The sequence below is a fragment of the Prionailurus bengalensis genome, chromosome B4, assembly GCF_016509475.1.
Source record: "Prionailurus bengalensis isolate Pbe53 chromosome B4, Fcat_Pben_1.1_paternal_pri, whole genome shotgun sequence".
Lineage (NCBI taxonomy): Eukaryota > Metazoa > Chordata > Mammalia > Carnivora > Felidae > Prionailurus > Prionailurus bengalensis.
In genome coordinates, this window is record NC_057358.1 from 82,088,635 (window position 1) to 82,139,715 (window position 51,081).

General features: G+C 42.9%; 2 protein-coding genes across 2 annotated transcripts; one reads left to right on the forward strand and one right to left on the reverse strand.

The window, feature by feature from the left end:
- The first annotated feature begins 7,451 nt into the window (after positions 1-7,451).
- On the forward strand, positions 7,452-8,390 carry LOC122473995 (olfactory receptor 10P1). The gene has a single exon (XM_043564900.1). It carries the CDS (start codon positions 7,452-7,454, stop codon positions 8,388-8,390), a length of 939 nt encoding a protein of 312 aa, XP_043420835.1.
- Positions 8,391-20,516: 12,126 nt separating this feature from the next.
- Positions 20,517-22,149, reverse strand: LOC122473113 (olfactory receptor 9-like). Its single transcript, XM_043563253.1, has one exon. It carries the CDS (start codon positions 21,555-21,557, stop codon positions 20,517-20,519), a length of 1,041 nt encoding a protein of 346 aa, XP_043419188.1. The 5' UTR covers positions 21,558-22,149.
- Between the last annotated feature and the right edge of the window lie 28,932 nt (positions 22,150-51,081).

A 51,081-nucleotide genomic window follows, 5' to 3' on the forward strand; every position in this document is an offset into this window, starting at 1 on the left:
AAGGGGAGTGGGAGGTACAGGCTTCCAGCCATGTAATGAATAAGTCACAGGGATGAAAGGTACAGCATAGGGAATACATTCAATAGTATTGTGGTCATGTTGTATGGTGACAGATGGTGGCTACACTCATTATAACATATAGAGATGTTGAATCACTATGTTGTATGCTTGAAATTAACGTAACATTGTATGTCAACTATACTCAAATTTTTAAAAAATGAAATTGAAACTAAGAAATTTTCAGATAAACAAGAGCTGAGAGGGAGTTAGGGAACTGTAATCTTTAGCTCTCTAAACTCTAGGAAACAGAAAGTCATGCTAAGAAAGAGTTGAAATGGAATTGAATGTGTCATCTGTAATACCTGTCAATGTATCTCTGCTAAGCTACTAATCAACTCTTCTTCCAAGCTCTGAGGCAAAAGCTATGAATAAAACAAAGTCCCTGTCTGCATGGATCATACTTTCTAGTGGGAGAGACACTAAACACCCAAACAAATAAAACAACAAATATTATGTTCTGATTGAGATACATGCAATAAAGAATATGAAATAGGATGATCAGGGTATGGTGTTACAGTCTCTAGGATTTGTAATTGTAATTTGTTGTCTCTAGGAATTAGCTAAGCCTGAGAGGAGCAGTCTACCCAGGGTCAGTAAGGCTCCAGATGTCAAAACATCAGAATAAAAAGACCTGCTTAATAAACAGGGACAAAATCATTAGGGTCTTATAAATCAAGGGAAGGAGTTTGCAGTTTATTCTACCTGAACTGAGAAGCTATGGAATTACTGGAGGGTTGAAGGGAGAGGAGTGATATCATCTGACTTACACTTGGAGAAAATCACATGGGCTGGGTGAAGACAAGATGGAGAACAAGATAGTCCTGGTGACGGACAATTTGCTAGCCTAAGATCCTAGCCATAGAGATGATTAGATGGTTGGGGTTACATTTTTGAGACAGAACTGACAGGAGTTGCCAAGAAGTTGAATGTGTAGTGTTAAATGAATCAAAATGAACGGCTAGATTTTTTATCTGAGCAACTGGATGGGAGCAATTCCCTTGCTGGGATGAGGAAACTTGGGAAATGATCAAGAGTTCTATTTGAGACACAGTAGGTTTGAGATGATCAAACTCTAAAATGAGATACTCAGTTGTATATACAAGAGGCCAGGGAGTTTGGGAGTCACAGAAGTTAAAAAAGGAAAGGTTTTAAGGGTTTTAAGAAGGAGAAGGTACCAAATACTGATGAGAGATTAAGATGAAGACTGAAAATTGGGGCGCCTGAGTGGTTCAGTCAGTTAAGTGTCCAACTTTGGCTCAGGTCATGATATCATAGTTCGTGAGTTCGAGCCCCGTGTTGGCCTCTGTGCTGACAGCGCAGAGCCTGGAGCCTGCTTCCTGCTTCGAGTTCTGTGTCTCCCTCTCTGTCTGCCCCTCCCCTACTCATACTCTGTCTCTCACAAAAATGAATAAATATTTTTTTAAAAGACAGAAAATTACCCATTGGATTTGGCAACATTGTTGGTGACCTTGGTAAGAGAGTTTCAGTGGAGTTGTAGGGACAAATGAAGAAAATGGGAAATAAGAACTGGAGAAGAAGCAAGTGTCAACCAGAAAGCATCAGGAGTTAAGGAAAAGGCCCAGGCTATCCCAGGTAGTACTTCTATTATACCCCCAAACTTCACCACCCTTCCCAGACTAAAAACATTCAGAAGGCTTACTCTCTATTTAATGACCCTACTAAGAACATCTGTAGTAACAAGAGAGACCTGGAGATTTATGAATACTCTGTCCTCGCTGCCATGAACCCCTGGGTAACCAGACAAGCACTGTCTTCACCGGAACACTTTCCATCACAAAAGCAAACTAAGAGTGGAGATCAATGGGACTAAATTATATGTCACTGTAGTTAACTTCTAAAATTTTCCAGAAGCATCTATACTTAACTGGGAGCCAAGATTTACACAGATGAATGATTTACCCATTATAAGGTTCTAGACATATTGGAGGGAAACCCTCAAATCTCATGCTATTTGTGATCAAGGAGACCCTACAATAAGTGAGGAGGTAAAAGTTAGGCAGGATAAGGAACATGGAGAGGAAAGGGAGAAGAACACAGGTTGGCCAAGAAAAATGAGACCAAAGAGAGATGAGAGAATACAGTAGGCACTGGGGACCCAGGCAGAATCACCTGACCCATGGCACTATTTTAGTTCAGAGTCTCCTAGGGAAATGCCAAGAGTCAGGGCCTCAGGGTCCCAAGGGTATGAAGACACAAGAGCAGCTGGATAATAACTGTGGACACAACAAAGGTTGAGATTTCCAAGAGGGGAGGAAACAGCAGAGCCCAAGCCTATGCCCAGCAACCCCTGCACTGGCTGGGTGGCCATTTCCGTCTCCCCCAGGTAAGTGCCCCATATAGTACTGGGCAGCCTTGGTCCTTCCCTGGCAAGGCTAGACCTGCCAAGGGTAGAAAGAGAAAAGGAACAGAAGGTCTTAGAACCTCTCTCTGTGGGCTGGGAGCCAATACCTATCCCTGGTCACAAGAGAAAAGAGTCCAGGTAAAGGTTCCCAAATCTTTACTATTGTGTTTGCAAAGGTGTGACTCAGATGCCACCAGGCTGGCTGGACAGGGAGAAAAAATGAGGAGATAGGGGCCCTGGACAATTTCTCCCAGAAAAAAATTGCATATAATACAGCAAGGCAAGTGTGTGTATACTCAGACTATGCAAACCTTCCAATGTGTGATGAGGTGTGTGTGGCAAAGTGGTGAAAGTAAGGCAGTGGGCTGAGTGTGCAGGTCTGGTGGGTTACAGTAGTATGTAAATCGGGTGGGCATTCATAGTCTCCATACTGCCTATGGTCAATGTCTGATGAAAACTTGGGACGTTCTTCCTCAGGTTCCTGTCAATGGTCCCCATCTCAGAGCCCACAGATGGAGCTGCTCGCATCCTCCTTTGCTGTCCCATACCCTCCCCAATACAAACGTGCGCACACACACACACACACACACACACACACACACCTATGTGCAGCTCCCATTATTAATATTTTAGGCAAAAAAAAAATCTGAAAGAACAAAGACAAGCTGTCTGGCTGTGCTCCCCAAGACCTCCCTGACTTAATAAGAGCAGTCATCCCCCCATTTCCCACATCCCCCAGTGGGCTCCAGAATCCCAGCTCCTTTGCCCCAAAGATGACAAATCTACCCCTAAAGGATAATATTAATTCCTATACCCTTTTGAGGGTCTCACCTCCTGCATTCAGGACTCTCTAGGCTGATCAGTCAGTCAGCCAGCCGTGCCTTTGTCCATTTGTCTTAGGTCCATCTAGCCAGTTATCCACAAGTTATCTGTTGCTCCATTAACATACCAATTATCTAATTGAATTATCTGCCTTCCTATGTCATTAAGACTTACTGAAGGGGTAGGGGTGAGAAGTTCTGCATTCAGAAGAGTCACAGGGAAGGTAAAACAGGAAATTGATGAGTATAGAGTTTTAGTTTTGCAAGACGAAAAAGTTCTGGGGATTTGTTGCACAACAATGTGAATATACTTAACACTACTGAACCGTACATGAAAAAGTAGTTAAGATGGTAAATTTTATGTTATATGTTTAAAAACAAAATGTCTCAGCCCCTGTCTATAACCCAGAAGGACTGTATGCCCTCTCTGTTCCTCTGTGGGAGATTTTGAAAAACATAAGAGTGGCCTCAGGGACAGTGTCTCTCAGAAGATTGTCCCAACTATGTCAGGATGTATGGGAGATAAGAGAAGTTAAGAGGGAGATTTACAGAGGCAGAGTGCAAACAAGGAGGATGGAACTGGGAACAGAGAAGGGAAGAGAGAGTATAAGTTGAGGAAAGAAAAACATCTCTCTCCCTTCACAGATGATATCTTGGGGCAAAATGTAATTAGAGGATTGACGTCAATCCTCAAGGTGTGGCAAAGATGAGGTGGGAATGGTGAGAGAGGCTTATTGAGGACATACAGGATGAAGAAGAATCCCAGATTTACTCAGGGAAGGAAGGCTGGCATTGCCACTTGTGTTCAGTTAAAGGAAATCCAAAAATACGTATTACATGACAAGACCCATAAAAATGTCCATATCCTTAGCCAATTACTTGACTCCTGGAAATTTTTCCTGAGGGAATAAGTTAACAGAAACAAAATGATACATACACAGATATTGTCTGCACCATTATTTAAAATAACAAATACGGTAAATGGAAGAATTTAAGTCGCAAGAGTATGAGAAGTGTTGGTTAAATGGTAGTCGAGAAATTCAACAGACTACTACAAGAACTTTGAATAAGATCACTCAGAATACTATGTGATCTGATGGCAAAATGCTTCAAGCAAACATTAAAAAGGAAAGGAAAGGGGCACCTGTGTGGCTCAGTTGATTAAGCATCTAATTTGGCTCAGGTCATGATCTCACAGTCGTGAGACTGAGCCTCACGACAAGCCCTGTGTCAGTTTCACGCTCAGCATGGATTCTGTCTCCCTCTTCCTCTGCCCCTGCCCCACTCCCTCTCACAAATTTTTTAATTTAATTAATTAATTAATTAAAAAATAAAAAGGAAAGGAAAAAGAAGCGCCTGACTAGCTCAGTCAGAAGAGAATGCAACTCTTAGTCTTGGGGTCAAGAGTTGGAGCCCTACATTGGGTGTGGAGATTACTTAAATAAATAAAACCTTTGGGGGGAAAAGGTAAGACAAAACTATATATACACTATGATTACAAACATGTAAATAGGTTGGTGGTGGGACAAAGACTTGAGGGTAATATACAAGAAAGAAAATAACTAAAATGAGGAAATCATAGATGATTTTACTCCAAATATCTCCTAAATATTTTAATTGCATAAATAATATTTTTTAAATTTCAAAATAACAAGACCTATCCCATAGGTTATTAGTGGTGTGAGCATCTGAAGGGTTATAAATAGGAGTGAAGAGGACCAATGAATGGACTCAGATACCTCTTCTATCCAAACTCACTGGATGGAGTTTATCTCCCAGAAGTGTAGGGTAAGCCTGTTGGCCTTGTGAGAGACACGGTAGACATGATGGTTGAAACCTCAGGCTCCAAGTTACTATTCTGGTTCTGCCACTCCCTAGTCATGTGATGTTGGGTCAGTAATTTAAGCTCTAAGGCCTCTTGTTCTTCATCTGCAGTGAAGAAATAACAGCTAGCACTAGAGCTGTTATGAAGTCACCCAAGATAGTGCACAATGCCCAGCACACGGCAATTTCTAAATGTGAGCTATAGAGTAAATGACATAAGGCCAAAAAATATAGTAAAGAGATAAAGTGGGGGTGGGAGAAAGATTAGGTCTGTGAGCAATAGGCAGAAAGTTTGAGACTCTCCTACCTACAGATGAAGACGTCTGGGCTAATATCATGTGTGAGGCGAATGCAGGTGATAAAAGCTCTGCAGATGTTAGAAACCAAGACGTCTACAAAACTTGGGCCCAGTGTCCTGTCTTTGTCTCACTAGCTACCTGATGCTAGGCAGATCACTTCATCTTTCTATTCATCAGTTCCCCTATCTTCATGATCAGGATTCATTCATTTATCTAATACATATTCAGCTGAACACTTGACACGTGCAAGATCCCATACTAGTTCTCCCAGTGATGAAAACTCACCTCTAAGACAGTTGAGAACTGATTAAGAGCACAGGTTCTGGTGTTAGGTCTGGATGTAAGCCCAAACACCCTCAACTACTAGATGTATGACTTTAAGAAAGTTATCAATACTATCTGGGCTTTCATTTGCTCATCTGTAAAATGGAGAAAGTAAAGATTTCTATGTCATATTGTGGCTGTGAAGATCCAATGATTTGGAGAATGTCAAGCCCTTTGGCATGGTGCCTGGCAGGAACCAGGCACTTGGGAAGCACCAGCAGCAGTTAAAACAGACAGCCCCCCACTACCACCCCAACTGTCCTGCAGGGTCTTACAGTGGAGACTACACTAAAAAGTTCTAGGACCTGGGGCACGTGGGTAGTTCAATTGGTTAAGCATCTGACTCTTGGTTGGGTCATGATCTCACAGTTCATGAGTTCGAGTCCTGCATCAGGCTGTGTGCTGACAGTGTAGAACCTGCTTGGGATTCTCTCTCTCCCTCTCTATCTGCCTCCCTCTCTCTCTCTCGATCTGTCTCTCTCTCTGTCTCTCAAAAATAAATAAATATTTGTTTGTTTGTTTGTTTGTTTATAAATATTATTTATATTTATTTATAAATATTTTTAAAAATTTTAAGTCCTGGGACCCAGGCACAACTAATGACTCATGATAACCCAGATAAAGGTGTTTTCTTCAAATACTTGAAGGGCTGTCTGGTACAAGAGCGATGAGACATTCTGTAAAACACTAAGAATCTAGCCAAGACAAATATAATGAAAGACCTGTCTTACAAGCAGAGGAGACCAAAGCTAAATGGGGCTATCTCACTAGGTGGTGAGTTCCCCACTGCTGCAGATGTGCAGGCAGACACTGCACAGCACCCCTCTAAAATGTTGTTGATAAGACCCAAGTCATGCTGAAATATATGACCTCAGTGGTCACATTTAATCCTAAAATGCCACAGGTAATCATTTCTGACCATGAGGAACAGAGAAGCTGTCTTGGGGGAGGTGGAATTTGAATTGAGCTTGAAGGGTGAGTGGGATTTTAATAGAATGCATGGAAACATTCTCTTCAGGGGGCACTCTGTGGAAATGCAAGAAGGCCTAGGAAAGCAGAGTGTGCTAAAACAGAGTAGCTGGTGTAGCTCATCACAGGGACCTGGATGAGAAGAGAGCAAAGTACAGTATGGCCAGTCCCTGTCCCACTCCCTTCATGGAACAGACTGGAACCCAGTAATCTGTGAAAAAAGGATTTCACAGAATCCCAAAGCATGATACAATTGTGCTGTATTATCACAATCCCACCATTGGATGGCATTCTAAATCCATAGCCCACCATGGTGATCACCAGATACCAGCTTGGGACAGTCCCTGGCTGAGTTGCCAATGCGGGTGCTACATAGTCTCTTTCAAGCTGGGGTTTCACTCCAGGGGAAACAAAGGGGCCTAGGACATAGCACTGTGCCATCACCACTCTGAAGACATATCCAAAGTACAGGGCTGGGGTCTGTACCCATGGGAATATGGGAATCAAGCCCTGAACCAGGACTCCAAGCACAGGGAACCATAGAAAATACAGGGAATTTGGAGTCAAGAAACCTAGATTCAAGTCCCAGGCCTACAACTCCTTTGGTATTATTTCAGGCAAATTATTTAACCCCTCCAAGACCCATGGCTTCATCCATAAAGTGGAGACCTTAACTCTCTCAGTTGATTCCAGAGGGACTGTATGAAAGTGCTTTACTAAATTACATAAATGCTGATTATTTCTATATAAACATCTCTTCCCTAGCTGTGCCATAGGTCCTGGCCTCAAGTGATGACTGAGGAAAATCAGACTCTGCCTGAATTTCTCCTTCTAGGATTCTCTGATCTCAGGGCCCTGCAAGGCCCCCTTTTCTGGGTGGTACTTCTGGTCTACCTGCTCACCTTGCTGGGTAACTCTGTGATCATCCTCCTAACACAGGGTAGCCCTGCCCTGCACTCCCCCATGTACTTCTTCTTGCGCCACCTCTCAGTGGTGGAGGTCCTGTACACCACAGACATCGTGCCCAGGACCCTGGTTGACCTGGCCTCCCCACACCCCCGGGCCATCTCATTCCAGAGCTGTGCAACCCAGATGTATGTCTTCATTGTCCTGGGCATCACAGAGTGCTGCCTGCTCACAGCCATGGCCTATGACCGCTATGCTGCCATCTGCCGGCCCCTGCACTATTCCACCCTCATGAGCTGGCAGGCCTGCACAGCTATGGTGGGTATCTCCTGGTTCATGGGCATCATCACAGCCACCACCCATTCCTCCCTCATCTTCACTCTGCCTTTCCCCAGCCACCCAATCATCCCACACTTCCTCTGTGACATCCTGCCTGTACTGAGGCTGGCAAGTGCTGGGAAGCACAGGAGTGAAATCTCTGTGGTGACAGCCACCGTGGTCTTCATTATGGTCCCCTTCTCTCTGATTGTCACCTCTTATGCCCGCATCCTGGGTGCCATCCTGGCAATGGCCTCCACCCAGAGCCGCCGCAAGGTCTTCTCTACCTGCTCCTCCCACCTGCTTGTGGTCTTCCTCTTCTTTGGAACAGCCAGCATCACCTACATCCGGCCCCAGGCAGGCTCCTCTGTCACCATGAACCGCATCCTCAGCCTCTTCTACACAGTTGTCACACCCATGCTCAACCCCATCATCTATACCCTTCGAAACAAGGAGGTGGCAGGAGCCCTGTGGCACATGGTGAAGAGACAGGTCTCCTCACCTTGAAAGAACTCAGGGGATATCTGTTCACTCACTGACTACTCTTCCTTCCAGCCTTCAGGTGTTAGATATAAACCTCAGCTGTCAGAAACCATGCAGCACCTCAAAGAAATAAGGCTTCCTGGCAGAAAGTGTTGGAGTTAAAACAGAGATAAATCTATATCTTACCTCCTATTCCATACCCCAGACTCACTATCAGAGCATGAGCAATTAGGACAAGATAGAATAGAAGGCAATGCTGTTCATGAGAAAGAACATTTATAGGGAAGAGCATCTTCTAGATGGTTCTGAATCCCTGAGCAAGGTGATTGCTGTGTCTATACAAATAGTCAGAATTCTGTGTCAGTAAGGAAGGCAAATTTCTATAAAACTGACACCAACTAAGTGACTGACCCAGAGCCCATGAAGGAGTTTGCCTGGCCCTTCGATCTAGTTTTCTCCCAGAAACGCACTTCTGAGCGCGTTTAAGAAGGCCTTTAAGAAGAGAGAGAGAGTTATTCCCACTTGAAATATTCTGCATAAATATTTTTCCTTGCCTTTCCCCACCCTTGATTTCTGACATCATCCACAATGGGCCATACAGTGTCCATCTGGACAAGAGGATCTCCCTGGATTCCCTGTTCCCCTCCCAACATGCACCATCAGCTTGATCCCATACCTCCTTCACCAGCACCTCAGACTGGGTGAAGCCCTGGGGCCATCCTGGAGAAGACCAAAGAGTAAACATTTAACACTCATTGTGGTCACCTAACATTTGACCCTCTCTCAATGTTTGGAGAATTCTCCTCTTTAGAAGTCTGGTGGGCAGAGGAACCACTTCCTTCTGTGCAGCTGAGAATGCTTCCCAGCCCTCCAGGACATGACCTAGTTTCACCAATAATTGCACTTGTGCCTAACTAGCTGGTGCTCACAAGAGACAAGGAGCAGCACTCTCCCCCAGGGGACAACAAAAAAGGCTGCAGCAGCAAGTTTCTGGCATAGAAGTGGCATCTGGTTCCTGGTGGCCGCACCAGTGCTTTCCTCAGCTGATCAGGTGATGTTTGGAAGTTACTCCTAGAAGCTTAGTCCCTGGCATGGTCCCCATCTCTCTGCATTTTATTAATCAATTATTCTTCTGCTTCCTTATCTAGGTAGCTTCTGTCATAGTCAAGAATGTTGACTGATGCAATTCCTTTGGAGGCTGGAAGCATCAGAGGGAAAACCTTTACCCTGGTGTACTTGGAATAAAATGGTCTAGACTCTGTTTAGAAAGACCAGCTAAGGGGTGCCTGGGTGACTCAGTCAGTTGAGCGTCCAACTTCAGCCCAGGTCATGATCTCACAGTCCATGAGTTCAAGCCCCACATCAGGCTCTGTGCTGACAGCTCAGAGCCTGGAGCCTGCTTTGGATTCTGTGTCTCCCTCTCTCTCGCCCCTCCCCCCCACTCACTCTCTGTCTCTCAAAAGTGAATAAATGTTAAAAAAAAAAAAAAGAAGAAGAAGAAGAAGAAGAAGGGCACCTGGGTGGCTCAGTCAGTTAATCATCCAGCTTTGGCTCAGGTCATGATCTCACAGTTCATGTGTTCAAGCCCCGCATCAGGCTCTATGCTGACAGCTCAGAGCCTGGAGCCTGCTTCAGATTCTGTGTCTCCATCTCTCTGCTTCTCTCCAACTTGGACTCTGTCTGTCTGTCTCTCAAAAATAAATAAAAACATTTTAAAAAAAAAGGAAACAAAGACCAGCTAAAAGGAACTTGGGGTCAGAGAACATCCGCAAACAGTTACAGAATCAAGGAGCCCCCAGCTATATGGCACTCCTGATACTCAGAAAAGACCTGATGAGGTCCTTGCTCTCATGGGGCGCCTAATATAATGGGGGTGGTCATGAGGAGAATGGAGTGGAGAGAAAACAATCCAGCAGAGGCATATAATGAGAGTCATTATAAAAATGTATAATCATGCATTGGAAGGTTAATGATTGATAACAGTTTGAGGGTATTTCTGGAAGTCTTCCTGGAAAAAGTGGCCCACTGCCATACTTCCAACCTTCCTCACATAATGGCATACACAGAAAGTGCTAATATTTGAATGGCACGCTGGAATAAACTGAAGGGATTTCCAATCAGGAAAATGCACAATGAAAAAATTCATTGCACTGTCTTTTTACTATATAATTATAAGGCAAATAAAATATACAGTAATAGGGAAGTTTTTAAATATTGGTTTTACATTAAAACTTCCACATAAAATATTTATATTTTTATAAGAAATTGAGCTTGTTTCTGTAAACATAATTTTTATATTAGATTTTGTGCTTGAAAATGACTGAATGGGGATGCCTGGTGGCTCAGTGAATTAAGTGGCCAACTCTTGATTTCAGCTCAGGTCAGGATCTCACGGTCAGTGGGTCACAGAGATCAAGCCCTGGCCCAGCTCCATTCTGGGCATGGAGTCTGCTTAAGATTCTCTCTCCCTCTCTTCTGTTCCTCCCCCCACTTGCACAAACTGTCTCTTTTTCTCTTTCTCTTGAAAAAATAAAAAATAAAAATAAGGAAAATGACTAAATGCCTCCTGATCAAGATCTTTAAGTACTGATTTCTTAAAAATAACTGATAGTCACCATCAAAGAAAACTACTCACATAAGTGGGTGATAAAAAATGGAAAGTCTTTTCAAAGTCATTTTGCAGTAATTAGAATTATATGCAAGTACATATTTATATTTACTAGCTCTTCCTTTTCTTTCATTGACAAATGGTAATTTTGAAAAATTTTGTCTCAGTCAGTTAAGCATCCTACTCTTGATTTTGGCTCAGGTCATGCTTTCACAATTTCATGAGTTCGAGCCACGTCAGACTCTGCGCTGACAGCACAGAGCCTGCTTAGGATTTTCCCTCTCACTCTGCCCTTCCCATGCTCGCGCTTTCTCTTTCTCAAAAATAAATAGTAAATTTAAAAAAGAAGAGGAAATTTTGTAATAATGAAAGAGTATTTTGTATCCAATCATACTTTTTCATGTTAAGTATTTCAATACAGTACCATTGGAGCCCTAATGTGCAGAATGCACATGCATTGTTACAGCAGCCACCATGAGACCAACTTAGCTACCACAGTGGGGCCAGCAGGTAACAGACAAAAGTATTGGATATACATGAAGACAAGTATTCAGGACCACTATGAACAGCTGACCTCTCAGGAGGCCCCCTAAACTCCCCATCCTCCAACCCATGAGGGCCACATCTTGGGCTGCACTCTATGCTCCTTGAGCACATGAAAGTCTAGCTCCTTAACAGCTCCATGGGCCTCTTGTCCACAATGAGCAGCAGACACTCAGGAGCTGGCTGCTGGAGTAGACATGAAGATAGCAGAGCACCTCCTGGGCTTCCCTGAACAGCTATGGCTATGGCTCATTTTTCTTTCTCAGGGTTACCAAACCCCACTCCCTTTGGGCTTCCCCCTGAGGAGTCCCAGGCAAGGCTGTTTATGGCCAGATGCAATAGGCTTGGGAGCTGTGTCTATTCTGAGACCCCACAAATGCAGAAACCAAGGGCTTAGGGGATCATTCTCTTACAGAACACTTCCAATATGAGTGGCCCTCCAGTGTGCAATAATGCACCCTTTAGGAAGTTCAAGGTTTTCATTCAGAAAATACTATGTCAAACTGTGTGCCAGGAATACAGGGCAGAGGAGAATAAAACACAAACTAATGGGGGAAGCAGGCCAATTAATAAGCAGTTACAAACTTATAATTTTCAATAGATGTGTACCAAAGATAGCAGCAAGACAAGATGATAAGGAGCAAAGAAGAGGTCCTGAATCCAGTCTGAGAAAGATGGAGAAGGCTTCAGGGAGGAGAGGATATTTTAACTTAAATCTGAATAACAAGAAGTTACCTGGAGTAAGAAGAAAGGGAGGAAAATGTCCAAAAGGCCCACACACTATAAGCCATAAGGCATCCTTTACAATCTAGTATAGCAAGCAATGGGGAAGTGACAAGACAAGAAGGAGAGATAAGGGATGACCAAAATTGTGGGGGTGTGAAGAGGTTCAGTTAACCACACATCTGTCTCCATTTTGGGTTCTCTCCTAACTAAGAAAATATATTGGTAATAGATAGGGAGCAAAAGATCAGCTTTATTACTGAATTGGAGGATATGGCTTGAACCCAAGGTCAAAATGAGCTTCCTATTCCCCACGTTTACCATCACCCCCCAGGTACAAGTGGAGAATCTGTACAAATTACAAATCAACCCAAACAGGCCTACCCCTGAGCTCACCATCTGAAGGGGGAAAAAGTGTATGCAGCCTCAAGCAGGGCAGCCTGAGAAAGAAAGCCAAAGAGGGCTTAGGCCATGCATGGGCAATATGCTTTCTACAGTATCAGCAGTAAGGTCTCCTCCTCCCCAGAAGAAGCGGTGAAGTCTTGACAGAAAGGCAGGAGATGTCCCCACCCTTGTTCCCCTCTTTGAAAGGAATTTTAAAAATCCCCTCATTTTGTGGAAAATCTAAGGAACGGGATAATAGATGTGCTCCCACCTCCACACAGTCTAGATCATGAAGGGTATTGGGGGTCACTTACAAATTTGGGGACTCATCCTGAGTGACAAGATGGGATTTGAGGGGTTTTTAGTTTTTTTAATGTTAAATTTATTTTTGAGAGAGAGAGAGAGCACATGAGAGTGGGGGGTGGGAGGCAGAGACAGAGGGGGACAGAGGATCCAAGTGGGCTCCATGCTGACAGCAGGGATCCTGACACAGGGCTCAAACTCACAAACCATGAGATCATGCCCTGAGCTGAAGTCAGACACCTAACCAACTGAACCACCCAGGTGCCCCGGGATTTGAGTTTTTAAAAAATCATTCTAGTCGCGATGTGAAGAATAGATAACAGTGGCAGAAAAAGAGCCAGAGGCCACTAATCAGTTTCTTAGGGCATCCCACTGCAAACCACAGATTCTGCTCTGATCATCTGAAGCAGAGAGGAATTGATCAAAGAAGACTTAGCAGTGCAGTCTCCAAGGGAAGCAGAGACTCAAGGTCCTCGGCCACACATCAGGGATGAAACTCAACACTCCACAAGGGCATTCCAGCATCCATACCACTGACACCAGGCTCAGTTCACCCAACACTGTCCAGTGCATACTGATGACCCTCGGGCCCAGACATCAGAGTTCTGCCACAGCTGTCCCCATGAGCCAGATGCCTTCTCCACACGCTCTCCAGACCATAAATTCTACATCCCTCTGCCACATTGCTCAACTCCAAACCAATGTATGACTTATAGTAGAACCACAGTCACATGCCAGTGCCCTAGCTACAAAGGTAGCTAGGAATAGAAGTTTTCTGGCTACTACTTTGGAGAAAGGGGACTTACAAGGCAGGAAACTTCCCAAACATTAGAGGGGTGTTTGAAAGATAGTGAAAAGACCAAAATAAATAAATAAAATAAAAGACAAATGTCTACCACTTACAAATCCCACTGCTGTAACTGGAATCCAGATGATTCCAGCACACTCTCCATTGAAAAGAAGGGGTATACAGTGCAGTGACCTGGTAGAAATTTGAGGCATAAAGGAAGTGATTAGGGCCTAACCAGAAGCACAGAAAGGCATTTAAGCCAGAATAAACAGTAATAATAATAGCTAATACCATTTGAGTACATACTGTACTCATATAATAACATGATAATACCCTCTTGACTAGTGATTGTCTTATTTAACTCCCATAAAAACCTTATGTGGTAGGCAAAGGGATGGATCCTGATTTTGTGGGACCTAAAGCTTATATAATTTGAGATGGCCCTATTTAATAAAATAAACAAAAAACTACTAATATAAAATTAGGCACAAATGTTTATTTAAGATGAGAAAAGAAACTGGAGTGCCTGAGTGGTTCAGTTGGTTAAGGGTCCAACTCTTGATTTCAGCTCAGGTCATGATCTCATGGTTCATGGGATCCAGCCCCATGTATGGCTCTGTCCTAACAGGGTGGAGCCTGCTTGGAATTCTCTCTCTCTCTCTCTCTCTCTCTCTCTCTCTGCCCCTCCTCAGCTCTCTCTCTCTCTCTCTCTCTCTCTCTCTCAATAAATAAATAAACAAACAAACAAACAAGCATTTTAAAAACTTCTTTAAAAAATATGGAAAAAGGGGCACCTGGATGGCTCAGTCGTTAAGCATCTGACTTCAGCTTAGGTCATGATCTCATGGTTCGTGAGTTTGAATCCCACATTGGGTGAGCTCAAGCCCCACTTCAGGTGAGCTCAAGCCCCACTTTGGGCAAAAAAAACACAAGCCCCGCTTCGGATGAGCCCTGCTTCTCTTTCTCTCTCTACTTCTCTCCCTTTCTCTCTCTCTCTCTGCCCCTCTCTCACTTGTGCCCGTTGAATTGTATCACCCTCTGTACATTGGGTATAACATGATCCACCCAGCCTAAAGCTAGGCATTCTCAATAGCACTTCATCAATAAGTGATAGTGTTACTGTATGTTAACTAACTGGAATTTAAATTAAAACTTTTAAAAAATAAGTGGTAATGTTAAATTCAGATGGAGCCCAAGCACATCCTGGAGACACAAAAAAAGTTTCATCTACCTCCTTCCCCAGAAAAGCATGCCCAGTTCATTCATAATGAACCTGTGAATAAAATGGCTGTCATGGCAAGAAAGGAGGCCATGCATGAACTTGACAAAAGGGGCTTCCCTTTACCAAGCGAACCCAGTTACCACCACTGCTGAGAACAACTCGCCATTTACTTTGAGTTGGTGGTTAAGAGCTTTGTGAGAGACAAATCTCCACCCTGGTATACAAAAGACAGTAAGGCCAAAATATTGGCTTTCCCTAAAGTCTGGCAGCCAAGACACAAGCCTATGACCTTGGTTAGCCCTAGTGCTAGACTTTAAATTGAGTGCGAGTGATACAAAGAGTGGAGGAAAGTTTACAACTCATTTTGGTGATGGCAGCAGTGCCATTCAGGGCCCATAATCAGCAGAGCCACACAGTGCCAGAGGAGTCACCAATAGCCAATGGTGGCAGTGCCAACAGCCTCCTAATCAGACCACTCTTGTGGTGTGACCTTAGCTGTAACTCTGGTCTCTAAACTTCTCTTGGTTCCTAATCATTTTCTAAGCCTGGTTCTCCAGGATTCCCATAGCTCTGTATGCCACCAGAGTTCTTTTTTCTCCACCCCAGAGTTGCTCACTTGCTACCCTTTTCCTTCTCCTCCATGGCCCATCTCTACTCACAGTGTGCATCAAGATTTCCTAATTTCCAAATCCCCTCTCTTCAAAAGCCCACACCCCACTTCTCCTTACCTTTTTCAACATAACACATTTTTTTAGAGAAGAAAGAGAAGGAAAGAGGGGCAAAGGAAGAGGGAGAAAGAATCTTAAGCAGGCTCCACACTCAGTGCACAGCTGGACTCAGGGCTCTGCCCTAAGCATGCACTCTGCATTCAGGCCCTCAACGTAACACATTTTAGACTTTCCAGCAACTTTAGAAGAATTTTTTTTAATGTTTATTTATTTTTGAGAAAGAGAGAGAGAGAGAGACACAGTGCAAGCAGGGGAGGAGCAGAGAGAGAGGGAGACACAGAATCTGAAACAGGCTCCGGGCTCCCAGCTGTCTCGAACTCACAAACCACGAGATCACGACCCAAGCCAAAGTCGGCTGCTTAACCCATTGAGCCACCTAGGTGCCCCTAGAGGAATTCTTTTCAACGGAGAAAGTCCCCAATTTTTAAGATCTAAAAACCTTTATGTGGGGTACCTGTGTGGCTCAGTCTGTTAAATGGCCTGCCGACTCTTGGTTTCAGTTCAGGTCATGATCTCACACTTTGTGCATTGGAGCCCCACATCAGGTGCTGACAGCACAGAGCCTGCTTGGGATTCTGTCTCTCCCTCTCTCTCTGCCCTTATCCTGCTCATGTGAGCTCGCTCGCTCTCTCGCTCTCTCTCTCTCTTTCTCTCGATAAATAACTAAACTTTTAAAAAATCTCTATGAAAGTCATCATAGGGGCACCTGGGTGGCTCAGTTGGTTGAGTGTCCAACTCTTGATTTCAGATCAGTCATGATCCCAGGGTGGTGAGATCAAGCCCTGAGTTGGGCTCTACACTGAATATGGAGCCTACGTGGGATTCCCTCTCTCCCTCTGCCCCTCTCCCCTGCTCTCTCTCTCTCTAAAATAAATTTTAAATTTTTTCAAGAAATAACAAATTATAATAGTAGCAATCATAGTAGTAATCAAAATAGATTAGTTTACACTTCACTATTTGCCATGCACTGTGCGAAGCAATTCTCTTATATTTATTGACCCAGTCAACAAATGTTTTCTGAACATCCACTATATGCCAGACACTAGGAATACACTGGTGAACAAGACAGGCAACATTACTGCCTTTATGGGACATATATTTTAGTGAAGGGAGAGAAACCACAAATAAATAAACAAGTTGATTTCAGATCATGCTAAGTGGTCATATAGTAAAGAATGACAGGAGGAGGCTACATTTAATCCTTACAACAATCCTGTGAAGCATAGAAACTTTTGTAATCATTATTCTACAGTTGAGGAAATTAAGGCATAAACATGTTAAGAAATCTTCCAAAGTTTCAAAGATGGTAAATGACAGTCAGGATTTGATCTTGGACCTGCTCCACACCAAAGCCAAACTCTAAAGCATTATGCCATAGTGCCATTTAAAACCTAGCCTTCCGGTCAACCTTCCTTAGCTACTTCTATATTCTCCTTGACTTTCCAGTGACATAAGGGACCCCATTCTACTCTTTAATGTCCTCGATTCACAAGGATTGACTTGGGCTCCTCCATCTTCAGAATCCTATATCCTCCTTTGCACTTACAGGAGGGCCAACATTCACACAAGTACTCAGAGTGGGTCTCTGGTCAAACAAAGGACTCATATCACAAGAAACTACTCTATTTCCCAAAGGGCTTCCTTCTTCCTTAATGGAGGTGATCAGAGTTTTCTACTTAACTCCTCATCTCCAACTGCAGTTCCAGTCCTGCTCAAATAACACGTGGGACTAGAGTTGCCAGATTTAACAATAAAAATACAAGATGTCCAGTTAAATTTGACTTTCTGATGCACAGTGAATAATTTTTTATGTAACTATGTCCCTAATATTTCCTTTAAAAAAAGATTTTTGGGGGGCACCTGGGTGGCTCAGTCGGTTGAGCGTCCGACTTTGGCTCGGGTCATTATCTCGCGGTTTGTGAGTTTGAGCCCCATGTCAGGCTCTGTGCTGACAGCTCAGAGCCTGGAGCCTGCTTCAGATTCTGTGTTTCGCTCTCTCTCTGCCCCTCCCCTGCTTATGCTCTGTCTCTCTCTGTCTCAAAAATAAATAAAACATTAAAAAAAAAATTTAATATTTTTGTTGTTGTTGTTGTTGTTTATTTATTTGGGGGGAAGAGGGGTAGAGAGAGAGGGAGAGAAAGAATCCCAAACAGGGCCCATACCCAGCATGGAGCCAGACTCAGGACTTAATCTCATGACTGCAAGATCATTACCCAAGCCAAAATTAAGAGGCAAACGTTCCACTGACTGAGCCAGCCAGGCATCCCCCAAATATTTCTTTCCCCAGAAAGATAAAACAATGCTAAATCCCTGCAGCATATTTTATGGGACATACTTATACTATAATATTGTTCGTTGTTTATCTGAAATTCAAATTTAACAGAGCACTCTGTATTTTCCTGACAGTTCTAACCAGGAACCCTGAAAATAGGGGACCTCAGCTTCCTGAGATTATGGTCACTGTCCCAAGTGAGAAAAGCATGAAACCAACTTGGGCTGAGCCAGTCTGATTTCATCATATCCTCTTCTTGTCACAACCCCAGCTCAGAACAATGGAGAAAGAATTGTCTCCCCTCGTCTTGTTCAGACACCAACTCTATCAGGAAGTCATCCTTGGTTTTGACCGTGATGCCCCATGTTGCCCTCTCAGTCCACCTCTGTCTCAGCCAGCCCTTGGCTGACTGAGGGAAAGTGGGTTCTTGTCTTCCTCATCACATCTTTTCTGCACTATAAGAATATTAAATATCCACACCTCTCCATCTTTCTTTTCCCTAAGCCATCTAACACCAACACACTCCTCATCCTTAATCCATCAACTTCCTTGCCCTGAACATTGGACAGCCCTCAACTGGGCTGCAAAAAAATAAGAATTCTCTTGGAAAGCAATTTGGCAATATGTTTCAAAAGCTCTAAAACTGTATGAGTTTTTACCCAGCAATTCTATTTCTAGAAATTTGTGCTCATAAAAAACATAAGATAACAATACAAAGACATAAGTGCAATGACATCTATCTCAGTAAAATTTATAACAAAGATTAATTCCAGGGGCGCCTGGGTGGTTCATTTGGTTAAGCTTCTGACTCTTGATTTCAGCTCAAATCATGACCTCACAGTTCATGGGATCAAGTCCTGCATGGGATACTGTCTCTCCCTCTCTTTCTTTTTTTTTTTTAACATTTATTCATTTTTGAGAGACAGAGAGAGATAGAGTGTGAGTGGGGGAGGGAAGAGAGAGAGGGAGACACAGAATCCAAAGCATGCTCCAAGCTCTGAGCTGTTAGAACAGAGCCCAACACGGGGCTTGAACTTACAAACTGTGAGACCATGACCTGAGCTGAAGTCGGATGCTTAATCAACTGAGCCACCCAGACGCCCCTCCCTCTCCCTCTCTTTCTGCCCCTTCCCCACTCATGGTCTTTCTCTCTCTCTCTCAAGATAATAAATAAACTTTAAAAAAAAAAAAAAAAGACACATCTCTGGTCTGCAGTTTGTCACCAAGAAACTGGAGCTATCCTTTTTAAAAATAAATAAATAAATAAATACACTTTAAAAATATTATCAATTCCAATAGTAGGAGTTGCTTAATATTGTAGTATGTATCCATATATCAATACTATAAGGATATTAAAATCACGCTTTGGAAGTCTACTTATATGGTAAAATGCTACCATGTAGTTTAGTAAAGTGGAAAATAAAGGTTATAGAACAACCTAGACAATAAAATCCCATTTTTAGTTTTTAAAAATATGTTTATATACATATATAGAGGGAAACCAGAGCACAATAATTTCCCAAGAACATTAACGTCAAAATGGTAATATTTTCTTTTCTTCAGAATGTAAAATTTTCTGCGATTAATAGTGTTAATTTTGTAAACTGAAAATCAATGCTATTTTAAAGGCCCCATTTATTGTGTCTTGAGAATGATTTCCCTGTTTATACTGGCCCCTCCTGTGGCTTATTGCTGAAAGTAAGTTAACGAACAAGCAAGAACTGGCTTCCCAAGAAAAGTAAAATGGTGCCAGGTCTCTCTATCCAGCATATTAAGGTGGACTCCAAGTAGAAATAGTGGACAGTTTACAAGAAACAAAGGCATCATCTTGGAAGTCAAGGGGCCAGACTGGACCTTTTGATCGGTCAGGGGAGAGAAATCATATGTGCATTTTTACCTTAGAACCAGAGGAGAAAATAGAGAGCAAGTCAGGCCGCAGGTGAGAAGGAAGCTAAGTAGAAAATATTAACATCTCAGGGATCCCAGAATGACAGTTGTAAATGAGCAAAGTACTAGGCAGATGCTTCCAGACCTAAAGCAACACCAAGCAAGACTTGGCGCCTGAGCTTCTGAGCCAGACAAGCTATGCCCTGCTTCTGTTCCTTCCCTGCCAACCCAGTCACACAGATCAGACCTTGCACCTGGACTGAAAGAGCTCCTGCTGTACGAAAGGCAACTGATATGAACGAGAAAGGCTTGCAATGAGGAGTCTGGGAGAAGAGAGTTATCACCAGGAAGCATGGTCCCACACAGTGCCTTGAACCTCAGAAAAGAGCAGAAATTGCTCAATTATCGCACAAGATGGGCACAACTGCCCTCTTTCCTCAACCTTCCCTCCAGTGTATGTTTTTGCAGCTCTGCACCTACAAACAAGACAGGTCAAGGCCATAAGAGGAGACCCCAGAAGCAGAGCTCTGAGAAGCATGTCAGTGGCTTGGGCCCTCGAACTGGGCAGGCCAGGGAACCTCACACTCACAATGCAGAGCAGGCCAGATCCCTGGGGACCGAGGGTCCTAGCTTCTCCCTCCTCTGAAAACATCCAAGGATCAGGCCCTTATCTTCAATAACTCGAAGGAATCAAGGGCTCCAAAGGTATCTCTTCACAAGCCGCCTCATTGCCCCCGTGACCTCCTTGTTCCTCAGAGTGTAGACAAAAGGGTTGAACACAGGAGTGACAACTGTGTAGAAGAGAGCAAGGATCTGGTCCGTGTCCTGAGAGGAGCCTGCCCAAGGCCTCATATATGCAACAGTCCCAGTCCCAAAAAAGAGTATGACCACAAACAGGTGGGAGGAACAGGTAGAGAAGACTTTTCGACGTCCCTGGGATGTTGTGACCCCAAGGAGGGTGGCAAGGATGCAGGCATAGGAGGCTACGATCAGTAAGAAGGGGGTCAGGATAAAGGCTATTGTGACGGCAAGATTGCCCACTTCGCCCCAGAAGGTGCTGGCACTAGCCAGCCTCAGCACAGGCAGGATGTCACAGAGGAAGTGGTGGATTGTGTTGGCACCACGGAAGGGCAAAGTGAAGATGAAGAGGGAGTGAGTGGTGCCTGTAATGATGCCCATGAGGTAGGAGGCCCCTGCCATGCTCACACAAGCTTCCTGGTTCATCAGAGTGGTATAATGCAGCGGCCGGCAGATGGCAGCGTAGCGGTCATAGGCCATGGCAGTGAGCAAGCAGCATTCAGCAATGCCAAAGAGGGCAAAGAAATACAGCTGGGTGAAGCAGCTGGCAGGTGAGATGGTGGGGCAGGAGGCAAGGAGATCAGCCAGCATCCTAGGCACGACGGTTGTGGTGTAGAGGATTTCCACCGTGGAGAAGTGGCGAAGGAAGAAATACATGGGCAAGTGCAGGGCACGGTCTGCCAGCGTGAGGAGGATGATGAGGGAGTTGCCCAGCAAGGTGACCAGGTAGATGCAAAGCACCCCCCAAAACAGAGGACCCCGAAGGGGACCAAAACCCGAGAACCCCAGCAAAACAAACTCAGTTACTGCTGTGCCATTGCCACTACCCATATCCTCAAGTCCAGACTGGAAGAAGGAGCCGGGCAGAGGCTCATGCAGCACCAGAAGGCAGCCAGGCAAAGGCAAAGGCTCCTGCTGCAGCAGGAAAGGCATGAAATAGTCTACAGGAACATTCCAGTTACCAGGAATGAGATGCGTGAGCACCTGAGCCGGTAGCAATTCCCTGCCAGAAACTCCCTCAGAACAGAAAGAAGACAAACCAGAGGAATAGAGGGAGAATGGCAGGCCTTCCTTAAGCCTGGGAACTGGAAAGACATCAGGGTGGTCCTTCTATTCACTGAGTTCTGGGTTCGAGGAGCAAAGAGCTGGTACAGGTAAAAGAGCTCCCTTTGAGAAAGTCGTGGTGAAAATGGGCAGAAAGATGGGTGAGCAGACAGAATAAACAAAGCTAGCAGCAAACTGGAAGAAAAATAGATCAACCAGGAAGCAGAGGAAGAACTGGAGTGGGAACAAGAGAAAGAAAGAGAAGGCACAGGATCACAGGCTAAAGAGAGAAGGCACAGGGTGCTTTTACCTACAGATGAGTCCCCACAGCCCTCAGGATGCCTTCCTTGGCAGCACACCAACAGGTGCTCTGTCCCCCCCAAGAGCCAGATTCCCAGAGGATAGGGAGAGAAAATAGGCAACGGAAGCTAAGGAGAGTGTTAGAGTCTTTTCTAGGCTGCAAAAAGTTTATTAAGAATTTCAAATAATTTACCTAAATAGTCCACCTTCAAGGAGGGGAAGGATAACTCCCCACTCCTTAAGTGTGGGCTACATATAGTGACTTTCTGGAAAGAAGGTGACAAAAGAGTAACTTTACAGAGAAGCAACCTGACAAACACCACCTCAACCAAGTGATAATCAGCTGTGTCAAATCATGTTGATAGTATGTACCTTTGATCTCATGTGATGACAATGGCATGTCACTCCTGTGGCCTTTCTCCAGAAACCCATAACTGCAGGCTAATCATAAGAAAAATGTCAATTCTAATAGAGACACATGCTACAAAATATCTGACCAATACTCCTCAAAACTGTCAAGGAAGGTCATCCAAAACAAGGAACATCTGAGAAACTACAGAGCATAACAACTAAATGAAATGTAGTATCCTTGAAAGGGGAAAAAAAAAAAAAGAATATTGGGCCAAAACTAAGGAAATCTGAACAAAGCGTGAATCTTAGTTAATAATAACATATCAGTATTGGTTCACTAATTGTGACTAATGTATCATACTAATATAAGATGTTACTAATAAAGGAAACTGGACACGGAGTATTTTTTTTAATGTTTTATTTATTTTTGAGAGAGAGACAGAGTGTGAAAAGGGGAGGGGCAGAGAGAAAGGGAGACAGAATCCAGAGCAGGGTCCAGGCTCTGAGCTGTCAGCACAGAGCCTGATGTGGGGCTCGACCTCAGAAACTGTGAGATCATGACCGGAGCCCAAGTCAGGCATTAAACCAGCTGAGCCACCCGGATGCCCCAGACACAGAATACTTGGGAACTAGGTGTACTATCTTTGTAATTTTTCTGTAAGTCTAAAACTATTCTTAAAAATGTTTATATTTATTTCATTATTTAATGTTTATTTTTGAAAAAGAGAGAGACAGAGCATGAGTGGGGGAGGGGCAGAGAGAGAGGGAGACACAGACTCTGAAGCAGGCTCCAGGCTCCCAGATGTCAGCACAGAGCATGATGCAGGGCTCGAACTCACAATCCATGAGATTATGACTTGAGCTGAAGTTGGATGCTTAACCAACTGAGCCACCCAGGCACCCCAAAAATGTTTATTTTTAAAAGTTTGTTTTTAAAGGTTAATTTATTTAAAAATTTTTTTTTTTTTTTTTTTAATTTTTTTTTTCAACGTTTATTTATTTTTGGGACAGAGAGAGACAGAGCATGAATGGGGGAGGGGCAGAGAGAGAGGGAGACACAGAATCGGAAACAGGCTCCAGGCTCTGAGCCATCAACCCAGAGCCTGACGCGGGGCTCGAACTCACGGACCGTGAGATCATGACCTGGCTGAAGTCGGACGCTCAACCGACTGCGCCACCCAGGCGCCCCTAAAAATTTTTTTTAAATAGAAGTGAATTTATTGACAGAGAAAGGTGTTTACAACATATTATTACATGATAAAAGCAGGGCTAAAAGACCAATAAATTCTTAATATAAAATATATATCAGATAGATAGACAGATGGAAAGCAAAGTAGTTAATGATAGGCTCTGAATGAAAAAGACGTGGAGTTTGTGTGTGTGTGTGTGTGTGTGTGTGTTGTTTACTTTTTTAATATGTTTTTGATCCAATGATCATACAGCAGGAAAAAAAATTTATAAAATATTAAAAGAAAAAGATGAAATTTGTTTTAACATATTTTGATATTTAAAAAAATGTTTTTAATGTTTATTTATTTTTGAGAGACAAAGAGGGACAGAGCATGAGCAGGGCAGGGATAGAGAGAGAGAGGGAGACAGAATCCAAAGCAGGCTCCAGGCTCTGGGCTGTCAGCACAGAGCCCCATGCGGGGCTTGAACCCACGAACCGTGAGATCATGACCTCAGAAGTCTGACACTCAACCGACTGAGCTATCCAGGCGCCCCTAACATATTTTGATATTTTTAAATGTCTAATTTATTTTCAACCAATTATGCCTACTTACACCTTTGGAAATGTTTTTATTAATAGTTTGATTATGCAATTTGAATTAGTAGTGAGTGTTTCTGAATATTTCAAAAGCTGTGAGTGGAACACTGCGATGGACACTTAGGTTGTTTTCAGATTTATGATGTTCCTACAATTTCCAATTTAAAAGAGTTACAAATAAAAACAGCAGGGGGCGTGGGAAGTCTGGAAAATGACCCCAAAAGGTAGATTTTTTTTTTTTTTTCCTGAAGAGTGCACAATTCCCGAGTTTCTTCCAAATGGGATCGCATCGCTCCCCATGTGGTGAATCTCAGAATAGCCACGTTCTGTCTGCACAGGACGGAAGTAAGAGCTTCTCAGTTGGTAACCTCCTAGGGAGCTTCTCAGTTGAAATCTGAAATCTGTCCCTGTACTCAAGAGAGCAGGGAGAGTTGAGAGAAAGAGACAGCCACTCTAAGCTGGTAGGTGGCATTTTTAATAAGCAAAGGGAACTTACAGATGAGGCTTATCTTGGGCGACAGCAAAGCGAATGGATCCCTGCACCTGCCCGCTGCGCCTTAAGAGTTTATAAAGATGCCCTAACTGGGTTTAGTCACGTATTCCGTGCAGGTGTTCTCAACACATCACTATCTCAAGGCTATGTCCTTGGAGCAGTCTCTGGGAGTGGGAAAGGCAAGTGGAACCCACATTCCAAGAATAGGAGCGGGGGTGAGAAGCCTGTGATCACCCAGGTGCAGCTGACTGGTCAACGGGTGGTCATGTCTTTTCAATGACCTTCTCCAACGGATCTAGAAAAGCTCATTTGGTTTACCCAAGATCACTCAGTGAATTAAGGGCAGAGCTGAAACCAGTAATAACATGTGTCATTTATAGGGCATGGCATCGGTTGCATAAACCACCTCTCTTAATCCTGACACAGTGAGGTTCCATTAACCCCACCCTACAGTTGAGGAATGGGTGAGAGAGATGAAGTGTCTTGTCCAAGGTCACACAGCCTGATAACAGCAGAGCCAGAATTCAAACATAGTCTATCTGCCCCCAAAGCCAGTGTAACTGAACACTGTAAACCCAGTCTCTGTCTAACCCAAAGCCTATCCCACTTGTCTTTGCAAAGTGTCTGCATCTACATCACAAAAGAAGATGCCTTGGAGACAACTGCTCTAATCTCTTCTTGTTACAAACAAGGAAACAAAGACAGAGAAGGGATAGATAGGATTTTTCCACAGTCACCCAGGGACAGAGCTAGGGCTGAGGCCAGGTTTCTCATCAAATGTTCTCTCTCAGCCTTTGTTTTACCTCCCAATCCACTGTAACTCTGTGTACATGCGTGTGTGTGTGTGTATGGGTCTGTGTGGGTGCACATGTGTTCCATGTTTGTGTGCAGGGACCACCCTACTCATAGGAAGAGTGACCATGAAAACCCCAGAGTAATCCCCACCAGTAACAGGAGCTTCTCAAATCAGCACCTTCCCATTTGCAGAGCCTTGAAGTCAATGTCAAGACTTAAGAGTTTAAAGGAAGAAAGGATTCATCAGTGGCATAAGGCACCACAAATGGAGCCCTGAGGGGACTAAGGGTGCTTCAGTGGTGCAATAACTCAGGTATATATAGTTGATCCTTGAACAATTTGGGGGTTAGGAGTGCCAACCCCCACCCCACGGGCAAAAATTCACTTATAACTTTTGATTCCCAAAAACCTTAATTACTGATAGCCCACTGTTGACCAGAAGCCTTACCAGTAACATAAATAATTGACTAACACCTATTCTGTATGTTACATGTATTATATACTGTATTCTCACGATAAAATAAGCTACAGAAGAGAAAATGTTATTAAGAAAATCATAAGGGAGGGGTGTCTAGGTGGCTCAGTCGATTGAGCATCAGACTTCAGCTCAGGTCATGATCTCACAGTCAGTTGTGGGATTAAGCCCTGTACAAGGCTCCATGCTGGGCATGGAGCCTGCTTGAGATTCTCTCTCCCTCTCCCTCTACCCCTCCCCAACTCGCACACACACATGCACATTCATGCTCTCTGTCTCAAAAAAAATTAAAGATTAAAATTAAAGAAAATCATAAGAAAAACACCTTTGTAGTATCATACTTAAAAAAATCTACATATTAAGTGGACCCATGAAGTTCAAACCCATCTTGTTCGAGGGTCAACTGTATTTCCCTGAAGTACAGTGTACAAGGCTCAAAAGGACACATGAGGCCATTAGGGGGTCAGACATCCTATAAATAGGCAGAGCTCAAACCATAAGCCCCTTCTTCCCCCAGGAGAAGAAGCCCAGGGAACCAAAATAGGACCTACTTCAACCAAGAAGCTTAGCCTCCTCCATGCTCCTGCTTCAGCACAGAATTCAGGGTCTGAGCCTCCACACGGACCCTGTGAAGGGGGAGCAGGTAAACTGAGACAGTAGCAGAGATGGTAGAAAAAGTAGCACTGGACAGACAGGAGGAAGCATGGCCACAGCCAAGGGAGGAACATCCCTGATGCCCCTGAGGTGGAGGTGCCCCAGCACCAGTGAGCCCGTGCCAGAGCACTCGAGGACAAGATGTGAAGCAGCATAGGACAAAGACCACAGGCCCTATGAAGACATGTACCACTGACACAGAAGAGCCACTCCTGCCTCAGCTGGGATGTTTTCCTCCGGGTACATATGTAGGTGAGGTGATTTCCACCAAACCAGATTTCACGTTCCTGGAAAACTCTTGTTAGTTGTTCCTCTGCTTGAGAATCTTTCTCTACCTACTTCTCAAGTTCATATCCTGTCTACCCCTCCCGGCCCAGTACAGACACACCTCCTCCGAGAAGTCTCTCCTGATTCTCCCTCAGAAACCACATCACTCCACAGCTTTCCATGTAGTATTATCTCAAAACTTAGTAACTTGAAACAACAAATATTTATTATCTCCTGGTTTCTGAGTCAGGAGTGCAGGTGTGAATTAGCTGGGTGTCTGTGGCTCTCACAAGACTGCAATTAAGACTTCAACTGGGCTGCCTCATCTCAGGGCTCCAGTGAGAGAGGGTGTGCTTCCAAACTCACCCACAGGGCTGTTGGCAAGCCTTAGGTGCTTACTGCCTGAGGACCTCAATTCCTTGCCTTGTGGTCATCTTCACAGGGCAGCTCACTCTGTGGCAGCTGCCTACCCTCTAGGTGAGGGAGCAAAGGGGAGAGGGAGAAAGGGAGGAAGACCAAAGTCACAGTCTTTTGTTGCCTAATCTCAAAAGTGACATCCTGTCACTTCTGCTGTGCACTGTGAGTTAGGAGTGAGTCACTAACTCTAGCCTGAAAAGATCCAGGGTACAAAAAGACTGTGACTTCAGTTTTTCTCAGTCTCTCTCTCTCTTGCTCTCTCAGTCTGAGGGAGGAAATCTGCCATGTTGTGAGCTGCCCGGTGGAGAGGTCCACATGGCAAGGGATGACTATCTCCATTTACTCAAGGGAAGGGGGTTACATGAAGGCTCAAGCACCAGGAGGTGAGGGTCGCTGGGGGACAGCTGAGGGGTGGCTACCCCACGTGCAGCTGGTACAGTGGCATTACCTGGGCAGCTCCTGAGCCAAGCACTAGGCTGAGTAATCACTTCAGTTAAGTCCCATCATCCACCTAGTGAGCCAGGCATTATTATTACCTCTTTACAGATAACATGCTGAGGCTAAGAGAGGTGATGTGTGTGACCTGCCTGAGGTCCCATTAGTCAGTGACCCAGCCAGGATTCAAACCCAAGCTCTGACCCAATCCCATGCCTTTTCTACCTCAACTGCCTGCCACTGCTCACTCTTCAGGTTAGATTCTTGGCTTCACCACCTATGAGCTGTGTGACCTTGGGCACATTGTTTAACCTCTCAGAGACTTGTTTTTCTCATCTGTAAAACAAAGATAATTCGTACCTCTTAGGGTTATTGCAAGAATTTAGTAACATGTTTGAGAAGCGTGTAGCACAATGTCTGTTGTATAATAAAAACCAGCATCATATCACATGAATTGGGGAGATAGAGAAGGGGAGTTTACTGTATCCATTTCCACCCTGGTCTGGGAAGACAATAAAATTTCAAAGCCATTTTTAAAAAGGTACCCAAGACTGGAAAAAGTATGGGATCAAAGGAAAAATGTCTTGAAAGTTATTACTTTAAGTGGAGGGAAGGCCCTCCCTTCACAGCCTTGAGGGCAAGGAGAGGGTTTTCTTGATCACACCCTATGACTTTTCTCAGAACGACATTTTTAGAAATTGATTGGCTGTGGTATCTGGGGTGTGTGTTGACAGGGGGACATGAGGGGAGGCAAGGAGAAGGAAAATGAAAAATATTATGAAAATGGAAGGCGGCTGGAGGCTGTTGGCTGACCCCACAAAAGTCAGAAGACGAAACTGGCCTCAAGAGGCAGCTGAAGACATCACGATTAGACCCAAGAAACTAGGCCTTCCCCCTAGAGATCATGAAAGAACACACAAGTCTAGGAAATCCATTTACCCTGAACCCCGGACCTCCTTGACTCTCCTGAGGGCAAGCTTTCCCTTTGTAGAAAAAACTGTTAAGTGAAGATCTCATAGGTGCTTGTTAGCTCCCGTGAGATAGAAAGAGAGAGACAGAGAGAGGGGTGGGGGGGGGGAGGGGAGGGACTGGCCTTTCAAACCCCCTCAGACACTTTTTACTCTAAAAGTCTAAGCAGTAGCTTGCATCCATCTGGGTATATGTATAGAATGATTAACAAATACTTTCTCCCCATGGATACTATGTAAGTTTTAATTAATTCCCACATGTCAGCCATGTCTCTCTGTTTCCCTCAACACTGCTTCCCAGCTTCACAGTCCCCAGGGCCTCTGCCACAGCAATTACCTGCTCCAGATGAGCATGTCTCCACAGCACATCAGCAATCGTAATCACACCACGATAACTCCACAATGACTTTTGCCCCTCAACATTTAAAAAAAAAAAGAAAGACTGGGGCGCCTGGGTGGCGCAGTCGGTTAAGCGTCCAACTTCAGCCAGGTCACGATCTCGCGGTCCGGGAGTTCGAGCCCCGCGTCGGGCTCTGGGCTGATGGCTCAGAGCCTGGAGCCTGTTTCTGATTCTGTGTCTCCCTCTCTCTCTGCCCCTCCCCCGTTCATGCTCTGTCTCTCTCTGTCCCAAAAATAAATAAACGTTGAAAAAAAAATTTTTTTAATAAAATAAAATAAATAAGTAAATAAAAAGAAAGAAAAGGTTTACACCCTGGCAATTAATAGAGCACTTCAGCAATTTCCCTTCAGTATCTCATTTGGTTCTCACATTGACCCTAGAGATAAGCTTAACAGGTATCACTAACCTGTTTTAGCAATGGGAAAACTGAGGAGCCACGTGACTGCAAAGTCACTTGTCCAACAAGAGTTGCAACCAGGACTAGAAACCTAGAAGCCAAATCCCTATCACTCGGTCCAGGACATGCTAATGCACCACCTAGTGCTGCCCCACGATCTCTGTCCCACATCAGTTACTTGACCTCTGAAAGCCCAGCTCCTTCCAACACCAAGAGGCCACAGTGTCCCACAGAGCAACCAGAAACAGCTGCCCTCCCCTGAGAGTTCCCTACTTCCTCACACCGTCACCACTTAGCCAGGCTTCTGGAGCACAGACAAGTGCACTCTGGGGAGGTCATTGCTCCCTGCTCCCAGTCCTCACTATGCCCCTGTAACACTACCACATGCACCAGATAATCCACCTGATTATCTGTCTCCTGCCTCCCATTTCCATCCCAGAGCTACAAAGAAGCTCACAATTACGTTTGTTAACTTGCTGTCTTGGTCCTTGTTGGATAGCATCAATAGCTTACCAAGACCTATCAAACACCACAAGATGGCAAAAATTAAATGTGGAAACAAAGAAAAAAAAGAGAAAGAAAAGAAATGTTGTTTTTTTTTTTTTTTCAACGTTTATTTATTTTTGGGACAGAGAGAGACAGAGCATGAACGGGGGAGGGGCAGAGAGAGAGGGAGACACAGAATCGGAAACAGGCTCCAGGCTCCGAGTCATCAGCCCAGAGCCTGACGCGGGGCTCGAACTCACGGACCGAGAGATCGTGACCTGGCTGAAGTCGGACGCTTAACCGACTGCGCCACCCAGGCGCCCCAAGAAATGTTTTAAAAAGAAAGAGAAAGGTAGGGACATATGATGGAACGAGGAACGATGGAACTAGTCTGATTGGTTCTAGAGTTCACTGTGTCTGTGAGATAAAACAGAGACAGGCTACTCAGGGCAGTACAATTATTCTAGGAGCCAGGACCAGACAGAAATTTCTCCCAAGGACACTCCTAGAGAGATGACTGTGGCTCACATCCTTGCCATTGCCTTCAGAGTGAATTACCTAGGATGGGTAATTCCTCCATAGGGGAGGCCATCACACCACAGGACCTCTGTGACTGTGGAAGAGGTAGCTCTGTCTTGATGGAGCTTGATGTAGGGCAGCTTTCTCAACCTTGGCTGTACTGACAATTGGACCACGATAATTCTTTGTTGCTGGCGAATATACTATGCATGCACTGGAGGGTGCTTAGTAGCATCCCTGGCATCTACCCACTACATGCCAGAAGCTTCCTCCCCCAAAACTGTGACAAACAAAATGTCTTCAGATAAAGGCAAACGTCCACTGAGGGACAAAATCACTGAGAACCACAGATCCAACAGTAGAAATCATTGCTTCTAGTTTCTTTTTAATGTGGAGAGGCAAAGAAGGGACCGGTTTTACTATTGTTATTTTTGTAGCTTTATTGAAGTATAATTTATATACCATACAAATTCACTCATTTAAAGTATGTAATTCAGTGTTGCTTTTGTTTGTTAGTATATATTCACAGGGCTGTATAACCATCACCACCACCTAATTTTAGAACCTTTTCATCATTTCAAAAACTAACTCCATGTCGTGCCTGGGTGGTTCAGTTGGTTGGGTGGCCGACCTCAGCTCAGGTCATGATCTCACAGTTCGTGAGTTCGAGCCCCGCGATAGGCTCTCTGCTGACAGCCCAGAGCCTGGAACCTGCTTCTGATTCTTGTCTCCCTCTCTCTGCCCCTCTCCTGCTCATGCTCTGTCTCTTTCTCCCAAAAATAAGGAAATGTAAACCAAAAAAAAAATTTTTTTAAGTAACTCCATACCTTATAGCAGCCACTCCCTATTCTTCTTTTCCCCCAGCCTCTGAAAGCAAGTAATTTGGTATCTCTCTTATGGATTTGCCTATTATGGACATTTTATATAATAGAATCATACAAAGTGTGGGTTTTTTTGCACCTGGTTTCTTTCATTCAGCATAAGTTTTTCAAGTTTTATCCATTACCAGTACTTCTATCCCTTTTATTGCCGGATAATGTTCCATTGTGTGGATATATCATATTCTGTCTATCCATTCATCTGTTTATAGACATTGGGTTGTTCATACTTCGGGGCTATTATTAATAATTCTGCTATGAACTTTCATGTACAAACTTTTAGGTGGACATTTGGTTTTAATTCTCTTGGGCATATACCTAAGAATGGAATTGTTGGGTTATACGGTAGCTCTAAGGTTAATATTTTGACGAGTTGCCAGTTTTCCAAAAATAACTGCACCCTTTTATATTCCACCAGCAATAAATGATGGTTCTAATTTTTCCACCTCCAGCACTTGTTAGTTGGTGTATAGTGTGTAGTTCAAGCCTTCTATTTCCTAGTTGATCTTCCTCCTAGTTGTTCTCTCCATTATTGGAAGTGGAGTGTGGAAGTCTCCAGATAGTACTTGTCCAATTGTCTATTTCTGTTCTGCCAGATTTGGATTCCTGTATTTGTTGTTAGGTGGCTCTACTAATACCATGCAAAAAGGGGTTTAAAACAGAAGTTATTACTAGAGATAAAGAAGAACATTTTATAGTGATAGGAGATTCACTCTATAGTGCAGGAAATAATAAAAATTAAGCTGAAATAAGTGATGTAGGAATTTTAAAAAATAGAGAAAATCAACAAAACAAAAGTTGAGTCTTTGAAAGGATCAACAAAATTGACAAACTTTTAGCTAGACTACCAACAAAGAGAATAAAGGTATTAAAATCAGGAATGAAAGAGGGAGACATCACTACTAACCTTACAAAAACAAAAAAGATTATAAGGGAAGGGACACCTGGGTGTCTCAGTTGGTTGAGCATTGGACTTGTGATTTTGACTCAAGTCATGATCCCAGGGTCATGGAATGGAGCCCGGAGTCAGGCTCTGTGCTGAGCATGGATCCTGCTTGGAATTCTCTCTCTCTCTCTCTCTCTCTCTCTCTCTCTCTCTCCCTCTCCCTCTCTCCCTCTGCCCCTCCCTCATTCACACACTCTCTCTCTAAAATAAATAAAATGAAAACAAAATTTTTAAGTTATAAGGGAATACTATGTGTCTAATAAGTCCAATATCTGGTTTTCCTTAGCGATACTATTTACTGCTCATTTTTCCCCCTATGGATGGGCCATAATCTCCTGTTTCTTTGCATGTCTCATAATTTTTTGTTGAAAACAGGACATTTTATGTATTTATGTATTTCTTTAATGTTTATTTATTTTTGAGAATGAGAGACAAAGCACGAGTGAGGGAGGGTCAGAGAAAGAAGGAGACACAGAATCCCTAGCAGGCTCCAGGTTCTGAGCTATCAGCACAGAGCCCAATGTGAAACTTGAACTCACGAACCAAACTGTGAGATCATGACCTGAGCCAAAATCAGACACTTAACCAACTGAGCCACCCAGGCACCCTGATTTGTGCATTTTTTTTAAGTAGGCTTCATACCCAGCAAGGAGCCTAATGCAGGGCTTGAACTCATGACCCTGAGATCAAGACCTGAGCTGAGATCAAGAGTCAGATGGTTAACCATGTGAGCCACCAGGAGCCCTGAAAACTGGACATTTTAAATAATATTATGTGGTAGCTCTAAAAATCAGATTCCCACTTCTCAGAGATTTTTGTTGTTGCTATTTGTTATCATCATTTATTTAGTGACTTTCCTAATTCTATAAAGTCCATTCTTTGTTATGTGTGGCCACCTAAATCCCTGCTTGGCCAGCTTAGCAGTGAGCTAATAATCGAACAGATTTCCTTAAATGCCTTGACCACTAAATCTCCCCGCTTTGCTGAGGCATTCACTGTGTGAGGATTGCGACATGCCTTCAATTCTCCAGCAGTTTACGACTCCCACTTAGTCTTCATTTCCTGCTTGTACAGAGTCCCAAGGTCAACCAGAGCTGAGAGATGTGCAGCCGTGTACATTCTAAACCCCTAGGATTAAGAGATTTCAAAGCCTCCTATTGATATCCCCAAATTTTCCTTTCAAGATTTTAGTAGGCTCTTGCTTGCACCAAGAGATGCCATATCAGGCCACTGATTATTTGACCAATGCCCTAAGGGTAGGGATTTCCTCACCAACCAAATAAAGACAAATGCCATGAATAGGGCTTTTCCAGGGATCTTTCAGACAGGTCAGATAGTGACAATTCTCTGGAAAACAGCTCTTTCAGGAGCTCAAGCCCATTCTACCCCTTCCAGTAGCTGCTAGGATTCTGGATTTTGCAGTTACTATGGTTCCAAGGCCACTGGTTTCAAGGCTACACGGAGCTGGGGAAAGAGGATAAAAATAGGGCAAATTAAAACACCACAAAACTCACTGTTCTTAACAAAATTCTGCCATTATTCTTGGGAAGAATGCTCCTCAGGTTGCAAGACTTTGATTAATTTCTAGAGTTCTGGAAAACTTGATTTTGATGATTTTTGTCAGTGTTCTTATTGCTGTTATCGAAAAACATGTTTTCAGAGGTCTTTACTCCACCATTCCAGAAGTGCTTCCTCCAGCTCTTAAGGTTTTGTTTGTTTTTTTTTTTCAACGTTTATTTATTTTTGGGACAGAGACAGAGCATGAACGGGGGAGGGGCAGAGAGAGAGGGAGACACAGAATCGGAAACAGGCTCCAGGCTCTGAGCCATCGGCCCAGAGCCTGACGCGGGGCTCGAACTCACAGACCGCGAGATCGTGACCTGGCTGAAGTTGGACGCTTAACCGACTGCGCCACCCAGGCGCCCCAGCTCTTAAGGTTTTAATCACACTCCCTTAATAGTTCCCTGGGGTCTCAGCAGGGAGTGGGTCCTGAAGAAACAACCCAACCAAAAAAGATTTCAAGGACTTCAAGTCTGCCTTTTGCCAGATCCCAGAGCTGTAATCCCTCAGGATGAGCCCTCTGTTTCCCCAGGACCACAGTTTTAGGGTTGCAGGGGTATGATAGCCATGCTGGGAAACAAGGCCAACCCTGACAGAGACTGCCTCAGGAGCCGGGCAGGACTGGAGCCACAGTGACTGGAGTGAGTCACAAGCTTTTGTGATAGCAGTAAGTTGGTCCATTTCATGGTTTTCCATTGTTCTTAGTGACTGTCTTGAAAGGAGGAAATACAATTTTCACAGTGTTTCAGAACATACAAAACCACAAGTAGCTTTCTACAACTGTCATAACTGACTTCACATTCTATCACCAGCCTGTGGCAGGCAAGGCCACTCAGAGACAGAGAGAAGACTAGTCCTCTTCATTTTCCAGGCAGTGGGTATATTGAAAAACAAAGAAATGCCAGAACAGAGTTACTAAAATATTGATATATTTTAGATATTTATTTTTAACCAACCAAAAGTTCTAATACAACAAATCAATACATAGACAATAGGACCTTATTTGGCAATAAGGCAAAATCTATACTTGAGGCCCTGTATGGATACAAGGCCTAGACCCTATAGCTTTCCTAGTAATAAGACCCCTCCTTTCTGTGCTACTGGGGAGTTCTTTGCTTCCCGATGGGAGGAAGGGAGTGAGAATTCAGATAAATCAACTTCAGGTTCTCTCTTGAAAGGAGAGCCACCTACAGGATCAGTAGATCAAAGTGGTAGCCCCTCCTCACAAACCCAAGGAGGTGAAAAGAAGTTTATCCTCCCCAACTCATGGCTACATTTCAGCCCCTGCTCATGTCCTCCTTCCTGCCTCTTCCCCAGGGGGAAAAAAAAATCATTCCCTATGTTTTCATGGAGAGCTACACTACTCTGTAATAGGGAACTACTACCGAGCAGTCCAGAAGAAGACTAGAAGAGTTGTTTTATATAAAGAAACCATTCCCTTGTATCACACAAGCAAGAGTCCTTATAGACCTAGATCTTCAGAAGAAAGGATTTCCTGTGGACACTTCCTCTCTCTCTACCCATATTCCAACTTCAGATGTTAGCCAACTGCTAATAGAAACTTTCCGCTGTCCAATACCATGTTTTCACTCTTATGTGGATCCTGAGAAACTTAACAGAAGACCATGGGGGAAGGGAAGGGGAAAAAAAGGTTAGAGAGGGAGGGAGCCAAACCATAAGAGACTCTTAAAAACTAAGAATAAACTGAGGGTTGATGGGGGGGTGGGAGGGAGGGGAAAGTGGGTGATGGGTATTAAGGAGGGCACCTGTTGGGATGAGCACTGGGTGTTGTATGGAAACCAATCTGACAATAAATTTCATATTAAAAAAAAAAAAAAAGAAACTTTCCACTGTCAGGATTTTACCAGATCCAAAGTGGGGAGAAATTGTCTCTGATTTCATGAATGAAGTAGACATTGTGTGCTATAGCCAATTTCCTCACAGGTTACCTAAAAAGCAAGCATATATCATCCCAGTGAGGATTAATTTTTCTCCCAAATCAATAAAATCGAGTTTCATATCAAGAAAACATATATTACTGTGATGTTAAGATCTTGACTCTATCTCTTGCAAAATAATAACCCCAACAGGACTGTGCTAAGGAATACTTGCCTTCTTCCCGAGCCTGCAGTATCTCTAATAGGTCACAAAGCCCTCCCAGGCCAGGTGCAAGCTCCAAATTCTGATCCAAAATTCTCTTCCCTGACAGAAGAAAAGGGCGGGTATTGATACTTCTTAACACATATCACAGTTTGCATTCTAACACATATCTGATGGCTTCCATTATTTTTGCTGTGAAATACTGGAATAGCACATTTGAACATAAGACAGTGCATGCAGGAGCCACACAACAAATACATATGAAAAGAAGAGCACACTGGGGTGCTGGGAAGGCACCAGCTCTTCTGCCACTCCAGCTTGTGCTCCCTGTGAGTTGTCCTTATGACCACAGGAGACCTAAGGTGTAAGTCTGCCAACTGCAGTATAAAGCAGGACATTTTAGCACAGCCACCACTTCAAAAGGTAAATTATTGCTCTGGATTACACAGAATGTTGTTTACATTCAACATTCTGACCCCTACTCCAACCCTGCACCTTGCCCCATTCCTGAAGCTGAGCACCCAGCCCCAGTCCCTGCCCCACACCCAGGAATTGACTCATCTGATCCTCTGGCCCTGACCTATGCTCACTGCCCAGGCCCCTGATTGTCTCCCCTCTCAGTTCCATCCAGGTCCACCTCCTGCCACCCTTCCCTGCCTAATTCTAGCTGAACTCCATTTGAGCCTATTTAGCCAAGCCCAGTCTCAGGCCCCAAACAGTTCCTGTTTAACCTGACCTGAAAGGTGCTCAGTCTCTAAACTTGACTTGGAACAGCTGCTAGATTGAGTCCTTTGCCACCACTCCTTCCTGAGGTCAAGCTCTGGAATGTCCAGCCAGCCAAGCCTTAAACAGCACTGCTTCCTGGAAGAGTGAGAGGGACTAAGGACCTGAGCTCACAAGCTTCATCCCCCTGTTCAACTAATAGTTTGTTTTGGGGGTTTTTTTTTAATGTTTATTTTTGAGAGAGAGAGAGAGAGAGCGTGCGCACTCAAAGGTGGGGGAGGGGCAGAGAGAGAGAGGGAGACACAGAATCCGAAGCAGGCTCCAGGCTATGAGCTGTCAGCACAGAGCCCCACATGTACCTCAAACCCGCGAATCATGAGATCATGACCTAAGCCAAAGTCGGACACTTAACCGACTGAGCCACCCAGGAGCCCTTAAAGTAGTTTCTTAAGACAGTGTTTCTCAAACTTGAATGCACATAGGAGTGACCTGGGGATCTTGTTAAAATGCAGATTTCAGGGGCACCAGCGTGGCTCAGTCGGTTGGGCGTCCAATTTCAACTCAGGTCATGGTCTCACAGTTTGTGAGTTTGAACCCTCTGTCAGGCTCTGTGCTGACAGCACAGAGCCTGGAGCCTGCTTCGAATTCTGTGTCTCCTTATCTCTCTATCCCTCCCCCGCTCACACTCTGTCCCTCTCTCAAAAATAAACATTAAAAAAAATTTTTTTTAATTAAATAAATAAATAAATGAAATGCAGATTTCAATTCTGCATGTCTGGTGTGAGGCCCGAAACAGCAGTTCTGACAAATGCTCAGGTGAAACCAATATTGTTAGTCCAGGGAATACACTTTGAGTAGCAAGTTTCTAGAATACTAATTACTAATTGCAAAATAAAATATATATATATATATTTCACATTAACAACAGCCCTGATGTCACCAAGGGAAGAGGAAAAATTTTTCACAGTTTGCTCTACCCCACAGAATTTGGAGTCTGTCCCATGCATATTTTGCACCAATCACATGCTATACTGCTTTGAATTTCCCTTAAAAGTTTCCTATGTGTTGTGATAAGCACCAGGTGATGTATGGAAGTGTTGAATCACTATATTGTACACCTGAAACTAATATACTTTATGTTAACTGGAATTTAAATAAAAACTTCTTAAATTTTTTTTTAACTTTTTAATGTTTATTTATTTTGAGAGCGAGAGAGAGAAAGCAAACAGAGGAAAGGCAGAGAGACAGGGAGACACAGAATCCGAAGCAGGCTCCAGGCTCCAAGCTGTCAGCACAGAGCCCAACACGGAGCTCAAACCCACGAACTGTGAGATTATGACCTGAGCTGAAGTCGGACGCTTAACTGAGCCACCCAAACACCCCTAAATAAAAACTTTTTAAAATTTTTCCTATATGTGTGTTTTGTTTACTACTCATACATCAGATTCCTTTATAGCATTCATTCATTCTGCAAGCAATATTGAGGGGCTATAGGAATATATAAGACATAATCTCTGTGCTAGGTAAGCCAACAGGCCATTGAAGGAGACAGATACAGGGGCACCTGGACGGCTCAGTCAATTAAGCATCCAGCTTCAGCTCAGGTCATGATCTCACAGTTCGTGAGTTCAAACTCCACTTTGGGCTCTGTGCTGACACAAAGGCTGGAGACTGCTTTGGATTCTGTGTCTCCCTTTCTCTCTGCCCCTCCCCTGCTCATTCTCTCTCTCTCTCTCTTTCTTCCCCCCCCCTCTCTCAAAAATAAATAAACATTAAAAATTTCTTAATAAAAAGACAAAGGAGACAGAAACATAAGCAGGTATTTGGGGCACAATATGGTAAGAACAACAATAGTATCTGTATATAGTGTGAGGGAAAAGAGGTCTATGACATTATCAGAATTGGGGAGTCATCAGGAAAGCATTCTGGGCAAAGAAGAGCCTGAATTGAATCTAACCAAGAGAGGGAGTAAACCAAGTGAGGTATAGGGGACCCATCTGGCAGAGACTCCAATATGAAACACCTGGAAAGCAGAGGCGCTGCACACACTTGAAGTTATCGAAACACATTACCAGAGGAGAAGGCTTCAGAGAAGAGGCTGAGGTGTTGATCAGGGGTAGATCACAGAGAGCCTCTCTACCATATTAAGGAGTGTAGACTTTATCCTATGAGTGACAATGAGGAAACAATTCAGATTTTTAAAGAAGGGCATGGCATGGTCATGTTTGTCTTTTAGGTAAATCATGTTCCGTGACTGTCTGGAGAATGGATTTGAAGGTGACAAAACTAGAAACAGGGGGACCCATTAAGAAGCTGTTTTCATGGTCTAGAAACCAGATGATATGGGCCTGAACTTAAAGTACTGGTGGTTGAGATAAGAGGAGACAGATTCAAGATATGTTTAGAAGGCATTTGGAAATACATGGCAAGATTCAGTGATGAATTCAGGTGCATGGGTGGCTCTGTTGGTTGAGCGTCTGACTTTGGCTTAGGTCATGATCTCTTGGTTCATGGGCTGGAGCACTACATCCAGCTTGCTGCTGTCAGCACAGAGCCTGCTTTGGATTCTCTGTCCCCCTCTCTCTGCCCCTCCCTGCTTCGTGTTGTCTCTGAAAATTAAAAAAAAAAAAAAAGGAAAAAAAATTAGTGATGAATTGAATGGGGATGGGGTGAGAGAACAGGAGGATGAAGAATGGTTCCCAGGTGCTTCCTTGGAGAAATTTCAACCAAATCAGAAAGGACAGGAAGAGTTGGTGGATCGGAATTCTGGACCAAACCAAATCTCTATGCTAATGGGTCTCAAATATTTATCTCTAGCCCAAAATGCTCTTCAAAATTCCACATCCATATAGTTAATGGCTCACTGGACATATCACTTCCAAGTCACACACCAAATTCACCATCTTTAAAAAAAAAAACAACAAATCTTATGCGTAAATTGCATCCAGCGACCAGAGTCAGAAGTCTCAGAGTAATCTGTAAAAAATTATAAACATCGATCCCATTTACAATTGCACGAAAAACCATAAGAAACCTAGGAATAAACCTAACGACAGAGGTAAAAGATCTGTATGCTGAAAACTATAGAACACTTATGAAAGAAATCGAAGAGGACACAAAGGAATGAAAAAACATTCCAAGCTCATCGATTGGAAGAACAAATATTGTCAAAATATCCATACTACCCAAAGCAGTCTACACATTTAATGCAATCCCTATCAAAATACCACCAGCATTCTTCACAGAGCTAGAATAAACACTCCTAAAATGTGTATGGAATCATAAAAGACCCCAAATAGCCAAAGCAATCCTGAAAAAGAAAAGTAAAGCTGGAGGCATCATGATTCCAGACTTCAAGCTATATTACAAAGCTGTAATCATCAAGCTGTAATCATGATACTGGCACAAAAACAGACACATAAACCAATGGAGCAGAATAGAAAATCCAAAAAAGGACCCACAGCTATATGGTCAATTCATCTTCAACAAAGCAGGAAAAAATATCCAATGGAAAAAAAGATAGTCTCTTCAACAAATGGTGCTGGGAAAACTGGATAGCAACATGTAGAAAAAATGAAACTGGACCACTTTCTTACACCACACACAAAAATAAATTCAAAATGGATGAAAGACCTAAATGTGAGACAGGAAATGATCAAAATCCTAGAGGAGAACACAGGCAGCAACCTCTTTGACCTCAGCCAGAGCAACTTCTTTCCAAACATGTCTCAAAGGCAAGGGAAGCAAAAGCAAAAATTAATTATTGGGACTTCAAGATAAAAAGTTTCTGCACAGTGAAGGAAACAATCCATAAAACTAAAAGGCAGCCTAGAAAATGGGAGAAGATATTGCCAAATGATGTATCTGATAAAGGGTTAATATCCAAATCTATAAAGAATTTATCAAACTCAACACCCAAAAAACAAATATCCAGTTAAGAAATGGGCAGAAGACATTAACAGACATTTCTCCAAAGAAGACATACAAATGGCTAACACACATGAAAAGAGGCTCAACATCACTCATCATCAGAGAAATACAAATCAAAAACCATGATGAGATACTACCTCACACCTGTCTGAATAGCTAAAATTAACAACACAAGAAACAACAGGTGTTGGCAAGGATGCAGAGAAAAGGAAACCCTCTAGCACTGTTGGTGGGAATCCAAACTGATGAAGCCACTCTGGAAAACAGTATGGAGGTTCCTCAAAAAGTTAAAAATAGAATTACCCTATGACACAGCAATTGCTACTACTACCCAAAGGACACAAAAATACAGATTCGAAAGGCTACATGCACCCCGATGTTTATAGCACCATTATTGACAATAACCAAACTACAGAAAGAGCCCAAATGCCCATGGACTGAAGAATGGATAAAGAAGATGTGGCATATATATACAATGGGATATTACTCAACCATCACAAAGAATGAAATCTGGGGCACCTGGGTACCTCAATCAGTTAAGCATTCAACTTTGGCTCAGATCATGATTTCATGGCTCATGAGTTTGAGCCCTGCGTCAGGCTCTGTGCTGACAGCTCAGAGCCTGGAGTCTATTTCGGATTCTGTGTCTCACTCTCTCTCTCTGCCTCTCCCCCACTCCTGCTCTGTGTCTCTCTCAAAAGTGAATGAATATATAAATAAACAAATAAACAAACATTTTTTTAAAAAAGACTGAAATCTTGGGATGCCTGAGTGGCTCAGTCTGTTGAGCATCCAACTCTTGATTTTGGCTCAGGTCATGATCTCATGGTTTGTGGAACCCAGCCCTGTGTCAGGCTCTTCACTGACAGTGCAGAGCCTCCTTGGGATGCTCTCTCTCTCCCTCTCTCTCTCTCTTCCCCCACCCCGCGCCTCCCCTGCTCATGTGCTCACTCTCTCTCTCTTTCTCTCAAAAATAAATAAATATTTTTTAAAAAGAATGAAATCTTGCCATTTGCAATGACATGGATGGAGCTAGAGAGTATTATGCCAAGCTAAATAAGTCAGAGAAAGACAAATACCATATGATTTCACTCATGTGGAATTTAAGAAACAAAATAGAAGAACATATGGGAGAGGGAAACAAAAAAGAGGGAAACAAACCATAAGAGACTCTTAATTATAGAGAACAAACTGAGGGCTGATGGAGGGAGGTAGGTGGAAGATGGGCTAGATGGGTGATAGGTATTAAGGAGGGCATTTGTTATGATGAGCACTGGGTGTTGTATGTAAGTGATGAATCACTGAATTTTCTACTCCTGAAACCAATATTACACTGTATGTTAACCAACCAGATTTTAAATAAAAATTTGAAAAGAAGCACCTGGGTGGCTCAGTCGGTTAAGCGTCCAACTTTGGCTCAGGTCATGATCTCACAGTTCATGACTTCAAGCCCTGCATCTGGCTCTGTGCTGACAGCTTGGAGCCTGGAGCCTGCTTCAGATTCTGTGTCTCCCTCTTTCTCTGCCCCTCCCCTGCTCGTTCTCTCTCTCTCTCTCTCTCTCTCAAAAATAAATAAACATTAAAAAAAAATTTAATTTTGGAAAGAAAAAAACCAGAATTATAAGTGTTTGGGGATTGCCAAGGGCTCATGTGAAGTTAATAGGTATGGAGTTTCAGTTGTAAAGGTCAAAAAGTTCTGGAGATGGATGGTGGCAATGGCTGCACAATAATGGGAATGAAATTAATGCCACTGAACTATACACTTAAAATTGACTTAAATGGTAACTTTTATGTTATGATATTTTACCAAAATTTCATAAATGAAAAATAAAATGCTACCTTAATAACACCTCTTACACAAATCTTCTCTCTGTTCCCCACTTTTGCTCCATTTTCATTGTCCTTTTACTGGACAATTGTAAATCATATCTCCTTTTCTTTTTCATTTTTATTTTTTTCTTTTATTTCCAGTATGATTAACATACAATGTTATATTAGTTTCAGGTGTACAATATAGTGATTCAACAAGTCTATACACTACTCAGTGTTCATCATGGAAAGAGTACTCTTAATCCCCTTTATCTATTTCACCCATTGCCCCCACCTATCTACCCCCTGGCAACCATCAGTCCTTTGTCTACATTTAAGAGTCTGCTTTTTTGTTTGCCTCGTTTTTCTTTTGTTCATTTGTTTCTTTTTTTATTATTTTTTAAGATTTTTTTAAGTTTATTTATTTTGAGAGAGAGAGAGAGAGAGAGAGAGAGAAAGTAGAGAAGTGGCAGAGAGAGAGAGAGAGAGAGAGAGAATCCCAAGCAGGCTCTGTGCTGTCAGCACAGAGCCCAACTTGGAGCTCAATCCCACCAACTATGAGATCATGACCTGAGCCAAAATCAAAAGTTGACACTTAACTGATTGAGCTACCCAGGAGCCCCTATATTTTTTTTTAAGTAGGCTTCACGCCCAGCATGGAGCCCAACACGTAGCTTGAAATCACGATGCTGAGATCAAGACCCAAGCTGAGATCAAGAGCAGAATGCTTAACCAACTGAGCCACCTGGGCACCCCAAGATTTTATTTTTAAGTGATCTCTACACCCAACGAGAGGCTCAAATTTACAACCCTGAGATCAAGAGTCACATGCTCTACTAATTGAGCCAGCCAGGCACTCCTGTTTTGTTTCTTAAATTCCACATATGAGTGAAATCATATGGTATTTGTCTTTCTCTGACTGACTTATTTCATTTAGCATTTATACCCTATGTCCACCCACGTTGTTGCAAATGGCAAGGTCCCATTTTTTATGGCTGAGTAATATTCCATTGTAAGTATATTCCACATCTTCTTTATCTATTCATCTATGGATGGACACTTGAGTTGCTTCTACATCCTGGCTATTATAAATAATGCTAGAATAAACATAGGGGTGCATATATCTTTTTGAACTAGAGTATTTTTTTCTTTGGATAAATACCCAGTAGTAGATTATTGGATCTTATGGTAATTCTATTTTTAATTTTTTGAGGAAATTCCCTACTGTTTTCCAGAGTGGCTACACAGGTTTGCATTCCCACCAATAGTGCCTTTTTCTCCACATCCTCACCAACACTTGTTGTTTCTTATGTTTTTTATTTTAGCCATTCTGACAGGTGTGAGGTGCTATCTCATTGTGATTTTGATTTGTATTTCCCTGATGATGAGTGATATTGAGCATCTTTTCATGTGTCTATTGGCCATCTGGATATCTTCTTTGGAAAAATATCTGTTCATAGCTTCTGCCTTTTTTAATTGTATTATTTGGGAGGGTTTTATATTGAGTTGTATAAGTTATTTTTATATTTTGGATATTAACCCATTATAGGATATGTCATTTGCAGATACATTGTCCCATTGGGTTGTCTTTTTATTTTGCCGATGGTTTCCTTCACTCTGCAAAAGCTTTTTATTTTGGTGTAGTCCCAATAGTTTAAGTTTGCTTTTGTTTAGATCTAGAAAAATGTGTTTCTCCATCAAAACCCTAGAAGGGAAAGCAGGAAAAAAAACCTCTCTGACCTCAGCCACAGCAATTTCTTGACACATCTCCAAAGGCAAGGGAATTAAAAGCAAAAATGAACTATTGGGACCTCATGAAGATAAAAAAAGCTTCTGCACTGCAAAGGAAACAATCAACAAAACGAAAAGGCAGCCAATGGAATGGGGAAAGATATTTGCAAATGACATATCAGACAAAGGGCTAGTATCCAAAATCTATAAAGAACTCACCAAACTCCACACCCAAAAAACAAAGAATCCAGTGAAGAAATGGGCAGAAAACATGAATAGACACTTCTCTAAAGAAGACATCCAGATAGCCAACAAGCACATGAAAAGATGCTCAACGTCACTCCTCATCAGGGAAATACAAATCAAAACCACACTGAGATCTCACCTCACGCCAGTCAGAGTGGCTAAAATGAACAAATCAGGAGTCTATAGATGCTGGAAAGGATGTGTGGACAAACAGGAACCCTCTTGCACTGTTGGTGGGAATGCAAACTGGTGCAGCTGCTCTGGAAAACAGTGTGGAGGTTCTTCAAAAAATTAAAAATAGATTTACCCTATGAACCAGCAATAGCACTGCTAGGAATTTACCCAAGGGATACAGGAGTGCTGATGCATAGGGGCACTTGTACCCCAATGTTTATAGTAGCACTTTCAACAATAGCCAAATTATGAAAAAAGCCTAAGTGTCCATCAATTGATGAATGGATAAAGAAATGGTGGTTTATATACACAATGGAACACTACTTGGCAATGAGAAAGAATGAAATATGGCCTTTTGTAACAATGTGGATGGAATTGGAGAGTGTTATGCTAAGTGAAATAAGTCATACAGAAAGATACCATATGTTTTCACTCTTATGTGGATCCTGAGAAACTTAACAGAAGACAATGGAGGAGGGGAAGGAAAAAAAAAAAAAGAAAGTTAGAGAGGGAGGGAGCCAAACCATAAGAGACTCTTAAAAACTGAGAATAAACTGAGGGTCGATGGGAGGTGGGAAGGAGAGGAGGGTGGGTGATGGGCATTGAGGAGGACACCTGTTGGGATGAGCACTGGGTGTTGTATGGAAACCAATTTGACAATAAATTTCATATTTAAAAAATAGAAAAATGTGTTTCTATGGCTGATGTCAATGCACATCTCTTGACTGATCTCCCAGTTCCCTGTAAGTCAGTCATCAAAGAGATGCTTCCAACAAGCCAATCATACTATATGACTCCTTCCTTTTTTGTAGGATAAGATCCAAACTCTTTTGGTTGGCATATAAGAGCCTCAATGATACAGACATTACTCAATGAAATGAACCCTTTCTCAATGACATGGACCTTTTATTCATTCATTCAATAAATATGTGTTGAGTGGTCTCTGAGACAGACACTGGAAATGGACCTGAGTATATACGGCAATGAAGAGGAAAATATGTTTTCTGATAATGTAGAGCTAATTCACTAGGAGTCAGCAGGCTTTAAAATACTGGCAAAAAATTTTAATTATAAATCATGACAAAACTATTTATTGTTTATTGATCACACATGTTTTTGATGCAGGCTGGCTGGATCCAAAGACCAGAGGAGGTCCCTCAGGACCAGCCAAGAGGGTCCTTGGCTTCTTGCAGGATGCAAATCAAATGCAAGCTGAGAGGAAGTGAGAATAGAGCTTATTGAAGACATAAAGAGTCTCTCTTCTGGGAGACTCAGAAAGGAAAGGAGAGTGAGTCTCATCGTTGCTTGGGATTTGGGTTTTTATTGAGGATTGCAGGCTGGTCTGGTGATGTGTCTTCTCAGGCATCCAGGAACAAAGACAAGTGTTTAGGTGTCCTCCATGAGTCACTTATACCCTGGATCCAGGGGTCTTCGTGAGTCAGTGGTTTTGGGAAAAGTTCATGACAACCTTAGATGTCATGACTCCTTAGATGTTATCTACTGTGCTGGAAGAGCCCAAAGAAATCATTAACTTCTTGACTTTTACAAGGAGGACATATATATAATCTGTTCTATAAGGCATGGGTAAGGCAGGGGTGTAGATCCTAGCAAGAATAGAAGCAGGAAAAGGAGAAAAAAGCAGCTTTTTTCATGGGGTATCTTTAGTTTCCCTGTTTCATTTTCAGTGTCTACTACTTGCCAGGCACTTGCCATAGCACTTACTATGTGCTAGATATGTGATGATAAGGAAAAAATACATAATCTTTGCTCTTATGGAGCTCCTCAACAGAAATTAATCAGATAATACCAGCAACAAACATTCATTACAAACTGAACTAAGAGTTCTTGACCTAGATGGGAGAAGGGAAAATATGCTTTTGCTCTAAACTCTGAAAGGTAAGTAAATTTAAGTCAGCACGAGGGAGGAGGGGACTGTTGCAGAGAAAGAGAGCATGGTAGGCAAAGGAAATGACAAGCTCAAAGGCCCTGAAGCAAAAAGCAGCCAGAATGTGAGGAACCGAAAGATTGTATGGCTGCAGCCTGGTACATATTGGAGAACAGGTGAGGTGAGTAGAGGCTAGATCTGCAGGGCCTTTAGCCACCATAAAGATTTTGGATTTTATGCTAATGATGATGGAAATTCACTAAAGGGTTTTAAGCCAGAGGTGGCAGTGGGGAGGCCAGTTATGAGGCCATTGCAATGGGCCAGGCAGAGGAGGGTTGTGGCCTGTCTGTGCCAGTGGAGATACTAGAAGTGCATGAAATTAAGATAAATCAGGGGCGCCTGGGTGGCTCAGTCTGTTAAGCCTCTGACTTCGGCTTGGGTCATGATCTCATGGTTCATAAGTTAGAGCCCCACATCAGGCTCTGTGCTGACAGCTCAGAGCCGGGAGCCTGCTTCAGATTCTATGTCTCCCTCTCTCTCTGCCTCTCCCTCATTCACACTCCATCCCTCTCTCAAAAAAAACAAAACTTTTTTAAAAAAATATATAAATCAGGAAGTAGAACTAGCAGGACTTGGAGATAGCTTAGATGTAGGAATGGGGGGAAAAAATTTAAAAATGAGACCTAGGGGGGCACCTGGATGGCTCAGTCAGTAGTGCATGCAACTCTTGATCTTGGAGTGGTGAATTCAAGCCTCATGTTGGGTGTGGATCCTACTTTTTTTTTTTTTTTCATTTTTGGGACAGAGAGAGACAGAGCATGAACGGGGGAGGGGCAGAGAGAGAGGGAGACACAGAATCGGAAACAGGCTCCAGGCTCTGAGCCATCAGCCCAGAGCCTGACGCGGGGCTTGAACTCACGGACCACGAGATCGTGACCTGGCTGAAGTCGGACGCTTAACCGACTGCACCACCCAGGCGCCCCGAGCCTACTTTAAAAAATAAATAAAATATATTTTTTAATTGGTCCTAGGAATTATGTCAGACTTGTTTAGGTGTGATAATATGGTGGCTATATTTTTTGTTATATATTTTTTCAAGATATATGTTAAAATATTTACAGATGAAATGACATGATGTCTAGGGTTTACTTCAAAACAATATTCAGGGTAGAAGGGGGAAGTGGGTGAGGATATGGATGGGGCAGGACTGACCATAGCTTAAGAATTGTGTTGGGGCTGGATGATGTATACATGAGAGTACATTATACAATTCTGTCAACTTTTATGTGTATTCAAAGTCTTCCATTATAGAAGGTTAAAAAGAAGAAGGAGGAAGAAGAAGTGGTGGAGGTGTGAGAAAGAGGGAGAAGGAGAAATAAAATAAGTCCTAGGGTTTTGCTTGAGCAATTGAGAAGCTGATGGTGCCATTTATTGAGATGGTGAGGAGAATGGGCAAAAGAGACTTGGGGAGTATCACAAGTCCCATTTTGGACATGATAAGTGACACATCCAGGACACAGGCTGAGGAATTTGTCAAGTAGGCAATTGGATATGCAAATCTGAATGAAACTCGAAGGAAAAGTCTGCATTAAAGTCCACATTAAAGATATGTGAATAATTAGTATATGCATGGTATTTAAACCCATGAAAATGGATGAAATTACTTAATGAGATAATGTACACACAGAGGGAGATCTAAGGCCAAACCTAAAGAAACAAAATCTAGAGGTTGAGTAGGTAAGAAAGACCTAAAAAGGGAGTCTGAGAAGAACAGCCAGGGGTATAAAAACAAGAAGGCTGTGATGTTGGTACAGCTTAGATGAGATAATATTCCAAGGAGGAAGTAGTAGCCAACCATTCCTGAAACTGGTAGGAGGTCAAATAAGATAAGAACAGTTTTTATTACAATTTTAGATTGGAGGGGGTGGGAGCGTGAATGGAAAGTGAGGAAACATGAGCAGATTGTTCAAGAAGTATGGCTGTGAAGTAGATCTATAGAATGGATATATAAAAGGAGATGTGAAGTCAAGAGAGGGTTGCTTTGTTATTAACCTGACATATATTAGAAATAATAGTACGTTGAAAGATCCATGGAGATAAATGACCTAAGAGAAATAAGAAATAAAGCTAAAATTAAAATTTATGGAGGGGCACCTGGCTAGCTCAGTCAGTAGAGCATGCGACTCTTAATCTCACAATCATGGGTTCAAGCCCCATGGTGGATGTAGAGCCTACTTTAAAAAAAAATCATGGTAGGGGCGCCTGGGTGGCACAGTCGGTTAAGTGTCCGACTTCAGCCAGGTCACGATCTCGCCGTCCGTGAGTTCGAGCCCCGCGTCGGGCTCTGGGCTGATGGCTCAGAGCCTGGAGCCTGTTTCCGATTCTGTGTCTCCCTCTCTCTCTGCCCCTCCCCCGTTCATGTTCTGTCTCTCTCTGTCCCAAAAATAAAATAAATAAACGTTGAAAAAAAATTAAAAAAAAAAAAAATCATGGTAGCTTGTTTATAATACCCAGGAAGTGGTAACAACCCAAACACACATCAACTGATGAATGCATAAACAAATTATAGTATATCTATACAATGGAATGCTATTTGGACATTTAAAAAAAATATGAAAAAGTATTAATACATGCTCCAATATGGGTGAACCTTGGAAACATTCTGCTAAATGTAAGAAGCCAGTCACAAAAGGCCACATATAGTATGATTCCATTTATATCAAATCCATAATACCTAAAGCCATAGAAATAAAGCAGATTGGTAGTGATGGGGAGTTGAGGAAATAGGGAGTGACTGTTAATAGGCATAGAGTTTCTTTCTGGAGCCATCAATTATTCTAAAATTTATTGCAACGATGGTTGCACAACTCTGAATTTCATAACTTAAACTGGAGAGATTTAAGGTATGTGAATTGTGAACTATATCTCAGTAAAGCTGAAATGTTATGTGAGAAATTAAGAAAGTGAGAGGAGGTATAATATAGGAATAAATAGACAGATTGACCCTCAACAGGGGTAGCATCATACCCTCCATTATAAGAGAGGAAAATGGGAGACGATGCAGATAATGTGTAGGCCTTGTGATAGAAAATAAAGAAGTTCACATCTGATGACTTCTGCCATAAACCACAGTGTAAATTCATCAATGGGAAGCAAGGGTAAGAGAGGTTTTAAGAGGACAGAGGATTTGGTATGAGCCATTCATCTCAATACTTATTTAACACAATTAATCATTTTTATTTCAACCCCAAAGTCCACATCCCTCTTTTTTTTTTTTTTTTTTTTTTTTGAGAGACAGAGAGGGCACTAGTGAGAGAGAAGCAGAGAGAGAGGGAGGGAGAAAGAGAGTCCCACAGGGGCAGAGAGAAAGAGGGAGAGAGAGAATCCCACACAGGCTCTGCACTGTGGAGCCCAAAGCAGGGCTCAAGCTCGCGAACCATGAGAACATGACCTAAGCCAATATCAGATGCTGAGCCAGATACTTTGTCTCATGTTGAGCATCCGACTTCAGCGCAGGTCATGATCTCACAGTTTGTGAGTTCGAGCCCCACATCAGGCTCTGTGCTGATAGGTCAGAGCCTGGATATACTGATACATTCTGTGTCTCCCTCTCTCTCTTTCTCTCTCTCTCTCTCTATCTCTCTCCTTCTCTCTCAAAAATAAATAAACATTAAAAATGTTTTAATATGTTAAACCAAAAACTTAATTAAAAAATGTTAAACTAAAGGGAGAAGTTAGGAAGTTTGAAGGGGCAAAAGGAAGAAAAAATGATACCCAAAGATCATAAGCTGCTAAGAGCCCTGGGCTGGAGCCCACAAACACTGCTGATGTCCTGTCAACATTGTCATGTGTTCTAGATCTGCCAAAGAGGGCAGTGCTGGAATTGCTGAAAAGGTGCAGGCTGATAGAACCTGGGATCACCCCATCTCCATTGCTGCTATGGAACACCACTGCCAGCAATTGCCACACTGTGTAGCTGGAAGCAGGAATATACCCTCTTCCTCCCACAGTCTGATCTCCCTCCAATGTTTACTATTCGGCAGAACCCACAAAGAAGCCAGCAAGCAAATGAGCCAGGTAAATGCTGACTCAACCTCAGCAATACAGCAAAGTATAAAAGGGCAGTGAAGAGCTGAGAGAAAATAGCTATAGCCTGTGGAAAAGCATTAGAAGTATTCCCATTCATTTCAGGAACAAGAAAAGGATTTAGTACCCATACTACTATTTAACGTTGCTACGGAATTAGACAAAGCAATTAAGCAAGAAAAAGAAACAAAAGATATAAAAATTGGAAAGGAAGATTTAAATTATTATTATTGGCAAGGATCATCTTATGCTTAGAAAACCTAAAGAATCCAATAAAAAAGAAGAATTATAAACAATAAGACCATTTGATAAGATGACTAGGTATAAGGATGCCTGGGTTGCTCAGTGGGTTGAGCATCTGACTTGATTTGGGCTCAGGTCATGATTCCAGGGTTGTGGGATTGAGCCCCACATTGGGCTCCAGACTGAGCATGGGGTCTGTTTGAAATTCTCTCTCTCTCTGTCTCTCTCTCCCTCTGCCCCTCTCCCCTGCTCTCTCTCTCTCAAAAAAAAAAGATGACTACATACAAAACTAATGTACAGTAAACAAATGTACAATAAACTAATGTACAATAAACAAAATACACACACACACACAAATGGAAACCAATCAGAAGATA

Coding starts and splice junctions, on each gene's coding strand:
- LOC122473113 (XM_043563253.1), bottom strand. CDS start 21,557: ATGCCTTTCCTGCTGCAGCAGGAGCCTTTGCCTTTGCCTGGCTGCCTT.
- LOC122473995 (XM_043564900.1), top strand. CDS start 7,452: ATGACTGAGGAAAATCAGACTCTGCCTGAATTTCTCCTTCTAGGATTC.